Raw genomic sequence first — 72,089 nt, 5'->3', positions numbered from 1 at the left:
ATCGGTATGGCCTGATGAGATTATACATTTCAGAAAGGGCAATGTGTTTTGATTTATGGATACTTCACTGGTATTGCAGCACTCTCCTAGTTGATCGACTGCTGATATTCAAATTTTGCCATGTGGCACGAAAGAATTTTAGAAGTATTCCTTGTGGGATGATCATATATGAGAGATGTGTTAGACATTCGGGCAGTGGAGTTGGGATCAAATATGGTGATTTGTTTGTCTTATAGAGTTGGAGACTAGGAGTTCTTAGGGACAGATTATTTCATGGTTGCGGACTGTGAAGTTGTGGCCGAAGCTAGCCAGATGATAGTATGTGTTATGATTCAGTCATTGTGGACCTTCGGAGGGTTATTTATCTATTGGTGGGTGACCAGAGTCAATTTGGGGGCCCATTGGTAGGCCCAACTAGGATGGGTATTCTACATCGAGTCGGATTGGTTGGCTCCGCACTACTATAGTTGAGGGATATGCCATTCAGTTGTTTTTGAGCTTATTCATATTTTGAAATGTTCTGTGAGTTACTCTTCTATGCTATGAGGGGTTGCTATTTGTGGGTTATATGCACACACGGTGTGGTTCTATTTGGCCTTTATATCGAAATTTGAGCGAGATGAGTATTTGAGTATTGTGTGATTATTTGCGCGTTGGCTATGTTCTTTCCGGATTGTGGTATTGTGTTATTTGCTCTCCGGGGTTACGATAATGCACTTTGGGTACTTGATGTTGAATTTCATGTGGTTATTGATTTTGAGCATGGTGGCTGAGGTATTTCATATGGACCAGTGTTTGGATGGGGTCACGCATTGTGGCGGAGTTAGGTTGAGATATGATTCCTTATGTTAGATTCGTGTGTTTGGTTCTACGGTGTGTGATAGGTTCTTAGAATTGTGTTGTGGTGGTACTTGTTGAGCTTGCGGGGCAGTTCTCCCGTCTGAGTCAGTTTTCTATGATTTGACTATATTTGGAATGTTGCTTATTGGTGCACGGATTTCACGGGTTATGGCTTTAGATTGTATTGATGTGGCATGTCACTAGGGTGGTCATGTTGGATGAGATGAGGTCATTGGACCTAGAATGGATACTATCGGAATTGATTACAACATGTTTGGAAGGATAATATTGAAAGTCGGCTTAGAATTGGCTATAGTTCTTGTCAAATGAGAGGGAATTCCATGACTGATTGATCTGATGAATGGTTGTGAGTTCTGCATGTTTCTTTCATCATCGGTAGTGTACAAACGTTTTAGAATGGGGTTTTGTTTTACATGAGGTTTATTACCGATATTGGGTGGTTTTGAGCAGCTACTGTGATTAAAAATTTTTGCTATGAGTATTTGAGTTATGCGGTATATCATGTGGATACATCTTGGATTATGGTTACAACTTATTCGGTGTGTAGATGTGAGATTCTGACCTTATAGACATTCCGGATGTTAGAAATTGGATTCTAAGGCTTATGGGCTAAGGTTGGAGTAATGATCTTCAGTTAAGTTGTGTTGTCGGACCTATATGGAATAGGGTGACGTGGGATCACCCCCGGGTGTGTGCATGATAAGGTTACACGGCAGTTGATGGCTTTGAGAACAACTCTAGGCACGTTCGAGGACGAACGTATGTTTAAGTGGAGGAGGATGCAATGACCCGACCGGTCGTTTTGAGCATTTGCACTTCGCTCTGTAGTTTACGGACGTGAGTAGCTCCGTATGAGGTATTTTAACTTGTGTGAATCATCAGTTTTGGTTTTCAGGTTGTTCGGGACTGATTTGGAAGAATGATTCTCAACTAAGGAGTTTTAAATTCGAAAGAGTTTACCAAGTTTGACGTTTTAGTATTTGACCTCAGATTGGAATTTTGATGGTTTCGTTAGCTCCGTTGGGTGATTTTGGACTTAGGAGCGCGTTCAAATTGTGATTTGGAGGTTAATTTGGCTCGAAATGGCAAAAGTTGAAATTTTGGAAAGTTTGACCGGGAGCGGACTTTTTGATATCGGGTCGGATTCCGATTCCAAAATTTGCAGCAGGTCCATAATGTCGAATGTGATTTGTGTGCAAAATTTGAAGTCATTCCGGATTGATTTGCAATGTTTCAGCACAAGTTATTGAATTTGAACGTTCAAAGTTCATAAATTTCGATTTGAGGTGTGATTCTTTGTTTTGATGTTGTTATATGTGTTTTGAGGCCTCGAGAAGGTCCGTATTATGTTATGGAACTTGTCGGTATATTCCGATGGATGCTGAAGGATGTTGGTTCTGGTATGATCGCACTTGCGGTTGGTTTGCGCAGGTGCGATGGTCGCAGAAGCGACAAAGGCGTCGCAGATGCGAGATGAGAGCTGGATGAGGAGGCCCGCAGAAGCGGAGAAAAGGGCACAAGTGCGGATGCGCAGGTGCGTCGAGTGGAAACGCAGGTGCGAGTGTCTTCGCAGATCCGGAGTTTGATACCGCAGGTGCGAGGGTCGCAGATGCGATGTTTTTCCGCAAAAACGGTAGTCGCAGGTGTGATGAATTATCCGCAAATGCGGAAATCGCTGGGCAGAACCTATAATGCGAGGTCTTTGGTTTCTATCTTCATTTTCGGATTTTGGAGCTCGGATTGGGCGACTTTGGAGAGGAGATTTTGCCATTCATATAATATCTTAGTCTTAGTTGTTATTTATTGATATATCATACCATTGTTGGCGTGCTAGTTTCATGACATTGTGAGCCCGTGAGTGAGACTGGAGAGATTGATGACTGAGTGAGGTCGGGAGCCTATTTATGAGATGTTGATACTATAGCACGTGAGTTGTCCGTGCGGATCCAGATATTGATATTATAGCACGTGAGTTGTCCGTGCGGATTATAGCGCTTGGGCTGAAAGGAGCCCCTTCGGAGTCTGCACACCCCCAGTGAGCACAGTCGACTATAAATATGGATCGGGCTGCACGCCGCAGCGGGTATTGTACAACACTGAGTGATTGAGTGTGCTGAGCATAGTGAGAGAGAATGCGAGACAGTTAGATTGAGTATTGAGAGAGTGTGAGTACATGAGCTCATCATCGAGATGCATTGCATTTGACATGCGTACTTGTGATACATGCATAGAGGTGCATTTCCTTCTGCTACCCAGTTTTGGGGACATTTATGATTTTACCTGTATCTTGTTATGTAGGCATAGAGAAGTAGTTTTCTCATGCTATCTGATAATGAAACATCTTACTATTTGTTGAAAGGACTTTTAGGAAAAATCACAGTTTTCAAACTTACTCGTACTTTGACTTTTTCGATAAAAGATTTGGGTTTTCACTGAGATACTTGAAAAAGAATGCCTACCTTTTTGGAACTGTGAACGAACTGCGCCTTTTATTTCTGAGATACGCTTTTGTTACTTGTACTATGCTGTTATGAACTGTTGTGGAATATTGGTGTTGGACCCGACCTTTTTGTTAGCTCGTCACTACTTTCAACCTAAGGTTAGGTTTGTTACTTATTGAGTACATGGGGTCGGTTGTACTCATACTACACTTGCAGATGTTGGTTGCTGATGTTGCCGTGTTTGTTGGGAGCTGGATCTGAAGATGTACCTGCGTTTCGGTTGTAGCTACCTCTTGTTCATGGTAGCCTTAGATTCATAAAACTCTGTTTATGTACTTTTCAAACATATGATGTATTATTTCATACCAGCTTTGTATACTCTATTCTTAGAAACTCATGATTTGTACTACGAGTTCTTGGGGAGTGTATCAGATTCATATAATTTCTTTACTTAACTGTCTTATTAAATATCATTGGAATTGGATAGTTGATAATTGGCTTACCTACCGGGTTGGGTTAGGTGCCATCATGGATTTTGGGTCGTGACAAATAGATATTTTGTGAATATAAATACAGTTGAAATTGTTACTATTTCTTATTACTTATCAATCTTGTAGTGTTAGATATAATTTTGTGTCCTTAAAATTTAATTAATTGGCATGATGATTGGCATTGGTTAGTTAATTAAATTAAAGAAGAAGAGAAGATTGTGAAATAATATTTTTATCCCGTTAAACAAAAAAAGAAGAAGTAAAAATGGTGTATTAGGAATTCAATTTGGTATCGTTTAGAAATTTGAAAGAATACTTAAAGTAGATACCAAATGCAGCTCATATATCATGAACTAGCAAAAACTGAATAATCCGAGGCTTTAATATTTTACTATTAAATAGTATTAACATTCTTTTTCTAAAAACAATATTATATAGTTTCACAAATGTTTCTCCGCCAATTTATCTTTATTCTCTCTAGAAGACATTATCCAATATTTATATTGGTAGACGACATTTAAGTTTTCTTTCTGCAATGATCTTATTGTGATGGATATAATATGAGAAGAAAAACTGCTTGAATAAATGAAATAAAAAGAAGATAGGTTCTTATATTTCGAGAAAAAAGTGGCTATGGTAATTGTCACGACCCAAAATCTCACCACAAGTATCGTGATGGCACTTAGTCTCTAAGACTAAGTAAGCCGATTATAATTATAATCCAAGCCATTTTTTTTAATAGAAACTAACAGCGAAAATAATTACAAACAACCTCCCAAGACTGGTAATACTGAGTCACGAACTCTAACTGAATACATGAAATGATCTCAAGGATCGAATACTCAATACTGTTTGATTAATAATTAACAATACAATAAAATGGAAAGACTCCAAGGGACTGCGACGACGAAGCAACTCTTCCTTTAATCCTTGCGATCACACTTTAACTCTGTCCGAGTCCGATATCTCCAATATCTGGTTCTGCACAAAAATATGCAGAAGTGTAGTATGAGTACACCAAAGTCGGTACCCAGTAAGTATCAAGACTAACCTCGGTAGAGTAGTGACGAGGTACAGTCAAGACACCCACTAGTCTAATAACATGTGCAATATAGTATACAAAAAAAAATAAAATAAATAAATAGCAGTGATAGCAACAATGATCAGCTAGTGATGTAAACAACAAGGCAGCAAGAACACCATAAATATTGCTCAAACAAGTAATGAATACAAGTACAACCAATAATCAAGTCCTTTAAAGTATACATCTTTTATCTATAAGTTTTTCAATAAAAATCTCTAGAATATAATCCTTTCCAATAAATATATTTCAAACATACTTCTTTCAATTAAATATTATTCAAATATAATTCTTTCAAATAAATATCTTTCGAATATAATTTTTTCAAATAATATCCTTCAAATATAATTCTTTCAAATAAATGTCTTTCGAATATAATTGTTTCAAATAATATTTTGAATATAATCCTTTCAAATAAAAGTCAGTGTGTGACACCTCATCTCATAATCATAAAATACGGGTCTGAGCCACTTTTATATTTCCACGGCACCTCGTGCCAATATCTCTATCACAATCGCACGGACAACTCACGTGCCAATATCATCATCATATTTTTCTCCAACACCTCGTGCCCACATTTCATATATGTTGCAGCGTGCAATCCGATCCCATATAACATAATCCGCCTGGCAATAGCCACGCTCCCAATTTCAACATAGATCCGACTATTATCAAGTTTACCGAAACAACAAGACAAGTTGCACAAGATATAAAAATAAACACAGGAAAAATTACAACATCACATGAAAATTACAAACGCAATAACTCCACATCATCACATAAAAATTACCAACACAATAACTCCACATCATCACATATCATCCTTTACAATAGAAACCCTTATCATTCCTATAATAGCCTCCCTTATCCCTTCGCCCTGACAATATCAATAGCCACCCTATCACTCCGCTCAGACAATATCCCAACACACATAGCCACAGTGAAATGCCAGCCTTATATCCACATAATATCAACAGTGAAATGACACCCTTATATTCTCATAATAATAACTCAAATCACACAACAATTTACACGGAATATTATCACGACAACACAACACAATCAATTCATATCACAATTTGCCCAATGACCGCAACCAATTCCAATGATATAGTAAAATCAATAAATTTCTCAAAAATAGCCCAAGACTCCACACAACGTATATAAAATCTCAAAACAATAACATAAATGAAAAAATAACTCAGCATAGGACAACGACCTCTTTATTCCTGATTTTAATAAATATAAATTAATGGCTCATTTTAAACATTTAATAATTATTTGCAGATAAGGATTCAATGTCACAACCCAAAATCTCACATGTCGTGATGACGCCTATCTTAATACTAGGCAAGCCGACAATCTCAATAAACCACCATATCCTTTGAGTTGGAAAATAAAATATTTAAATTTAGCAGAAGAAAATCTCACAAATACAGATATAAAACACTCCCAAAACCCGGTGTCACTAAGTACATGAGCATCTAATATAAATATAGAGTCTGACTGATAAACATTGTCTGAAAGTATAGAACGGTATAATAACCGAAAGAAAGAAAGACAAGGTCAGCGGACTCCAGGCAACTACCCTGATAGTCTCTAACTGATAGCACTCTGAGATCTAACCATTGCCGTATCCGAAAGCACTTGGATCTGCACACGAGGTGCAGAGTGTAGTATGAGTACAACCAACTCAATAAGTAACAGGACTAACCTCTAGGCAGAAAGTAGTGAGGAGCCCCGCTGGTATGGTCCAGTATAAATAATGGTACAAAAATGTAGGCATGCTTTCAAGTTCAACAGTTAAACTCAGTACAAGTGAAATGGATCAACACTGCATGATATGAGGAATATGACATCTCAGTAGAAAGGCCTCATGTAAATACTGGTCACAAATTATTTGGTCACTCGGTACTGTTTATGGCCAATCCAGCCCAGGGATATTCCATCCCGTATATATATATACACATCGACTGACAGTCAGTCACTCAGTACCGTATCAGGCCAATCCAGCCCTGTGTAATTTATCCCCAATGTAAATGATACAGACAAGATCTATGTCCAAGGAAAATACATCACAACATATAAATAAGTAAGGCAAGTCCATACCCTAGAAAGTCCATCCCGAATATATATAATCATCTACGCTCACTGGGGGTGTGTACAGACTCCGGAGGGGCTCCTTCACCCCAAGCGTAATATAAAGCCGATATGGCCTACTGCAGGCGGGCAATCCCGATGAGTATAATAATAAAGCGTATAAGGCATGCTGCAGGAGGACAACCCCGATCCATAAAATAGTAAAGCCTATAAGGCCTGCTGCATGCGGGCAACCCCGATCCATATAATAGTAAAGCCTATAAGGCCTGTTGCAGGTGGGCGACCCCGATTCATATAATAATAATGTATAAAGCCATCATGGCATGCTGAAGGCGGGCATCCCCATTCCATATAGTAATCATATATGTAAAGGCCTGCTGCGGCGCGCAACTCGATCCCATAGATATCCTCACAATAGTCGAATGTGACTGAGTGTTAAATGTATATTTTTGAAATAATTAATTCAATAGCAACACGACCCCATTGGTCCCAAAATATTGGCACGTAGCCTAAACATAATCTTTAATAACAACCTCAGCTCAATTTCCCTAACACGTGGAAAATGTTTAGATAATAACATGATTCTTTAATTTTTACAACTTCACAGAATTTATTCAGGTTACAATTTCAATGGTGCACGTCCACACACTCGTCAACTATCGTGTGCGTCACCTCCAAACAATTCATATAACATAAATTCGGGGATTCATACCCTCAGAACCAAGTTTAGAAGTGTTACTTACCTCAACCCATGTAATTTCTCACTCTGCTACGCCCTTGCCTCGAGAATTGGTCTCTGAAAGCCTCGTATCTAGTCACAAATAATTCGATTCAATCAATAAAAATTATTAGAGTCAATATGAAAATACAAATTTTTCAACAAAATCCGAAATTTAACTCAAAAATTATTTGTGGGGCCCATGTCTCAGAACCCGACAAAAGTTACAAAATTCTAAAGCTCATTCAACCACGAGTCTACAAATACCAATTTTACCAAAATCCTACCTCAACTCGACTCTCAAATCTTCAATTTAAACCAAGAAGGTTTTGTAAATTTTCCAACTTAATTCACCCATTAAATGTTAAAAATATTCATGGATTTGGATAATTTAACCAATATTGAGTTAAGAACACTTACCTCATTGTTTTCCTTTAAAATTTCCTAAACATCGCCTCTTCCCGAGCTCAAATCCGTCAAAAATGGACCCATTTTCTGAACTTAAATCTGCTACCCAGTCATTCATCCTATGCGATCGCGGCAAAACACCCGTGATCACGAAGCACAAAAATTTTCCAGCATTTTTTACTCTATGCGATCGCGGCCATTCTCCCGCGATCGCGAAGAACAAATTTTTTCAACATCCTTCTCTAACTCTTCTAGATAGCCTCTAGTGTAATGGTCACAACTTGTCGTACAAAACTCCAAATAACAAATGTTTTATCTTTCTAAAAATTAGATACCAAGATCTACAACTTTCACATTTTGGTCATCTCCTAATTTCTTATATATTTTGAGATATAAGATGTCAAAGTCAGCCCTGTACAACACAAATTTTGTCTTCGCGTTTTCCAAACATCTTCCCGGACAGCTTGTAGTGTACCAATCATAACCTTTTGTACACAACTCTAAATGCCAAATTATTTGATTTTATGAAAACTAGACACAATGAGCTATAACTTTTATTTTTGATCATTTCCAAATTCCTTATAGATTGCGAGATATAAGCTTCCAAAATCGGGTCAGGGCAACAGAAGTTTCCTCTATGCGATCGCGAAAGGCCTTCTGCAATCGTGATTCACTGGCCATTTTTCCCCATTTTGTGCTTCGCGATCATGGCCAATTCTACGGGATCGCATAGCACATTGCTGTAGAAAAAACCCAGCAGCTTTAAATGGCCTAGAAATGGTCCGAAACCACCCCGAAACTCACCCGAGGTCCCCGGGACCTCAACCAAATACACCATCAAGTCCCAAAACATCATACAAACTTAGTCGAGCCTTCGAATCACATCCAACAACGCAAAAAACACGCATAACACCCGAATTCAAGCCTAATGAACTTTGAAATTTCAATTTTTTACAAACGACACCAGAACCTATCAAATGAAGTCCGATTGACCTTAAATTTTGCACACAAGTCATAAATGACATAACATAGATATTCTAATTTTCAAAATCGGATTCCGACCCCGATATCATAAAGTCAGCCCCCGGTCAAACTTTCCAAAAAATTGACTTTCTCCATTTAAATCCTAATTCCACTACGAACCTCCAAATAATTTTCCGTACACGTTCTTAAGTTCAAAATTACCATACGGAACTATTAGAATCATCAAAATTCAAATCTGAGGTCGTTTACACATAAGTCATTATCCGGTCAACTTTTCCAAGTTAAGTTTTCAATTATGAGACTAAGTATCTCATTTCACTTCGAAATCCTTCCGGGCCCGAACCAACTAACCCGGTAAGTCATAAAACAATTGTAAAGCATAAATTGAGCAGTAAATAGATGAACGTGGTTATAATACTCAAAACGACCGGCCGGGTCATTACATTCAATAATGAATTTAATTCCAAGAAAAATATCAAATCAACAAGCACACGGAATTCACATAAAAATCCAAATGACAATAACACTAAATTATCATATAAAATACAATTTCGACAAACAAGAAACGAGGTATGACAATTCAAGGATTTACTAAGTTCCAGCAATTTTCCAATTTAATACATAAGGGTGTCTAAGAATTTTAACCGATATAATTTGCACATATAAACCAAGTGCGTACTCGTCAACTTGCGTACACGGCTTTCAATCACACAATTTCCATATAAGACTCAATGCCTAAGGGGTAATTTCCCCACTCAAGTTTAGGCAAGATACTTACCTCGCTTCGCAACCAAATTCAAGATTCCAATAAACCTATGCCTTGCGAATTCGTGTCCGAACGCTTCAAATCTAGTCACAACAATTCAATATACTTAATACGAATCGTAGAAATTAATTCCATATGAAATTACTAATATTTCGTATTAAAATCCGAAATTCATTTTAAAAGTCGACAGTGGGACCCACATTTAGAATCCCAGAAAAGCTCACAAAATCCGAACACCCATTCCGATACGAGTTTAACCATACAAATATTATCGAATTCCGACATCAGATTGCCCTTCAAATCTTCAATTAAGGTCTTTGAAGATTTCTACTATTATTCAACCCAATCTTTACTCCTTTGAACTTAAAAATCTTCCCACAACCTTATCGGTACAAGTATGTATAACTAATACTCTCACATCCAAGAATCATCTTACTAATTACCCATTTCTAGTTAGATTTTGAAATTGAAGGATTGGGGAAAGAGCTTCTTACCTCTTTGAAGCTCTAGCAACTCTTTGATGTGATTTCAAGGTTTGATTCAAGGTAGAGTAGTGAAATCCTTAGTCCTTTCTTTCCCCTCTCTAGAATCGCTCTCCCCTCTCTCTAAAACACCAAAAAATATCCAACAATATGAACCCTAAATGAGTTAAATGAAATGGGGGTCGGGTAATAAAAAAACCCTCCAAATTCTAAACCGGGCTACAGACCAGGCTAGGAACGCTCTGTAGCGAGCTACAGACCAGGCTTCGCGAGCTTTGTAGCTTGATAAATACTAGGCTTCGCAAGATCTATAGCGAGCTAAATACCAGGCTTCACGAGGGATATAGCACGGTCTAGCACGCTACAGACCTGGCTTTGCGAGGTCAAAATGATTCAACTCCCCAACACACTGTTCAACCCAATAAGTCCGAAAATATAATACATTAGCCTACCTTGGCACCACGAAACCTTAAATTTCTTGGCGAAAGTTTAGGGGGCATTACATTCTCCCTCGCTTAGGATCATTCATCCTCGAATGAGAATTATAGTCCGCCTCAAACACCTAACATAACACATCTCATCTCTCACACATCTCAGGCTCCCAAATTTGACTAACTCCCAAATTTTTCAGAAATTTCGGCAGAGTCTCCTCTGTATTTGGGCCTATCCACCTGCCACAAAAATACCAAAACCACTTCTAACAACACATCCATAACTGGATAAAGCATCACAACATACCAATAACACAAATTTCAACATTATTGACATTACATTAACAAAAGTGGCATCTAGACATGAACTGTACCTATTTGAATCATAACACATAGAAGTACCTTTCGATCCACAATCATTGACTATACAATCAAGCATGAACATTTTCTTTCATTAACACTTTCGGACTTCGAGGTGGCCTCCTCGACTCACATACTTCTCCATAACACTCGACAGAGGCAAATCTCAACTTCTGGACTTATCTAACAAGGATGACAATAAAGTATCTCTCATAGGCCAATTATCCATTTACTTCACCTCCACTAGCTTCCACCAGAACGATGGATAAAGGATTTCCAACTACCTTCTTAGACATAGACACATGAAACACCGGGTACATGGAGGACAATGATAGGGGAAATATCATGCTCATAATTTGGCCTATTTCCTTCAGATTTCATAAGGCCCAATGTGACTACACATATTTTACCTTTATTAACAATTCACCCAATATATCCATAGAGAAAATCGTGGGAATAACCCGTTTATTTTCTTCAACTCTAAATCTCTACGCTGAACACCCAAACTAGACCTTTGGCTACCTTCAACAATTACCTTAAGATGTGCTATCATGATTATGACCATAAAATTTCCTACCTAATATATTTGACCATTGAATGATGATTCTTCTTTGACATGTTTGAGCCTTTAACTGGCTGTAGTAACTCGTGCCTATGCACATATCATATGTATGCCCATAACCACATCTATGGTCTTAATAGCTGTTCATAATCAATTACAACATCGCCAATTAATCTCATGTTAACTAAAATCTCTTTTCAAACCTTCACAACACTGATAGCAAAACGTGATGCATGAAGACCTCATAATAATTTACCCGACTTAACTAGTTACATTTAACACCACCTGGGCACTTACCTCGTGGGCTAAAACTCAATTATTACAGTACAAAATGACTAAATATGCACAGAAAAACACATACAAGAATTAACATATAAGCCTAACATGCATGACTCCCTATCAGTAATATAGTACAAATTAAATTTTCACAAAGGGAGAATTTAAAACACATGAATTTAACCACAAGGATCTCATCCTGATATAACTTTCACCGCGGCACGTATCCCGAGTTAAACATATTAAATCACATTAAATCGCGAGGATCACATCCTCAATTTTGAATCACAAGTACTTTGCACATTGTGCCAACTGAAATTTTCCATTTTTTCTCTTCTTTTTAATAAATTCCGTGAAACAATTTCACTACACATAATGAACCCCCATACCGGTAGGGCATATAATTCATAAAATTGTAATCAATTATCCCGAAATTATATCAAAACCCACTGTAGTGAGTAATAGAAAGTCACTTTTGGACTCATAGCCCATAATAGTGTACAAAACAAAATGATAGACACGGGCTAGCACCATCAAATATCCCAACAGGGATAAACACATAGATAGGTTTCGGAATTACGAAGCTCACCCATAAGTGGAGCATAATAGGAGGACTCGCCTCGATACTCAGAATCGAATCAAACTAAGGACAATATTCCTTTATAACAAATTAGGATCATACCTGTAATGACACCATCTAATGTAGCGACCTCAGCCATATCATACCAATTATATCAACGGGTCGGGCCTCCCCCTCTAGTGTTCCCTCTACCCTCCTGTCCTTCACCCCTAACTGCTTGCGCATGTGGGGTAGTAACTGGAATAGAGCTTGTAGCATGAGTATTATGATAAAATCCGCCTTTCCCAAGTCTGGGATAATCTCTCATGATGTGCCTAGTATCACCATACTGATAACAGCCCCCTCTATAGGTTCGGCTGCTCATACTGAGCCTGTACCAGATAACTGGAATAACCATTATAGGAACCCCGTGCCGATGGTGCATTAAAAGAACTTACTGGAGCACCCCGAGTATTCTGAAATTATTTTCGTGACCCCGCTGATACTGAAATGTAAAATTATTAAGGACGCGGGAATACCGCAAGTCCCAGCATCATCCCATATAAATCTCGGCTCTTAATCATATACGAGTTTCGGAGAACCTTTCGATACCACATATATACATCTCAGGCCAAAACTGATATAATACATGACCCTGCAATCTGATCGTTGATAGTGGACTCCCTTCACATGGCATGAAGCTATAGGACACAGTCTGATGATCCATAATACTAACCTTCATCGCTCATACAACACCGGTCATAAGACACCTCTAGCCCTTTATTTGGCGCATGTCATCCTCGTGACAGTTAAACTCGCTTCCTCCAGTGCTCTGGGCTGCTAGTATGTAACATTTGCTAAATAGAAATCCCATATGAACCACATAATCTCTAATACCACCAACTATCTTCAGATCTACATCTACCTCGTGACCCTACCACGATTGTGACGATTAGGCAACTAATTAAACCTTCTTAAGATCATACTTATCAACTAGATGTCAGAACTTGCTGCACCCCCATGTGCATAACTGAATGATCTCTCAATACTTCCACATCTCGATCTGGACGACACGTTGTAATAATGGTTGAGCAACCCCGGCTCCCTTATAGACCCTCTGCAGTATCATGAACCGTTGGCGCATAGTTGATACCGAGTGCGTAATTTCATACACGAGTGGATGCAAAAGAACATAAGATATATGCTTCAAGCTGAATGAATGTCGCACGATAAGGAATAAAAGAAATGGAAATTTTCCTACTAGCTCTGTAGCCTCTCGAAGATAAGTACAGACGTCTCCGTACCGATCCTGCAAGACTCTACTAAACTCGTCAGTGACTCGTAGAACCTATGAACCTAGAGCTCTGATACCAACTTGTCACGATCCAAAGTCCCACCACAGGCGTCGTGATGGTACTTAGTCTCTAAGACTAAGTAAGCCGATTATAATTACAAGGGACTGCGATGGCGAAGTAGCTCTACCTTGAATCCTTGCGATCACAATTTAACTCTGTCCGAGTCCGATATCTCCAATACCTGGCTCTGCACAAAAATATGTAGTAATGTAGTATGAGTACACCAAATTCGGTACCCAGTAAGTATCAAGACTAACCTCGGTGGAGTAGTGACGAGGTACAGTCAAGACACTCACTAGTCTAATAACCTATGCAATATAGTATACAAAAATAATAAAAAAATAAATAGCAGTGATAGCAACAATGATCAACTAGTGATGTAAACAACAAGGCATCAAGAACTCCATAAATATTGCTCAAATAGGTAATGAACACAAGTACAACCAATAATCAAGTCCTTCAAAGTATACATCTTTCATCTATAAGTTTTTCAATAGAAATCTCTAAAATATAATCCTTTCCAATAAATATATTTCGAACATACTTCTTTCAATTAAATATCCTTCAAATATAATTATTTCAAATAAATATCTTTCGAATATTATTCTTTCAAATAATATCCTTCAAATATAATTCTTTCAAATAAATGTCTTTCGAATATAATTCTTTCAAATAATATTTTGAATATAATCCTTTCAAATAAAAGTCACCTTGTGACACTTCATCTCATAATCATAAAATACGGGTCTCAGCCCACTTTTATATTTCCACGGCACCTCGTGCCAATATCTCTATCACAATCGCATGGACAACTTCCGTGCCAATATCATCATCATATTTTCTCCGGCGCCTCATGCCCACATTTCATATCTGTTGCGGCGTGCAACCTGATCCCATATAACATAATCCGCCTGGCAATAGCCACACTCCCAATTTCAACATAGATCTGACTATTATCAAGTTTACCAAAATAACAAGACAAGTTGCACAAGATATAAAAATAAACACAAAGAAAATCATAACATCACATGAAAATTACCAACGCAATAACCTCACATAATCACATAAAAATTACCAACACAATAACTCCACATCATCACATATCATCCCTGATAATAGCCACCTTTATCTCTCCTATAGCCACCCTTATCACTCCTATAATAGCTTCTCTTATCTCCCCGCCCTGACAATATCAATAGCCACCCTTATCGCTCCTATAGCCACCCTTATCTCTCTGTACAATAGCCACCGTTATTACTCCGCCCAGACAATATCCCGACATACATAACCATAGTGAAATCCCACCCTTATACCCACATAATATCAACATTGAAATGCCACCCTTATATCCTCATAATAATAAAAAAAATCACAAAATAATTTACACAGAATATTATCTTGACAACACAACACAATCAATTCATATCACAATTTGTCCAACGACCACAACCAATTCCAATGATATAGTAAAATCAATATATTTCTCATAAATAGTCCAAGGCTCCATACAACGTATATAAAATCTCAAAACAACAATATAGATGGAAAAATAACTCAGCATATTACAACGACTTCTTTAATCCAGATTTTAATAAATATAAATTAATGGTTCATTTTAAACATTTAATAATTATTTGCAGATAAGGATTCAATAATGAATTTAATTCCAAGAAAAATCTCAAATCAACAAGCACACGGAAGTCACATAAAAATTCAAGTGACAATAACACCAAATTATCATATAAAATACAATTTCGACAAACAAGGAACGAGGCATGACAATTCAAGGATTTACTAAGTTCCAACAATTTTTCAATTTAATACATAAGGGTGTCTACGAATTTTAACCGATATAATTTGCACATATAAACCAAGTACGTACTCGTCACCTTGCGTACACTGCTTTCAATCACACAATTTCCATATAAGACTCAATGCCTAAAGGGTAATTTCCCCACTCAATGTTAGGCAATATACTTACCTCGCTTCATAACCAAATTCAAGATTCTAATAAACCTTTGCCTTGCGAATTCGTATCCGAACGCTTCAAATCTAGTCACAACAATTCAATATATTCAATACGAATCATAGGAATTAATTCCATATGAAATTACTAATATTCCGTATTAAAATCCAAAATTCATTTTAAAAATCGACAGTGGGACCCACGTTTCGAATATCGGAAAAACTCACAAAATCTTGTGATGACCCGATAGGTCATCTTATGTTTTAAAACCTAATTCTTTGATCCAAAGCCTTAAAAATCATGTTTTAGCCATCCTCGATTTGCGCGCGCAGTCCGTGCGTCTTCCCGGAAAGCTTTTATGTTAAAAACTGAGAAATATAAGAATATTTGCCATACAAATTCATTTGAGTTGACTTCGGTCAACATTTTGAGCAAACGGACCTAGATTCATATTTTGATGGTCCCGGTGGGTCCGTATCGTAATTTCGGACTTGGGCGTATGCCCGAAATCGAATTCGGAAGTCCCTAGCCCGAGATATCGGACTTGTTAAAATTTGAAAGCTAAAGGCTTAATGAACTTGAAATGTTTGACCCATAGTTGACTTTTGGATAACGGGTCAGTATTTTGGTTTTGGAACCCGGTATAGGTACCATATTTATGACTTGTCTGTAAAATTTGGTGAGAAACAAAGTTGGTTTGACATGATTCGGATGTCCGGTTGTGAAAATAGAAGTTTTAAAGTTTTCTTGAAAATTTCCTTTGATTTGGTGTCCGATTCATAGTTCTAGGCGTTATTTTGCTATTTTGATCGCGTGAGCGAGTTCGTATGATATTTTAGGACTTGTGTGCATGTTTGATTTGGAGCCCCGAGGGCTCGGGTGAGTTCAGATAGGCTACGGAGTGAATTTGGACTAAGAACATTGCTAGTGTGTTTCAGTTTTTGTTGCAGGCCTCAGATCTCGCAATTGCAAGATCAATCCTCGCATTTGCAACCACTGTTGAGTTCGCATTTGTGATCTACTCATCGCATTTGTGAAGAGTAGCTGGGGAGGCCAGAGTTCGCATTTACGAACAATGTTTCGCATTTGCGATGGGAGCTGGGAGCGGGATTCTTCGAATTTGCGATCGCTGGGTCGCATTTGCGATCCAGGTAGAGTTCGCATTTGCGAACTATTCATCGTATTTACGAAGAAAGAAGAGGTGTGATAGTTCTCGCATTTGTGATGAGTTCTTCGCATTTGCGAGGCTCGCATTTGCAAACCCCAGGTCGCAAATGCGACATCTGCAGCTAAACAAAATATGACTTAGACGAGATTTTTTTTTTCATTCTTCAAATTTTCTAAACCTAAAACCTTATAGGCGATTTTTCCGAGACTCCTTCTTCCCCTAATCATTGGTAAGTGGTTCTAACCTATTTCCTTTTAATCTTCCACTATATTTCACAAGTTTTCAACATAAAATCTAAGGTTTTCATGGTGGAATTGGGGATTTTTGGGTAGAAACTAGGGATTTGGTAAATTGGGGATTTAGACCTCAAATTGAGGTCGGATTCCAAAATAAATTATATAACTAGGCTCTAGGGTGAATGGGTAGTCGGGTTTTGGTCCGAATTTCGGGTTTGGACCAAGCGAGCCAAGGATTTGAATTTTGTTGACCTTTTCAATAATGACCTAAATTGAATCCTTTGCAACCGTGGGTGATTCCTAAGGCTTATTTTGAATCATTTACTTGGTAATTTGCTAGATATTGTTGGTTCATAGGATGGTTTGAAAGGCAAAGTTGTGGTTGAGCTTTGAGTGGTTTTTGGAGCGAGGTAAGTGTTGCGTCTAACCTTGACTTGAGGGAATTAGGAATCCTCGAACTATTTTCTATGTGAATTTCACGTGAGCGGCGTATATGTGAGGTGAAGAGTGCTTATGCGCCACCGAATTATCTATTTTTCCCTGCTTCCCTGTTCTTCTTATATTATCTCTTTTCCTGTCTTAGCTGTTATATGCTCTAAATGTGTTTCCATGCCTAATTGCTACTTGTAGTCATTGTTTCCTCCTGTTCATGATATTACTTCTTTCCATAGTTTCATACTCTCCTATTACTTGATCAAGTTTGTTTATCTGTACCTTGTAGTTGTAAATTCTGGATTGGTCTCTCTGTTTAGTATTACTTATTCAGATTATCATTTTATACAAGGTTTCCTATTTGTTCAGTTTGGTGTCTTGGAATTGTAAAGGATTTTTCTATGATTTGAATTGTGAGTCTTACTATGCTTATTGAGTACATGATATTGATATGGTGGGATCGGGTTGCACGCCGCAATAGGTGAAATAAGGGTGATATGTTGAGGAGGAATAAGGGTGAATTTGTACTATATAGTGGGATCGGGTTGCACGCCGCAACATGTGAAATAAGGGTGATATATTGATGTAGAATAAGGGTGAATTTGATATTGATATTGACATATGGTAGGATCGGGTTGCGCGCCGCAACATATATATAATGATATTGTTAAACATGTATATATTATGTACTGTTGTTGATATCGTTACGGTGAAATAAGGGAGGAATTTGTGTTGTCTGGTGGGATCGGGTTGCGCACCGCAATAACCTATATGTTTCCACTTCTTGAGCTGTGTTATTTTTTCCGGTATTTATATCTGAATTACTAAAGATTGGTAATTCTGGACGAAACTGGTTTATTCTTGAGGCTGTGGTTATTATTTTCTGTTGGCTGTTTAATTCTGTTCAGTATTCCCATTTTTTGTCATTATTATATATTGCGTTCAGGTTGTAGTGTAGGTGACCCGTCTTAGTCTCGTCACTACTACGTCGAGGTTAGGCTTGGCACTTACAAGTACATGGGGTCGGTTGTACTGATACTACACTTTGCACTCTGTGCATATTTTGGAGACGGTCCCACCGGCAGCTTCTAGAGAGCTCGAATTGGACAGCCTGTAGAGACTTGAGGTACAGCCGCTCAGCGCCCGTATCTCCTAAAGTCCCCGTCTTTATTTTTATTTAGCTGTGTATTTTCATTCAGACTTCTTTGTATTTATTTCAGACCCTTGTATGTATTACTCTAGCAGCTCGTGCACTGGTGACACCAGGTTCAGGGATTTGTAGCAGATGTTTTTATGGTTTTAGCTTCCGCATTTATATTTTGATTATTGCAGTTAAATCAGTTCTTCTTCATTAATGGAATTTAAATTGTTAAAAAGGATAAATTGTACTAACGTTGGCTTTCCTAGCAAGTAAAATGTTAGGCGTCATCACGGTCCCGACGATGGAAATTTCGGGTCGTGACATTTAGTATCAGAGCACTAGGTTACATAGGTCTCACGAGTCATGAGCAAACTTAGTAGAATCTAGAGGATCAGTACGGAAACGTCTGTACTTATCTTCCGGAGGCTAAGGGGTTAGGAATAGTTTCACTTCTATTCTTCTCTGTCGTGTGATTTTATTCTATTATTGCTGATTGGACCCTTCTATTCTGTTCTCTCGCAGATGGTGAGAACGCATACTGCAGCTTCAGCTGAGTAGCAGCCAGAGCCCCCAGTGGCAGCTTCTACGAGCGGCAGAGGTCGAGGTCGAGGTCGTGCCAGAGGCCGAGGCAGGGGCAGAGCTCAACCTAGAGCTCGAGCAGCAGCACTAACGGTGGATCCTCAGGTAGAGTTTGATGAGGAGGTTCCAGCCCAGGCTGTACCTGTCGGACTAGCTCAGGTCCCGGAGGGGTTCATTGCCACCCTAGTGCTTCAGGATGCTTTGGTCCATTTGGTGGGCCTTATGGAGAATGTGGCCCAGACTGGCGCATTTCCCATGGTACCAGCCGTCTCTCAGGCTGGAGGGGGAGCACAGACTCCTACTACTCACACTCCGGAGCAGATGGCTCCCTAGTATCAGACTCCAGCAGCTCATCCAGTCGGAGTAGTTCAACCGGTTATTGCGACACAGGTCGGTGATGGGTCAGCTATGTCTTCTAAGGCTTTATGGAGATTGGACAGGTTTACCAAGCTCTTCCCAGTTCACTTTAATGGTCCTCCTACAGAGGATCCCCAGGAGTATCTTGACAGCTGTCATGAGGTGCTACGGAACATGGGTATAGTAGAGACTAATGAGGTCGATTTTACTACATTTCAGATGTCAGGTTCTACCAAGAATTGGTGGAGAGATTATTTGTTGACCAGACCAGCTGGATCACCTGCTCTTACTTGGGACCAGTTCTCTCTGCTCTTCCTAGAGAAGTTTCTTCTTATCATATTTAGAGAGGAGCATCATTGTCAGTTCGAGCGTCTCCAGCAGGGCAGTATGACTGTTACTCAGTACGAGACCCATTTTGTGGATTTGGCCCGTCATGCTCTTCTTCTGCTTCCTACCGAGAGAGAGAGAGGGTGAGGAGGCTTATTGACGGACTTGCTCAGCCTATCAGATTGCAGATGGCTAAGGAGACTGGGAGTGAGATTTCTTTTCAGGCGGCTGCCAATATAGCCAGGTGAGTCGAGATGGTTCTTGCTCAGGGAGGTCAAGGGTCTGACAAGAGACCTCGTCATTCTGATGGGTTCAGTGGTGCCTTATCTGGAGGCAGTGGTACTTTTGGTAGAGGCCATCTTCCCAGGCCATTTCATTCAGTGCTTCAGGCATCCCATAGTTCTTCAGGGAGTCGTGGTCCTTATGTGCCTCATTCTGGACAGCCAGCCTACTATGCACCACCAGCTCCTATCAGTGCACCCCCTATTCAGAGTTACTACCGTGGTCATCTGGCCTGTTCAGGTCAGTCTCAGTTCTACCGCCACAGTACTAGGATGGATGTTTCGAGTGTGGTGGTTATGGGCATATCAAGAGGACCTATCCGAGATTATTGGGCGTCATGCCACAATATCAGGGTTCTCGTGCCATGGTTCCGGCACCAGTGGCTGCACCACCTGCTCAACCAGCTAGAGGCAGGGGTCAGGCAGCCAGAGGTAGAGGCCAGATTGTTCGAGGTGGAGGTCAGGTCGTTAGAGGTGGAGGACAGCCAGTTAGAGGTTGTCCTAGGGACGTAGTTCAGGGTGGTAGGGCCCAGCCCCGATGTTATGCTTTTCCAGCCAGGCCGTTGGGTATGGATTAGTTGTCACTTTATTATGCTATATTGGATTGTCATTCCAAGACGATGACCTTAGCCTTGCCGAGGTTACCTCGATTAGAGTGGAGGGGGACTTCTGGCCATTCTACCAGCAGGGTTATTTCTTATGTGAAGGCTTGACATATGGTCGAGAAGGGGTGTCTAGCTTATTTGGCTTATGTCTGTGATTCTAGTGCGGAGATTCCTTCCATGGATTCAGTGCCAGTTGTTCGTGAGTTTCCAAAGGTGTTTCCTGCAAACCTGACGGGGATGCCACCCGACAGGGATATTGATTTCTGTATTTACTTGGCTCCGGGCACTCAGCCCATCTCTATTCTGCCATACCGTATGGTCCCGCCAAAGTTAAAAGAATTGAATGAACAGTTTCAAGATTTGCTTGATAATGGCTTCATTAGACCTAATGTCTTGCCTTGGGGTGCACCCGTGTTATTCGTGAAGAAGAACAATGGATCGATGAGGATGTGCATAGATTACCGACAGTTGAACAAAGTCACCATCAAGAACAAGTATCCATTGCCAAGGATTGATGACTTATTTGATCAACTTCAGGGTGCCAAGGTGTTTTCGAAGATTGATTTGAGATTTGGCTACCATCAGTTGAGGATTAGGGCATCTGATGTCCCTAAGACAACATTTCGGACTCGGTACGGGCAATATGAGCTTCTAGTGATGTCCTTTGGGTTGATAAATGCCCCAGTAACATCCATGGATTTGATGAACCGAGTGTTCAAGCCTTATTTGGACTTCTTTGTGATCGTGTTTATTGATGATATCTTGGTCTACTCCCGCAGTCGAGAGGAGCATGAGCAGTATCTCAGGATTGTACTTCAAATTCTAAGAGCCAGTCGGTTGTATGCTAAATTTTTAAAGTGCGAGTTTTGGTTGAATTCAATCACTTTCTTGGGGCACGTTATGTTAGCAGAGGGCATTCAGGTAGATCTTAAGAAGATTGAGGCAGTTCAAAACTGGCCTAGACCCACTTCAGCCACGGAGATCAGGATTTTCTTGGGATTGGCGGGTTATTGTCGTTGGTTTGTAGAGGGGTTTTCATCTATGACAACCCTGTTGACCTAGATGGGTTCCCAATTCAGATGGTCAGACGAGTGTGAGGCGAGCTTTCAGAAGCTCAAGATAGCTTTGGCTACAACATCGATGCTGGTGTTGCCCACAAGTTCAGGATCTTATCCGGTATATTGTGATACGTCTCGTGTTGGGATCGGTGCAATATTGATGCAGGAGGGAAAGGTGATTGCATATGCGTCACGGCAGTTGAAGATTCACAAGAAGAATTACCCTGTCCATGACTTAGAGTTGGCAGCCATTATTCATGTGCTGAAGATTTGGAGGCACTATCTTTACGGCGTGTCATGTGAGGTCTTCACGGATCATCAGAGCCTTCAGTATTTGTTCAAGCAAAAGGATCTCAATTTGAGGTAGCAGAGGTGGTTGGAGCTATTGAAAGACTATGATATCACCATCTTGTATCATCCCGGAAAGGCCAATGTGGTGGCTGGCACCTTGAGTAGAACGATAACAAGTATGTGCAGTCTTGCATTCATTTCAGTCGGTGAGAGGCCGCTTGCATCACATGTTCATACTTTAACCAACCAGTTTGTGAGGTTGGATATTTTAGATCCCAGCCGTGTTCTAGCTTGTACAGTCGCTCGGTCTTCTTTGTTTGAGCGGATCAGAGATCGGCAGTATGACGACCCTCATTTATTGGTCCTTAGGGACATAGTGCGACACGGTGGTGCCAAGCAGGTTACTGTTAGAGATGACGGAGTTTTGAGGATGCGGGGTCGTGTATGTGTGCCTAATATGGATGGACTTCGTGAGTTGATTCTTGAGGAGGCCCACAGTTCCCGGTATTCTATTCATCCGGGCGCCGCCAAGATATATCAGGATTTGCGGCGGCATTATTGGTGGAGGAGGATGAAGAAGTAAATAGTTGCTTATATAGCTCGGTGTCTAAATTGTTAGCAAGTAAAGTATGAGCATCAAAGACCTGGTGGTTTGCTTCAGAAGATAGAGATTCCTGAGTGGAAGTGGGAACGTATCACTATGGATTTCGTTGTTGGACTACCACGGACTCAGAGGAAGTTCGATGTAGTTTGGGTCATTGTGGATAGGCTGACCAAGTCAACGCATTTCATTCATGTGGTAGTTACCTATTCGTCAGAGCGGTTGGCAGAGATTTATATTCGCGAGATCATCCGTCTTCATAGTATGCCCATGTCTATCATTTGTGATCGAGGGACGCAATTCACCTCATACTTCTGGAGGGCAGTACAACATGAGTTGGGCACGTGAGTTGAGTTGAGCACATCGTTTCATCCTTAGACGGACGGACAGTTTGAGCGCACTATTCAGATATTGAAGGATATGCTCCGTGCATGTGTTATAGACTTCGTAGGATCGTGGGATTAGTTCTTTCCCCTTGTAGAGTTTGCCTACAACAACAGCTACTGGTAGAGCATTCAGATGGCTCCCTATGAGGCATTATATGGTAGACGATGTCGATCGCCGGTTGGGTACAGATTTGGTGCAGGATGCCTTGGATAGGGTCAAGATTATTCAGGATAGACGTCGCACAACTCAGTCCAGACAGAAGAGTTATGCTGACCGTAGATTTCATGATGTTGCATTCATGGTCGGGGAGAGAGTGTTGCTCCAGGTATCACCCATGAAGGGTGTAATGAGGTTCCGAAAGAAGGGCAAGTTGAGCCCTAGGTATATCGGGCCCTTTGGGATTCTGGAGAGAGTGGGAGAGGTGGATTATAGGCTTGCGTTGCCACTGGGGTTATCATCAGTTCATCCGGTGTTCCATGTGTCCATGCTTTAGAAGTATCACGGTGATCTATCCCATGTGTTAGATTTCAGTTCTGTCCAGTTGGATAAGGATTTGACTTATGAGGAGGAGCCGACGGCTATTCTAGCCCTGCAGGTTCGTCAGTTGAGGTCGAAGAGTTATCCTTCAATCCGAGTGCAGTGGAGGGGTCAGCCCGTCGAGGCAGCTACTTGGGAGTCCGAGTCAGACATACGGAAAATATATCCCCACCTTTTTACCAGTTCAAGTACTTTTCTATGTCCATTCGAGGACGAACGGTTATTTTAAAGGTGGAGAATGTGATGACCTGATAGGTCATCTTATGTTATAAAATATAATTCTGTGATCTGAAACCTGAAAAATCATGTTTTAGCCTTTTTCGATTTGCGTGCATAATCTGGGCGCCTTCCCAGAAAGCGTTTATGTTAAAAATTGAGAAAAATAAGAATTTTTGCCTTAAAAATTCATTTGAGTTGACTTCGGTCAACATTTTGAGCAAACGGACCCGGATTCATGTTGGGACTTGGGCGTATGCCCAGAATCGAATTCGGAAGTCCCTAGCCCGAGATATCGGACTTTGTTGAAATTTGAAAGCTAAAGGCTTAATGAGCTTGAAATATTTGACCCATAGTTGACTTTTGGATAACAGGTCTGTATTTTGGTTTCAAAATTCGGTATAGGTCCAATACCATATTTATGACTTGTTTGTGAAATTTGGTGAGAAACGGAGTTGATTTGATGTGATTCGGACGTCCCGTTGTGAAAATAGAAGTTTTAATGTTTTCTTGAAATTTTCCTTTGATTTGGTGTCCGATTCGTAGTTCTAGGCGCTATTTTGGTATTTTGATCGCGCGATCGAGTTCGTATGATGTATTAGGACTTGTGTGCATGTTTGGTTTGGAGCCCCGAGGGCTCGTGTGAGTTTCGGATAGGCTACAGAGTTAATTTGGACTTAGAACATTGCTGGTGTGTTTCAGTTTTTGTTGCAGGCCTCAGATCTCGCAATTGCAATATCAATCCTCGCATTTTCCACCACTGTTGAGTTCGCATTTCTGATCTACTCATCGCATTTTCGAAGAGTAGCTGGGGAGGCCAGAGTTCGCATTTGCGAACAATGTTTCACATTTGCGATGGGAGGTGGGAGGGGGATTTTTCGCATTTGCGATCACTGAGTCGCATTTGCGATCACTGAGTCGCATTTGCGATCCAGCCAGAGTTCACATTTGCGAACTATTCTTCACATTTGCGAAGAAAGCAGAAATGTGATGGTTCTCGCATTTGCGATGAATTCTTTGCATTTGCGGGGCTCGCATTTGCGAACCCCAGGTCGCACATGCGACATCTGCAGCTGAACAAAATATGACTTAGACGAGATTTTTGGTTCATTCTTCAAATTTTCAAAACCCCTTAGAGGCGATTTTTCCAAGACTCCTTCTTCCCCAAATCAATGGTAAGTGGTTCTAACATATTTTCTTTCAATCTTCCACTACATTTCACAAGTTTTCAACCTAAAATCTATGGTTTTCATGGTGGAATTGGGGTATTTTAGGTAGAAACTAGATATTTGGTAAATTGGGGATTTAGACCTCAAATTGAGGTCGGATTCCAAAACAAATTACATAACCGGGCTCAGGGGTGAATGGGTAGTCGGGTTTTGGTCCGAATTTCGGGTTTGGACCAAGCGGGTCCGGGAGTTGACTTTTTCAATAATGACCTAAATTGAATCCTTTGCAATCGTGGGTAATTCCTAAGGCTTATTTTGAATCATTTAGTTGGTAATTTGCTAGATATTATTGGTTCGGAGGCTGGTTTGAAAGGCAAAGTTGTGGTTGAGGTTTGAGCGATCTTTGGAGCGAGGTAAGTGTTGTGTCTAACCTTGACTTGAGGAAATTAGGAACCCTCGGACTATTTGCTATGTGAATTTCATGTGAGTGGCGTATATGTGAGGTGACGAGTGCTTATGCACTGCCGAATTATTTGTTTTTCCATGTATCCCCATTTTTCGTATATTATCTTTTTTCCTGTCTTAGTTGTTATATGCTCTAAATGTGTTTCCCTACCTAATTGCTTCTTGTAGTCATTGTTTCCTCCTGTTTATGATATTAGTTCTTTCCATAGTTTCATACTCTCCTACTATTTGCTCAAGTTGGTTTATCTGTACCTTGTAGTTGTAAATTCTGGATTGGTCTCGCAGTGTAGTATTATTTATTCGGATTATCATATTTTACAAGGTTTCTAATTTTTTCAGTTTGGTGTCTTGGAATTGTAAAGGGTTTTTCTATGATTTGAATAGTGAGTTTTACTGTGCTTATTGAGTACGTGATATTGATATGGTGGGATCGGGTTGCACGCCGCAACAGGTGAAATAAGGGTGATATGTTGAGGTGGAATAAGGGTGAATTTGTACTATACAGTGGGATCGGGTTGCACGCTGCAACAGGTGGATTAAGGGTGGATTAACATGGTGAAATAAGGGTGAATTGTTATACTGATTTTGATATATGGTGGGATCGGGTTGCGCACCGCAATATATATATATTATTTACTGTTGTTGATATCGTTACGGTGAAATAAGGGAAGAATTTGTGTTGTCTGGTGGGATCGGGTTACGCGTTGCAATAACCTATATGTTTCCATTTCTTGAGCTGTGTTAGTTTTTCCGGTATTTATATCTGAATTATTAAAGATTGGTAATTCTGGACGACACTGGTTTATTCTTGAGGTTGTGGTTATTATTTTCTGTTGGTTGTTTAATTCTGTTCAGTATTCCCATTTCCTGTCATTACTATATAATGCGTTCAGGTTGTAGTGTAGGTGACCCGCCTTAGCCTCGTCACTTCTTCGTCGATGTTAGGCTCGGCACTTACTAGTAAATGGGATCGGTTGTACTGATACTACACTCTACACACTGTGCAGATTTTGGAGACGGTCTCAGCGGCGGCTACTAGAGAGATCGGATTGGATAGCCTGCAGAGACTTGAGGTGCAGCTGCTCAGCGCCCGCAGCTCCTGAAGTCCTCGTCTTTATTTTTATTTAGCTGTGTATTTTCATTCAGACAGCTTTGTATTTATTTCAAACCCTTGTATGTATTACTCTAGCAGCTCGTGCACTTGTGACACCGGGTTCAGGGATTTGTAGCAGATGTTTTTACAGTTTTAGCATCCACATTTATATTTGGATTATTGCAGTTAAATTAGTTCTTCTTCATTAATGGAATTTAAATTGTTAAAAAGGATAAATTGTACTAACGTTGGCTTGCCTAGCAAGTGAAATATTAGGCGCCATCACGGTCCCGACGGTGAAAATTTTGGGTCGTGACAAATCCGAACACCCGTTCCGATACGAGTTTAACCATACAAAAATTATCGAATTCCGATATCGGATTGCCCTTCAAATCTTCAATTAAAATCTTTGAAGATTTCTACGATTTTTCAACCCAATCTTTACCCTTTTGAACTTAAAAATATTTCCACAACCTTATTGGTACAAGCATGTATAACTAATACTCTCACATCCAAGAATCATCTTACTAATTACCTATTTCTAGTTAGATTTCGAAATTGAAGGATTGGGAAAAGAAATTCTTACCTCTTTGAAGCTCTAGCAACCCTTTGATGCGATTTCAAGGTTTGATTCAAGGTAGAATAGTGAAATCCTTAGTACTTCCTTTCCTCTCTCTAGAATCTCTCTCCCATCTCTCTAAAACACCAGAAAATACCCAAATATATGAACCCTAAACGAGTTAAATGAAATGAGGGTCAGGTTATAAAAAAACATCCAAATTCTAGACCGGGCTACAAACCAGGCTAGGCACGCTCTGTAGCGAGCTACAGACCAGGCTTCGCGAGCTCTGTAGTGAGATAAATATCAAGCTTCATGAGATCTATAGCGAGCTAAATACCAGGCTTCACGAGCTCTATAGCGAGCTAAATACCAGGGTTCACGAGGGATATAGCATGGTCTAGCGCTCTACAAACCTGGCTTCGCAAGGGACATAGCACAGTCTAGCGTGCTACAGACCTGGATTCGCGAGGTCGAAATGATTCAACTCCCCAACATACTGTTCAACCTAATAAGTCCGAAAATACAATACATTAGCCTACCTTGGCACCACGTGTAATGACCCGACTGGTTGTTTTGAGCATTTGCACTTCGCTCGGTAGTTTACAGGCGTGAGTAGCTCCGTATGATGTATTTTGACTTGTGTGAATCGTCGGTTTTGGTTTTCAAGTATTTCGGAATCGAATTGGAAGAATGGATTTTATTGTTGAAGCTATAAATCGGGAGAGTTGACTAAGTCTGACTTTTTAGTATTTGACCTCAGATTGGAATTTTGATGGTTCTCTTACCTCCATTGGGTGATTTTGAACTAAGGAGCACGTCTGGATTGTGATTTGGAGGTCCGTGGTTGTTTCTTATTCGCGGTCGCAATGGGCCAGAAGCGATCGCATATATTTTGTTGAAGACTTTTCGCGTTCGCATAGGTGTGCACACGTTCGCATTGTAGAGCTAAGCTGGGCAGGTCTTCAGGGCTTCTTTATCGCGTTCGTGAGCCTGGGGCTGTGTTCGCTTAGGTTCTTTTCGAGACTGAGCAGTTTGTGCTTCGCGATCGCATAGCTTATTCATCAATCGCGTAGTGTATTTTCAGGGGCAGTGCATTTTCTTCTTCGCGATTGCGAAGGTATTTCCGCGATCGTGATTCATTGATTCGCTCAGTTATTATAAAGTACTCTATTTCGAGGGTTTCAGCCATTTTTACATTTTGGGAGCTGTGGAGCTCGGATTAAGGTGATTCTTGAAGCAATTTTCACCATATGAATTGGGGTAAGTGTTCTCTACTCGGGTTTGGTTATATTCCATGAATCTATCTTCGATTTTAGCTTTTGGATGATGAATTTTAAAGAGGAAATTGGGGGTTTTGTCCTAAAGTTTCATAATATGAATTTTTGAGTTTTGAACATCGAATTGGGGTAGGATTTGAGTGAAACTAGTATGGTTGGACTTGTAATTGAATGGGTTATTGGATTTTAAAAATTTTGCCAGGTTCCGAGGTGCGGGCCCGGGTTGGGGTTTTGGCCGATTTTGGGCTTTTGATTCAAGATTTGATCTTTTTCGATCAGGATTGGTTCCTTTATCATTGTTTGATGTATTTTAGTTATTTTTGGTTAGTTTGAGCCGTTCGGAGGTCGGAACGCGTGGGATAGTATTTTGGAGCATCGTTTGGCTTGCTCGGCATTGGTATTGTCTTGTTCGAGGTAAGTAACTCTTTTAATCTTAGTGCTGAGGGTATGAAACTCCAAATTACGTATTATGTGATTGGTATTGAGGTGACACAAATGCTAGGTGATGGGCGTGTGGGAGTGCACCCTGTGAATTGTGACTCTGTTGTTTCCATGGCACTGTATAGTGGCCCTATTTTGTTGATATCTGTGTTAGCACCATGTGATAAAGTAGTTAAGCTGTCAATCATGCTAAATATTATGTTTAGGCTTTATGCTGATATTGTTAGGATCCATAGTGGTCGTTTCTTGATGTCATCTCATTGATTTCATTGATATATTATACTCAGTCATATTCATGCATTCATATCATATCTCAGTCTCCGCTGTTGTTTAGTGATACATCATATCATTGTTGTCGGGCTAGTTTCATGGCATTGTGAGCCCGTGAGTGAGACTGGATAGATTGATGACAGAGTGAGGCCGAGGGTCTAAGTGAGAGTGACATTTTGGGATCGAGCTGCACGCCGCAGCATATGATATTGATTATATTTTATATGGATCGAGTTGCACGCCGCAACAAGCCTTCGGGCTATATATATATTTTATTGGATCGGGTTGCACGCCACAACAATATTGGATCGGGTTGCACGCCGCAACAATATAGCGCTTGGGTTGAAGGAGCCCTACGGAGTTTGCACACCCCCAGTGAGTGCAGTCGACTATATATATATGTGGACCGGGCTGCACGCCGCAACGGGTATTATACAGCGCTGAGTGATTGAGTGTGCTGAGCCTTGAGCATAGTGAGAGAGAATGCAAGAGAGTGAGATTGAGTACTCTGAGAGTATGAGTACATGAGTTCATCTCTGAGTGGCATTGCATTGACATGCACACATGACATACAGACATAAAGATGTATTTTTCTCATGTACGGTATCACCTCATTCATGCTTTCTCACACACGTTGATAAGTGAGAATAGTGATGCATTAGTTTTACACTGGTTATCTGGAAAGAAAATGAAACATCTTATTTATTATGGAAAGGATTTTTGGAAAATTATTGTTTTCAAACTTATTCATATTTTTGGTAACTCTTGGTAAACGATTTGGGTTTTCATTGAAGTACTCGAAAGGCGGAACTATTTTCAGAAATCATATTTTTTTTTAACATTTGATTGTTGGGTTACTTCTGGTATTACCTATTTTATGTTGTTATGAACTGTTGTGGAATATTGGTATTGGCCCCGACCTCTCTGCTAGCTCGTCACTACTTTCAACCAGAGGTTAGGTTTGTTACTTATTGATTACATGGGGTCGGTTGTACTCATACTATACTTCTGCACTTTGCGTGCAGATGTTGGCTGTTGTTGTTGCTGTGTTCGATGGGAGCTGGATTGAAGATGTACTTGCGTCCCGGCTGTAGCTGCCTCTTGTTCGTGGTAGCTTTAGATATGTAAAACTTTGTTTATGTACTATTCAAACATACTATGTATTTATTTTATTTCCGCTTTGTAAACTCTATTCTTAGAAGCTCATGATTTATACTACCAGTTCTTGGTGAATGTATTAGATTCAGATATTTCTTTTGAATAATTGTCTTATTAATATTATTGGAAATTTGATAGTTGTTAATTGGCTTACCTAGCGGGTTAGGTTAGGTGTCATCACGATTAGTTGGATTTTGAGTCGTGATACCACGAAATATTACAAATATTATGAACAGGAGTCGTGACTAGTTGGCTTACCTAGCGGGTTGGGTTAGGTGTCTCCACGACTAGTTGGATTTTGAGTCGTGTTTCCTCCTGTTCATAATATTAGTTCTTTCCCATTTCCGGTCGTTAAAAACAATATTGAATTTATAAATAATCTTTTTGTAACTATAGTCGATAAAACAGAAAATTTGAAATTAAGAGCTAAGTTTATCATCTAACTTCATGAAAACTCTGGTACCATGGTCAACTGAGGAAGGTACTGAAATATCATATATAACCATCGATGATATCTTAGTACTTTATATAGGTCTGTAACATGATATGATCTCTGAACTTCTTCCTAATATAAGTGACCGATTGGAGGTTATGCATTTACAGAGCAACAGAAATAATTAATTCCCCACTTTGCCAATAAAATTAATGATTGCTGTAAATAGAAATCATGAATATTGCATATTCTGTTGAGTGTTAAATAAATTACAATGTGCATTCACTTATCAAAAAAAAAAGAAAAAAAGAATGACATAGATTTGCTTAGACTATGTGATGCTTACAAGCTTTTCACACAATATTTTTCACTTTAGTACTATTGAGTTTGCTTCAAATGGTAATATATGAGTATTTTTTGGACAAAAGCTACAAGACCTTCGTTCCTTGTCACACTATATGAAAACCCTTCATAATCTTCTGCAACCTTTTTGTAGGACTCTTCCTCATTTTAGCGGTCCCTCACATTTGCAACAATCTGTTGTTGCTCTAGAGTGTTATGTAACCCTATACAAACATCATACATGTATTGTTACAAAGCTACAGTATCATACACCCAAGACTGCAAATATAAATATGCTCTATGTCCGTCTTCCAAATAGCAACCATAATGCCAAAAGATCTTCTTTACCTCAATACTGAATACAGAACATTTATCAAGATTAATAAGGCAGGGAAAAGGTAACATGAAAGAGTTCTCAGCATATCCAATTCAGGAAAGAGTTTATCAAAATATAAAGTATGTATAGAACCGAAAACAATGTGTATATGCACATCAAATGCAAGGTTGAAATAGTTTTCTTGGAATGTACCTACATTCCAGTCGATCAGATGCTTTTGGTGCAGGCATCCAAAACTGGAAGCAAGTTGCTATAGAACAGGTCTTGTGTGTCTCTTGTGTCTTGTTGCTGATAACTCAAGTAAAATTTAAAGTATCTCTCCTCGAATCTTTCGCTGAATAAATTGATCATCCAATTTGACTTTGTTAAAAGAAATTAGAAGGAAAAAAAAATATCATGCACAAGCATAATTTTATTAACTTTCTGCTTTTTCATATATGCTTTACTCCTTTAGCAATTGCTCCTTTTCATATGCTCATCCATATATATATATATATATATATATATATATATATATATATAATTAACAAGTATTGGTGTTTGAATTAAGTTCTATATATTTGATCCTCTTCCCACAAAAGACAGTATAAAATTTCTCCTACTTTTACACTTCTAAAACAAAGGGAAGCAGAAGAAAATGGACAATCGGCCACACATTCATCTTCTTTTCCCTTTTTGTTTCATCTCTGTTTTTCTTAGTTATCTATTCTTATGTTTTCCTTTTTATTTTCCCCCCTATTCAGCATATCATTATTTTCAACAAAATTTCAGCAAATACAAAAAGGAAATTATAAAAAATTACTCTCCTTTTTAAATTACACCCATTTTCATGCCAGTGGAAACTCCATTCTTACTCCTAAAATTAATTATGTAAAATTATCATACTTCTCCACTTAAGTTCGACAAACAAATCCCCAAAAAATATCTTTTCCTTTATTAGCTCCTCCTCGAATAAACCAAAGAGAAAAAGAAAACAGTGGACGTCACTATATAGGCACACCAGAGGAAACAAAATGTACAAAATCATACCCAAATATGGAATTTAAAGTAGTGTTCGTTCTATTAAAACCCATGAGGTACTCATACAAATATATAAAATATTATATTGTTCATTCTATTAAAACAAACAGGCACACCAGAGGAAATCGAGAATATATAAAATCATACCCCAAGTATGAAATTAGAGTATTATTCATTATATTATAACAAAGAGGTACTCATAAAACACATTCATTTTGCAGCCAACATCATTAGGATACGTAAAGAATATGTTGGAAACTAAACCAAGATTAATTAGTATTTCTAAGTTGTCTAAAATTTGATATTTGATAGTTTATTTAATTCATGTCTAGTTAGGCTTTGTTTACTAATTTTATATTGGAATAGGTTTTTGATTTTGTAGTATTATAAATATGGGTGCAACAACTTGTTTTCTTGTAGAGAGATTCAAGAGTTTATGAATAGTGAAAAAATCTCCTACCACGTTTTCTCCCTAGTTTAATAAATTTCTTCTTGTCACGACCAAAAATCCAACTAGTCGTGATGGCACCTAACCCCAACCCGCTAGGTAAGCAAATTAAGAATAGCTCAAATCATGAGCTTCTAAGAATAGAATTTACAAAGTTGGTATGAAATAAATACATCATCTGTTCGAAAAGTACATAAACAGAGTTTTATGAATCTAAGACTCCCATGAACAAGAGGCAGCTACAACCGGAACGCAGGTACGTCTTCAAGTCCAGCTCCCGTCGAACACAACAACATCATCAGTCAACATCTGCACGCAAGGTGCAGAAGTGTAGTATGAGTACAACCGACCCCATATACTCAATAAGTAACAAACCTAACCTTAGGTTGAAAGTAGTGACGAGCTGGAACAAGGTCGGGTCCAACACCAATAGCCAACAACAGTTCGTAATAACGTAAAGCAAGTAATAAAAGAAGTAATTCAGAGATGCAATGCTCACCTTATTCATAGTTTCCCGGAAAATAGATCTGCCTTTCAAGTATATCAGTGAAAACCCAAGTCGTTTACCGAAATTGCCAAAAGTATGAGTAAGTTTGAAAACAGTAATTTTTCCAAAAATCCTCTCAACAATAAATAAGATGTTTCATTTTCTTTCCAGGTAGCCAATGTAAAATGCATCTCTATGCTCATATGCCAATATGTGTGAGAAGTCATGAATGACATAATACCATACAATATGAGGAAAATACATCTTTATGCATGTATATCATGTGTGCATGTCAATGCAATGTATCTCATAGATGAACTCATGTACTCACACTCTGAGAGTACTCAATCTTACTGGCTCACACTTTTCACTCATCATGCTCAATCACTCAGTACTCTATATGGCTAATCCGGCCCAGGGAAGATCCATCCCGGAATGTATACATCAATTGATCATCAGTCACTCAGTATTGAGTAGGGCCAATCCAGCCCGTGGGGAAGATCCATCCCGGAATGTATACATCAATTGATCATCAGTCACTCAGTATTGAGTAGGGCCAATCCAGCCCGTGGGGAAGATCCATCCCCAGGTATAAATGCTTCGGACAAGATACATGTCCAGGGAAGATCCATACCTCAATATAAATGCTTCGGACAAGATCCATATCTAGGGAAGATCCATCCCTCAATATAAATCAATCGCAATCACTAGGGTGTGTACAGACTCCTGAGGGGCTCCTTCAGCCCAAGCGTTATCATAAATCAGTATAACCTTTGGGTTGTGACACCGATCCCATAATGTCACTCATAATCAGTCCCTTGGCTTCACTCATTCATCAATCTCTCCAGTCTCTCTCTTGTAGGCTCACAATGTCATGAAACTAGCCCGAAAATGATGATATGATGTATCAATAAATAGCAACAGAGACTGAGATATGATATGCATATGAATGTGTATGACTGAGTATGTAATGCAATAGAAGCAGATAACTCAACAACAGAAATGACCTCGGTGGGTCCCAACAGGATAAGTAAGTAGCCTAGACATGGTTTTTAACATGGATCACAGCTCAATAGCTCAAGAACGTAGAAATTTCATGGTTACAGGTAAGATCAGGTAACTACGCAGTACCACAGATTAACGGAGTCACACTTCACACGGTGCACCCCAACACGCCTATCACCTAGCATGTACGTCACCTCAACATCGACCACATAACACGTAATTCGGGTTTTCATACACTCAGCACTAAGTTTAGAAGTGTTACTTACCTCAAACAAGCCAATTCCAATACCGAGCAAGCCAAGCGATACTCCAAAATGCCATCTCGCGCGTACCGACCTACGAACGGCTCAAAACTAGCCAAAAGCAACTCAAATACATCAAATAAAGCCCAAGAAAACAATTCCAAATGATAAAGATCGAATCCTTAATCAAAATCCAAAACCGGTCAAATGTCACCCCTGGGCCCGTGCCTCGGAACCCGACAAAACTCATAAAATCCGACAACCCACTCAATTACGAGTCCAACCATACTAGTTTCATTCAAATCTGACTCTGAATCGGTGTTCAAAACTCAAAAATTCGTTTTATGAAACTTTAAGCTAAAACCCACAATTTCTCTTTAAACTTCATTAACCAATTGCCAAAAATGAAGATAGATTCGTGGAATAAGATCAAAACAAGTGTAGAATACTTACCCCAATCCTTGTGAGGAAATTTTCTCCAAAAATCGCCTCAATCCGAGTCCCACATCTCAAAATATGAAGAAAAAACCAAAACCCTTGATTTATAGCTTCTGCCAACATTTTCGCACCTGCGGCACATTAGCCGCTTCTGTGGCGTCGCTTCTGCGACATAACCTCCTCTTCTACGGAATCAGTTGAGAACTCAATCCTCGTACCTGTGGACAAAATATCCGCTTCTGCGACATCACATGTGCGAGCCACCATCCGCACCTGTGAAATACCTTGCTCCTACACTCCATCACTTCGCTCATGCGCATCTGCATATGCGCCCAAATCTCCGCTTCTGCGGTCTTCCTCAAACAACACTCACCTCGCCTCTGTGACGCCTTTGTCACTTCTGCGGCCATCGCACCTACGCAAAACCAATCGCGGGTGCGATCACACCAAAACCAGCAGCCTTCAGCAATGCACTATGCAACAAAAGTGATCCGAACCTCGTCTGAATTTCATCAGAGCCACTCGAGACCCCGTACGAATATACCAACAAGTCCAATAACATAACACGGACCTACTCGAGGCCTCAAATCATACATAACAACATCGAATTGACGAATCGTACCTCAAATCAAACTTAATAAACTTTTAAATTTTTCAACCTCCAAAACTCGTGCTGAAACATAGAAAATCAATCCGGAATGAACCCAAATTTTGCACACAAGCCCAAATGACATAACGAAGCTATTCCAACTCCCGAAACCACAATCCGAACCCGATATCCACAAGTCAACTCTCGGTCAAACTTTTGAACTTTCCAAACCTTCAAATTCCTAATTTTTGCCATTTTATACCGAAACCTTCTAGAAACATCCAAATGCGAATACGGGCATATGCCCTAAGTCCTAAATCACCATCCGGACCTAACGGAACCATCAAAACTCAGTTCTGGGGTCAAATTCACAAAAAAGTCAAACTTGGTCAACTCTTTCAACTTAAAGCTTCAACAATGAAATTCATTCTTCCTAATCGATTCCGAATAACCTGAAAACCAAAACCGACGATTCACATAAGTCATAATACATAATAAGGAGCTACTCATGCCTGTAAACTATCGAGCGAAGTGCAAATGCTCAAAACGATCGATCGGGTCGTTACATCCTCCCCCACTTAAACATACGTTTGTCCTCGAATGTGCCAAGAGTTGTTCCCAAAGCCATCAAACCACCGTGTAACCTTACCATGCATATACCCGGGGGTGATCCCACGTCACCCTATCCTATATATGTCTGATAACACAACATAACTGAAATTACTTAATTCGACCTAGCCCATAAGCCTTAGAATCCAATTTCCTACATCCGGAACTTCCTTTAAGACCCGAATCTCGCATCCATATACTGTATAATTCTGAACAAACTGCATCAAGCCATAACCAATAACCCAAGACACAATCACCGGAAATATCACATAACTCAAATACTCATGGCAAAATTTCCAATCACAGTAGTTGCTCAAAACAACCCAATGCTGGTAATAAACCTCATATCAAACAAAACCTCGTTAAAAAACCTTCGTACACTGCCGATGATGAAAGAGACACGCAAAAACTCATAACCATTCATCAGATCAACAAGTCATGGAGCTCCCTCTCCTTCAACAAGAACTATAGCCAATTTCTAAGCTGATCAGCAACATTATCCTTTCAAATATACCGCAATCAGATCCGATAGCACCCATTCTAGGTCCGACGACCTCATCTTATCAAATACCAGCTATTTTACTAACATGTCACACCAATACTGCCCAGAGCCACAAACCGTGCCATTCGTGCACCAATACGCAACAATTCAAATGTACTTAGTAATGGAAAATTACTCAAATGAGAGAACTACCCCGCAAGATTAAAAAGTACCGCCACAACGAAATGCTGAAAATCCAAAACAAAATGTAGAACCATCACATGATTCTAACACAAGGTACATACCTTAACACAACTCCGTTGCAATGCGTGACTCCATCCAAACGCTGGTCCATATTATATACCTCGAGCCACCCTGCTCAAAATCAATAACCACGGAGAGGCAAATGACACAATTCCACACAAAACCTGAAAGAACATAACCAATACGCAATCAATCAGGCAATATCCAAATACTCATCTCACTCAAATTCTGCTATAAAGCCCTCAATAGAACCGCACCATGTGTGCATATAACCAATGAATCACAACTCCTCGTAGCATAGAAGAGTAACTCACAGATCATTTCAGAACACGAATAAGTTCAACATCAACCGAATGGCACATCCCTCAACAATAGCAGTATGGAGCCAACCAATCCGACTCGGTGTAGAATACACATCCTAATTGGGCCTACCAATGGACCCCCAAATCAACTCTGTCACCCACAAATAGATAAATAACCCTCTGAAAGTCCACAATGACTGAATCATAACACATACTATCATCTGGATAGCTTCGGCCATGACTTCATAATCCACAACCATGAAACAATCTGCTCATGAAAACTCCCAATCTAAAAAATCCATTGAACACACGAATCATTATATCTGATCCCATCTCCACCGCCCGAATGTCTAACACATCTCCCATACATGTTCATCCCATGAGGAATACTTCTCCCATTCTTTCGTGCCACATAGCAACATCTTAAAATCGGCAAGTGATCAACCAGGAGAGTGTCGCAATACCTATGAAATATCCATAATTCAAAATATAGTACGCCTTCTGAAATGTACACTCTACTCACGCAATACCAAATAGTTATAGCATTCATCTAAACATCGAAAACCGTACATGCCATCAAAGAACTTATGACCTCCCCTTCAAAACTAAATCGTTACCTTGCACGCGCAAACCTTAATCCCACACAACACACCGCATATATCATGCCATCATATGAAAAATATGAGAACCTCATAATCATTCTGAGTCACAAGTAGAATACATATCTGATCAGCCAGAAGCCTTCCATTTGATCCCATCCGGTAGAAACTCACAATACTCAACATGTTCCTCATGCCGGTAGGAAATATCCATCTCAAACCGTGGTAGAAATCCTCGAGAATTCTTTGGAATCCATTTACACAGAATCAAGCTATCAGAACTGAATCTCTCTAAATCAACCAAGCCACACAGGTCACCAAACCCAAGAGTATTGCCACAAAGCACCTGTAGAAACCCCTCACATCATAAGCACCCAAAGAACCGATCATATCCATTACCGTGTTGATCCAACCTACTACCAAGCTGTCCTATTTCTCCGAGTCCCTTCCAAATTTGTCTTCAAATTGATACTTCTCCTTGCTAAAATACCATGATCACCACAACCCTAGCATAAAACCACAACGCCCTAAGGCCCATAAGCCGCTGAATTGCCTCTTAAGTACCCCAAAAGCACTACAACCGAGACACCCGCTCTGAAAAGACTTTATGTGAACCTAAAACTGTTTCCTTCACCTTCGTGATACTGAAATGTATATTCCACACTTCTAAGTAACTGAGTGAATCCCTACTCCATGCAAAGTACATCATTTACAAATATCAACTCAATCATTCAATGTTTCCCATATACCCATAAAGTGTAACATAACCCGTATCCAGAAATTTCCTTACTCGAGTCATTTTATAACTCAACCTCTGCAAGTCATAACTGATTCACAAGTATACCTCAAACCGAAACCAATACAACACATAATCGTTCCATCAACTTATCGATAGCAGACTCCCTCACTTGGCCCAAAGCCATAGATCAAAACACATAATAACTCACAATGCCCATACTCTATTACTGCCATAACACCGCAACGAGATTCAACAAAATCCTTCATGAGCTCCTGTAACACAAACCATCTAATACTTCAAATTATCTGCAAATCTCGCATTCCCCCTTGTGACAGGTAGGTCAACTACTACAACCGATCCAAACTCAAATAGCACAATTATAACCCACGGGTGGATAAGAAATCCTCCACACAATATCATAAAAATCACGCATCCGTAGATGACCTCGCAGGTTATAACATACCTGCTTAGCCTCAACTGACATCTCTTTATACCCTTTCACAGCCATAACTACTACGCAATCACTTAATCTTCCCGAGTCTGAACTCACCAACAAGGTATAAGAACCTAATTCGTTCCACAATTAACCATCATGAAAGATCCTTCAACACACCCATAACCCGAGACTGTACATCAAATCAGGACAGAAATCAAGCACCAAATAGTCTATTTTACATCACAAAAAAACTCTTCTCGTCAAATTCGATCTATCGAAACATATCCCGCAGTCATTTCATACTCATCATATAGCCATCCAATCACTCATCTAGTCACAAGTTCCACTCATAGAGACACTACCGGACGTCTAAGTCCTAAAGCATATGCTCACACAACCGAAATCTTCGCGCGCAAGCTACAGTCAAAACCCGACCTCAAGTCCTCCAGAATAGCCCTTTATCAGCACACAGAAATCACATCTCGCACCTCATCCATGGAATCACAAGCAGTAGATGCACAGCTGATACCGAGCGCTCACATGCGCATACAAATGTGTGGAAGGAATTCAAAGAGTTATGTCTCAAGCTGAATCAATTTCGCACGATAGGAAAGAAAGATGGGAAGTATATATCCTAATTTCCCTGTAGCCTCTCGAAGATAGGTATGAACGTCATCATACCGATCCACAAGACTCTACTAGACACTTGCTCATGACTTGTAGAACCTATGAACCTAGAACTCTGATACCAATCTGTCACGACCCAAAATCCAACTAGTAGTGATGGCACCTTGCCCCAACCCGCTAGGTAAGCCAATTAACAATATTCAATTCCAATGAAATTAATAAAACAATTAAATAGAAGAGATTATCTGAATCTTATACATTCTTCAAGGACTGGTAGTACAAATCATGAACTTCTAAGAATAGAATTTACAAAGCTGGTATGAAATAAATACATCATCAGTACGAAAAGTACATAAACAAAGTTTTATGAATCTAAGGCTACCATGAACAAGAGACAGCTGCAACCGGAACGCATGTACGTCTTCAAGTCCAACTTCCATCGAACACAGCAACATCATCAGTCAACATCTGCACGCAAGGTGCAGAAGTGTAGTATGAGTACAACTAACCTCATTGTACTCAATAAGTAACAAACCTAACCTTAGGCTGAAAGTAGTGACGAACTGGAACAACGTCGGGTCCAACACCAATAGCCAACAACAGTTCGTAACAATGTAAAGACAATAATATAAGAAGTAATTCAGAGATGAAATACTCCGCTTATTCATAGTTTCCCGGAAAATAGTTCTGCCTTTCAAGTATATCAATGAAAACCCAAGTCGTTTACCGAAGTTGCCAAAAGTATGAGTAAGTTGAAAACAATAATTTTCCCAAAATTCCTCTCAACAATAAATAAGATGTTTCATTTTCTTTTCAGATAGCCAATGTAAAATGCATCCCTATGCCCATATGCCAATATGTGTGAGAAGTCATGAATTACGTGATACCATACAGCATGAGGAAAATACATCTCTATGCATGTATATCATGTGTACATGTCAATACAATGTATCTCAGAGATGAACTCATGTACTCACACTCTTAGAGTACTCAATCTTACTGGCTCACACTTTCCACTCATCATGATCAATCACTCAGTATTGTATATGGCCAATCCGGCCAAGGGAAGATCCATCCTGAAATGTATACATCAACTGATAATCACTCACTTCGTACTGAGTAGGGCCAATCCATCTCGTGGGAAAGATTCATCCCCAGGTATAAATGCTTCGGACAAGATACATGTCCAGGAAAGATCCATCCCCCAATATAAATCAATCGCACTCACTAGGGGTGTGTACAGACTCCGGAGAGGATCCTTCAGCCCAAGCACTATCATAAATCAGTATAACCGCTGCGGCGTGCAGCCTGATCCATAATGTCACTCATAATCAGGCCCTTGGCTTCACTCAGTCATCAATCCCTCCAGTCTCTCTCTCGTGGGCTCAGAATGTCATGAAACTAACCCGAAAATGATGATATGATGTATTAATAAATAGCAATAAAGACTGAGATATGATATGTATATGAATGTGTATGACTGAGTATGTTATGCAATGAAAGCAGATAACTCAACAATAAAAATGACCTCAGTAGGTCCCAACAGGATAAGCAAGTAGCCTAGATATGGTTTCTAACATGGATCACATCTCTATAGCTCAAGAACGTAGAAATTTCATGGTTACAGGTAAGATCGGGTAACTACACAGTACCACAGAATAACGGAGTCACATTTCACACGGTGCACGCCCACACGCCTGTCACCTAGCATGTATGTCACCTCAACATCGACCACATAGCACGTAATTCGGGGTTTCATACACTTAGTACTAAGTTTAGAAGTGTTACTTACCTCGAACAAGCCAATTCCAATACCGAGCAAGCCAAGCGATGCTCCAAAATGCCATCTTGCACGTACCGACCTCTGAACGGCTCAAAGCTAGTCAAAAGCAACTCAAATACATCAAATAAAGCCCAAGAAAACAATTCCAAATGATAAAGATCGAATGCTTAATCAAAACCCAAAACCGGCCAAAAATCAGACCTGAGACCGCGCCTTGGAACCTGACAAAACTCACAAAATTAGACGACCCACTCAATTACGAGTCCAACCATACTAGTTTCATTCAAATACGACTCTGAATCGGTGTTCAAAACTAAAAAATTGATTTTATGAAACTTTAGGCTAAACCCCCCAATTTCTCTATAAGATTCATCAACCAATTGCCAAAAATGAAGATAGATTCGTGGAATAAGATCAAAACCAAGTGAAAAATACTTACCCCAATTCTTGTGATGAAATTCGCTCCAAATATTGCCTCAATCCTTGTCCCACATCTCAAAATATGAAGAAAAAAACCAAAACCCTCGATTTATAGCTTCTGCTAGCATTTTCGCACCTGCGGCACATTAGCCACTTCTGCGGCGTCGCTCCTGCAACATAACCTCCTCTTCTATGGAATCAGTTGAGAACTCGACCCTCGCACCTGCGGGCAAAATATCCGCTTCTGCGACATCGCAAGCGTGAGCCACCATCCGCACCTGTGAAATACCTTGCTCCTACGCTCCATCACTTCGCATCTGCGCATCCGCATATGCGCCCAAATCTCTGCTTTTATAGTCTTTCTCACCCAGCACTCACCTCACCTTTACGACGCCTTTGTCTCTTCTGCATCCATCACACCTGCACAGAACCAGCCGTAGGTGCGATCACACTAGAACCAGCAGCCTTCAGCAATGCACTATGCAACGAAAATGATCTGAACCTCGTCCGAATTTCATCCGAGCCACTCGGGACCCCGTACGAATATACCAACAAGCCCAATAGCATAACACGGACCTAGTCGAGGCCTCAAATCATGCATAACAACATCGAATTGATGAATCGCACCTCAAATCGAACTTAATGAACTTTGAATTTTTCAACCTCCAAAACTCGTGCCAAAACATAGCAAATCAATTCGGAATGAATCCAAATTTTTCACACAAGTCCCAAATGACATAACGAAGCTATTACAACTCCCTAAACCATAATCCGAACTCGATATCCACAAGTCAATGCTCGGTCAAACTTTTGAACTTTCCAAACCTTCAAATTCCCAATTTTCGCCAATTTGTACCGAAACCTTCTAGAAACATCCAAATGCGAATTCGAGCATATGCCCGAGTCCAAAATCACCATCCGGACATAACAGAACCATCAAAACTCTGTTTCGTGGTCTAATTCATAAAAAGTCAAACTTGGTCAACTCTTTCAACTTAAAGCTTCAACAATGAAATTCATTCTTCCAAATCAATTCCGAATTACCTGAAAACCAAAACCGGCGATTCACATAAGTCATAATACATCATACGGAGCTACGCATGCCTATAAACTACCGAGCGAAGTGCAAATGCTCAAAATGACATGTCGTGTAATTACATTTCTATATAGTCTTTGTTGAATTTTTTGCTTGTGCCTAAATTATTCTTCGGGTATTTCAATCCTTCAAATTAGTATCAGAGCCTGTGTGAGATTTTGTTAGAGTCGGTGAAGATCCTAAAAACATTATGGATACTCCATATTTACATGATTGCCACGTTTTCAAGTTTGATGGCAAAAAATAACTTTGAAGACTGCATCAATATATGAAATATTTTTTCAATGTTGTTGGATTATGGCCCATTATTGAAATAGGATTTGAGGAACCCCCAGAAGGTACAACATTAACAGGTGATGCGGCTATGCAATTTGAAAAAAATAGATAATTGAATTATAAGGCACGTTACTATCTCACCAACAAGGTTGAATTACGTGTATCTAATAAATATTTTCATGCAAAATCAACAAAGGAGGCTCGGACAATCTTGGTGAATTCACATCGAGGTTCCACCGAAGTAAAGAAAGTCAAATTTCAAAAGCTAAGAAGACAGTACGAGTTGGCCCAAATGAAACCAACAGAGCCCGTTAAATAATTCATTAAAAGAATTACTAATATAGTCAATGGCATGAGGACCAATGGATAAGTACTAGATGAAGTTAAAAGTGGTTGAAAAAATATTGCGGTCCTTGAGTATAAAATTTCACACGAAGAAGGTGGTTCTTGAGGCTACCAAAGATCTTAGCACTTTTACACTTGATGATTTAGAAGGTGAATTGGTGACATATGAGATGTCCCTGACTCAAGACACACCCGAAATAGTGGAGGAGGCGTTGAAAGCAAAGGTGAAGCAACCTAAAGCAAAAGAAGAGACAAGTTATCCTAAAGAAACAAATCAAAGAGTCCAGAATTTCAGAGGTAGAGGTCGTGGTAGAAGTAACTTTCGAGGTCATGGTAGAGGTAATTTTTCTTATCAACAAAGAAATAGTAACATTTTTTTTGAAGGAACAACAACGTTATTGTAACGACCCGACTTGTCGTTCTAATAATTAGTGTCTCGTTCAGCGACATAAGGTCATGAGCAGCTTTTGATGTGTATTATGACTTGCGTGTGTGGTCGAGTTTGGTTTTCGGATGATTCGGGATTAAATTGAAAGAAAATTTCTTATTTAAGAAGCTTAAAAGAAAAGAGTTGACCGGAGAGTTGACTTTTGAGCAAACGACCTCACAAAATTTGAAGTCATTTCTGATTGATTTGATATGTTTCGGTACGAGTTTTGGAAGTTGGAAGATTTGGAAATTTATGAGTTTGATTTGTGGTGTGATTCGTAGTTTTGACATTGTTTGATGTGGTTTGAGGCCTCGAGAAGGTCCGTGTTATATTTTAGGACTTGTTGGTATGTTTGGTTGAGGTCCCGAGTGGCTCGGGTGAGTTTCGGGGTGAGTTTTGAACGAATTTGGGCATTTTGGCACTCTGATGATGTTTTGGGACAGTTGAAGAGTGGAGGGCACCTTTTGGAGTACGGATGTGCGGCCGCAAACTCCCAAAGTGCGGAGGAAGTGGTAATTGTGCGGACCGCACTTGAAATTGTGCTGTCCGCGGTTGAAATTTTGCGTTCCGCAAAATTCTTCTCGCGGCCGCAGAAAGGTAATTTCGCTAGTTCTCTCGTCCGACTTCAGAGGCTTATATCTTTTAATCTACAATGACTTTGGAGATGCTTCGAACGCGAAAGTTGTAGCCCTTTGAATCAAATTTCAAGAAAGGTCAACTAATCATCATTTGGACATTTGTAGAGAAAGTTATGGTCAATTTACTAAAGCCTGGTAGTGCAGAGCTGCAGAAGTGCGGCCGCACAATTTGGAGTGCGGCCGCACAATTTGGAGTGCGACCGCATATTTTGTGCGGTCAGCACAATAGGGATCAGATTTTGTACTATATAAACGAGGGTTTCATCTCATTTTTTATTTTTGAACTTTTTTTTAAGCAACTATACCACTCGGCAGCACTTGCCTAGTGGCTAATATATAAATAAAACCCCAAAATGGGTCCAAAGCTTACAAGATGTCCAAACCAAAATAGAAGTTGCATGAAGCTACTAGCTATTAAAAAGATAGAAAATAGACTTTGGGAGCTCGGTTTGTGGTGATATTTCGTGGGATTTTCAAGAAAATCATTGAGGTAAGTGATTCTAACTCGGATTTGGTTAATATACATGAATATATCACTGTTTTCATCATTTAATTAGTATTTTGAGATGCAAATTTGGGAGAAATTATAGAAATTTTATAAAACGAAAATTTAAGATTGGAGGTCGATTCGTTATCGTAATTTGATAAATTTGGTATGGCTGAACTCGTATCGGAATGGGTGTTCGAAATTCGTGAAAATTCTGTCGGGTTCCGAGAGGCGGTCCCCGCGTTGACTTTTTAATATGATATTTTAAGTTGACATTTTATTATCCGGAATTATTTTCGATGAATTTTAATGAAGTTATACAATTAATTTGGATAGATTTGAGCTGTCCGGAGGTCAATTCAAGCAAGAAGGCAATTTTGAAATATCGGCATAACTTCTAAAAGGTAAGTATCTTGCCTAACCTTGAGTGGGGGAATTACCTCTTAGGCATCGAGTCTTATGTGCCATTTGTGAAATGTGAAAAGCCGTGTACGCGAGGTGACGAGTACGTACTCGGGCTTATATGTGCAAATTTTATTGGGTTAAAGTTTTAGGCATTATTGTGTTGGATAATTGTTGGCATTTATTAAATCATCTATTTGTCATGCCTCAATCCTTGTTTGTTGATTTTGTTTTTATATGACAATTTGATGTGATTGTTACTTGAATATTTATGTAAATTCTGGGAGTTTGTTGATTTGATATTTCCTGAAAATAATTATATTATGGATATTCATGTGCAAATAATTAATGAACTAAGTTTAAACTGAGGCGTTAATATAATTATCAAGAATTTGGATTAATGAAGGTGTTGCCCTATACTGAGTATTTTCTATCTCTGTTGATTGTTTTTGAGGTTTTATATACGTTGTGTGGAGCCTTGGACTATTTTTGAGAAATTTATTGATTTTACTATATCATTGGAATTGGTTGTAGTTGTTGGGGAAATTGTGATAAGAATTGATTGTGTTGTGTTGTCGTGATAATATTCCGTGTAAATTATTGTGTGATTTGAGTTATTATTATGAGGATATAAGGGTGGCATTTCACTGTTGATATAATGTGGGTATAAGGGTGGTATTTCACCTTGGTTATGTGTGTTGGGATATTGTTTGGGCGGAGTGATAAGGGTGGCTATTATACAGAGCGATAAGGGTGGCTATAGGAGCGATAAGGGTGGCTATAGGAGCGATAAGGGTGGCTATTGAGGGATAAGGGAGGTAATTATAGGAGTGATAAGGGTGGCTATTGGAGAGATAAGGTTGGCTATTGTCAGGGATGATACGTGATGATGTGGAGTTATTGTGTTGGTAATATTTATGTGATGATGTGGGGTTATTGCGTTGGTAATTTTCATGTGATGTTATAATTTTCCTTGTGTTTATTTTTATATCTTATGCAATTTGTCTTGTTGTTGGTAAATTGATAATAGTGTGATCTATGTTGAAATTGGGAGCATGTGGCTATTGCCAGGCAGATTATGAAATGAAATGTGGGCACGAGGTGTCGTGAGTAAATAATGATGATATTGGCACATAAATTGTCCATGCAGTTATGATATGAAATGTGGGCACGAGGTGTCATGAGTAAATAATGATGATATTGGCACGTGAGTTTTTCGTGCGGTTGTGATAGAGAAATTGGCTCGAGGTGCCGTGGAAATATGAAAGGGGGCTGAGACACGTATTTTTATGATTTTGAAATAAGGTGTCACATGGTGACTTTTATTCGAAAGATATTTATTTGAAAGAATTATATTTGAAAGAGATTAGGCGAATTTATATTTGAAGGATTTGATTAATTAGTTGTACTTGTATTCATTATTTGTTGAGCAATATTTATGGTGTTCTTGTTGCCCTGCTGTCACTGGTTGATTATTGTTGTCATCATTATTATTTGTTTCCTATTATTTTTGTATACAATATTGCACAGGTTATTAGACTGGTGAGTGTCTCAACTGTACCTCATCACTACTCCACTGAGGTTAGTCTTGATACTTACTGGGTATCGACTGTGGTGTACTCATACTACACTTCTGCACATTTTTGTGTTGAGCCAGGTATTGGAGTTATCGGACTCGGACAGAGTTAGAGTGTGATCGCAAGGATTCAAGGTAGAGTTGCTTGGTCGTCGCAGTCCCATGAAGTCTTTCTATTTTATTGTACTGTTCATTATTAATCAAACAGTATTGAGTATTCGATACTTGAGATCATTTCATGTATTCAGTTAGAGTTCGTGACTCAGTATTACCAGTCTTAGGAGGTTGTTTGTAACTATTTCCGCTGTTAGTTTCTATTTAAAAACAAATTGGCTTGAGTTGTAATTATAATCGGCTTACTTAGTCTTAGAGACTATGTGCCATCACGACACCTGTGGTGGGAATTTCGGTCGTGACAAGTTGGTATCAGAGCTCTAGGTTCATAGGTTCTACGAGTCACGAACGAGTCTAGTAGAGTCTTGCGGATCGGTACGGAGACGTCTGTACTTATCTTCAAGAGGCTACGGAACTGTTAGGAAATTTCCACTTCTTTCATTCCTATCGTGCGAATTTGTTGATTTTGGAATTTGAGCCTTTGTGTCCCTATTCTCTCACAAATGGCCAGGACACGTGCTACTGGGTCAGCTGAGAAAACACCCACGCATACTGCTAGGGCCGCAAAAGGCTGAGGCCGAAGTAGAGGCCGAGGAAGGGCACGTGCGGCTAGAGCACCTGTCAGAGCTGCACTCAAGGAGCCACCAGTAGCTCCAGTTGGAGGACAAGTACCAGAGACACCTGTTGTTACCCCTGGACTTCAGGAGACTTTAGCACAGTTCCTGAACATGTTTGGTACATTGATTCAGGCAGGATTGATCTCCGTTTCGCCAAATATTTCACAGATTGGGGGATGAGCTCAGACTCCTACCGCCCGTACTCCAGAGCAGCGGGTTCACATTGGTCAAGTTCCATGTATAGTACCAGTACAACCTATTATTCCGGTTGAGCATAAGGTCAGGCCAGAGACGTCAGAAGAAGAACAAAAGAGACTTGAGAGATTTAAGAGGTATTGTCCACATACGTTTAGTGGCACAGCTACCGAGAATGCCCAGGGATTTCTAGAAAAGTATCATCGTATTCTCCGCACCATGGGTATTGTGGAAGTGAGTGGAGTTGCCTTTACTACATTTCAGTTGTCAGGAGCAGCGTATCAATAGTGAAAAGTTTATGAAGAAGGTAGACCAGCCGATGCAGTACCACCAACTTGGGCTCAATTTTCGAAAATGTTTTTGAAAAAGTCTTTTCCCCAGATTCTCTGGGATGCTTGGCACACAGAGTTTCAATTTTCGAAAATGTTTTTGAAAAAGTCTTTTCCCCAGATTCTCCGGGATGCTTGGCACACAGAGTTTGAAAGGTTGCGTCAGGGCACCATGACGGTGTCAAAATATGCTACTAGGTTTAGTGAGTTAGCCCGACACGCACCTATCTTGGTATATACAGTCCGAGAGCGGGTACGCAGATTCATTGAGGGGCTCGATTATGATCTTAAAATATACATGGCTCGAGAGTTGCAAACTGATACTCCATTTCAGCAAGTAGTGGAGATTGCGAGGAGGATTGAGGGTGTTCTAGGTGAGAAAAAGGAGTCTAAGGAGGCCAAAAGGTCTCGAAGCTCTAGAGGGTTCAGTGGATTTTACTCTTCAGCTATGACCCATTATGGCGGACGCTCGAACAGTTGGCCAGCTCAGTCCGCACATCAGATTACTCGGAGTGCTCCAGTAAGTTCTTATAGTACACCACCGACACGAAATTCTTACAGTGGTTATTTTAGTTATTCGGCACAGACTCAGTACGAGAAGGCGCGACCTCAGAGGGGTTGTTATGAGTGTGGTGATACTAGGCACATCATGAGATATTGTCTCAGACTTGGGAGGGGTGGATTTTATCAGAACACTCAAGCTATGGGCCCCAATGCAGTTACTACCCCGCGTGTACAACCAGTTAGGGGTGAAGGACAGGCAGGTAGAGGGTGCCCTAGAGGGAGAGGCCCAGCCCGTTGATATATTTGCTATAGTATGGCTGAGACCACTACACCAAATGGTGTCGTTACAGGTATGATCCTTATTTGTTATAAAAGGATATTTTTCCTTAATTGATTCGGTTCTGAATATTGAGGCGAGTCCTCATATTATGCTCCGCTTATGGGTGAACTTCGTAATTTTGTGACCCACTTATATGTTTATCCCGGTTGGGAGGTTTGATGATGTTAGCCCGTGTCTATCATTTTTATTTTTGTACACCATTGAGGACTATAAGTCCAAAAGTGACTTTTTATTACTCACTACAGTGGGTTTTGATGCGAATTCAGAATAATTTATTTCAATTTTATGAATTATATGTCCTATTGGAATGTGGTTTCATTATGTGTTGTGAAACTTATTTACGGAATTTATTAAAAGAAAGAAAGAAAGAAAGAAAGAAAGGAAATGGAAAATTTTCAGTTGGCACAATGTGCAAAATACTTGTGACTCGGAGTTGAGGATGAGATCCTCGCATTTTTATATGATGTGAAATATTTAAATTGGGCTATAAGCCGCGGTGGAAGTTATATAAGGAAGAGGTCCTTGTGGTGAAAAAATTATGAGTGTAAATTCTCCATTTGTGAAATTTAAATTGTACTATAGTACCGATAGGGAGTCATGCCTGTTAGGATTATTTGATAATTCTTTTATGTATTTATATGCATATTTAGCCATAATTGTGTTGTAAATATTGAAGTTTTAGCCCCAGGATGTGAGTGCCCATGTGGCGTTAAATGTGACTCGTTAATTCGGGAAAATTGCTATCAGTATTGCGAAACTTTGAAAGAGGGTTTGATTAATATGAGGTTAAATGAGGATGCTGGAATTAATTATGAACAACTATTATGACCAGAGGTGTGGTTATGGGCATACGTATGACGTGTGCGTAGGCACGAGTTGCTACAGACAGTTGAAACTAATATCGTGCGTTGATGTGAAAATGAGGCCTTTTGAAAATGTTTGGAGTGTAAGAAATTGGTATTAAAAGTGTATAAATATGGATAAAAGGAAATAATCTCAACTGAGATAGTGTTGTCAAACCCATGTTAAATTTGCGGTGACGTAGAATCATCTACGAGTATGTGTGTAAGAATACACTCAGTAATTTAATGTCCTCGGAATAATTCTGGGCACGTTCGAGGACGAACGTACGTTTAAGAGGAGGAAAATGTAACGACCCGACTTGTCGTTCTAATAATTAGCATCTCCTTCAGCGACTTAAGGTCACGAGCAACTTTGCGATGTATATTATGACTTGCGTGTATGGTCAAGTTTGGTTTTTGGATAATTCAGGATTAAATAGAAAGAACAATTCTTATTTAAGAAGCTTAAAAGAAAAGAGTTGACCGGAGAGTTGACTATTGAGAAAACGACCCCGGAATAGAGTTTGGATGATTCCAATAGCTCCGTATAGTGATTTTGGACTTAGAAGCATATCCAAATAATCATTTGGAAGCCCATAGCTAAATTAGCCTTGAAATGGATAAAATAAAAATTTAAGTTTGGAAGTTTGATCGGGGAGTTAACTTTTAAGAAATTGGTTTTAAAAGTGTATAAATATGGATAAAAGGAAATAATCTCAACTGAGATGGTGTTGTCAAACCCATGTTAAATTTGCGGTGACGTAGAATCACCTACGAGTATGTGTGTAAGAATACACTCAATAATTTAATGTCCTCGGAATAATTCTTGGCACGTTCGAGGACGAATGTATGTTTAAGGGGGGAGAATGTAACGACCCGACTTGTCGTTCTAATAATTAGCGTCTCGTTCAGCGACTTAAGATGATGAGCATCTTTGTGATGTGTATTATGACTTGCGTGTGTGGTCGAGTTTGGTTTTCGGATAATTCAGGATTAAATAGAAAGAACAATTCTTATTTAAGAAGCTTAAAAGAAAAGAGTTAACCGGAGAGTTGACTTTTGAGAAAACAACCCCGGAATAGAGTTTTGATGATTCCAATAGCTCCGTATGGTGATTTTGGACTTAGGAGCGTATCCGGAAAATCATTTGGAAGCCCGTAGCTAAATTAGGCAGTGGTAATTGTGCGGTCCGCAGAATTCTTCTCGCGGCCGCAGAAAGGTGATTTCGCTGGTTCGCTGGTCCGACTTCGGAGGCTTATATCGTTTACTCTACAAGGAATTTGGAGATGATTCTAAAACAAAATCATAGCTCTTCGAATCTAGTTTCTAGAAAGGTAAACCAATCATCATTTGGACATTTGTAGAGAAAGTTATGGTCAATATACTGAAGCCTGGTAGTGCAAAGTTGCAGAAGTACGGCCGCACAATTTGGAGTGTGACCGCAGCACCTGGGATGTGCGACCGCATAAGAAAATGTGTTGTCAGCACAATGGGGATCAGATTTTTTACTATATGAACGAGGGTTTCATCTCATTTTTCATTTTTGGACTTTGGGAGCTCGGTTTGTGGCGATTGTTCGTGGGAATTTTAAGAAAATCGTCGGGATAAGTAATTCTAACTCGGATTTGGTTAATATACATGAATATATCATTATTTTTATCATTTAATTAGTATTTTGAGATGAAAATTTGGGGAAAATTGTAGAAATTTTATAAAATAAAAATTTAAGATTTGGAGGTGGATTCGTTATCGAAATTTGGTAAATTTGGTATGGTTAAACTAGTATCGGAATGGGTGTTTGGATTTCGTAAAAATTCTGTCGGGTTCCGAGAGTCGGGCCCTGCGTTGACTTTTTAATGTGAAATTTTAAGTTGCCATTTTATTATCCGGAATTATTTTCGATGAATTTTATTGAAGTTATACAATTAGTTTGGATAGATTTGAGCTGTCCGGAGGTCAATTCAAGCAAGAAGGTAATTTTGGAATATCAGCATAACTTCAAAAAGGTAAGTATCTTGTCTAACCTTGAGTGGGGGAATTATCCCTTAGGCATCGAGTCTTGTGTGCCATTTGTGAAATGTGAAAAGCCGTGTACGCGGGGTGACGAGTACGTACTCGGGCTTATATGTGCAAATTTTATTAGGTTAAAGTCTTAGGCATTGTTGTGTTGGATAATTGTTGGCATTTATTAAATCATCAATTTGCCATGCCTCAATCCTTATTTGTTGAATTTATTTTTATATGACAATTTGATGTGATTTTTACTTGAATATTTATGTAAATTCCGGGAGTTTGTTGGTTTGATATTTCCTGAAAATAATTATATTATGGAGTTTTTCATCTGCAAATAATTAATGAACTAAGTTCAAACAGATGTTGTTATTTTTCTTGTGTTTATTTTTATATCTTGTGCAATTTGTCTTGTTATTGGTAAATTGATAATAGTCTGATCTATATTGAAATTGAGAGCATGTGGCTATTGCCAGGCAGATTATGAAATGAAATATGGGCACGAGGTGTCGTGAGTAAATAATAATGATATTGGCACGTGAGTTGTCCGTGCAGTTGTGATATGAAATGTGGGCACGAGGTGCCGTGAGTAAATGATGATGATATTGGCACGTGAGTTGTCCGTGCGGTTGTGATAGAGAAATTGGCACGAGGTGCCGTGAAAATATGAAAGTGGGTTGAGACCAGTATTTTTATGATTTTGAAATGAGGTGTCACATGGTGACTTTTATTCGAAAGATATTTATTTGAAAGAATTATATTTGAAAGAGAGTTATTTGAAAGAATTATATTTGAAAGATATTTATTTGAAGGGAGTATATTCGAAATATATTTACTGGAGAGTATTATATACTGAAGATTATTATTTGAAAAAAAAAATAGGCAAAAGATTTATATTTGAAGGACTTGATTAATTGGTTGTACTTGTATTCATTATTTGTTGAGCAATATTTATGGTGTTCTTGTTGCCCTACTGTGTATATCACTGGTTGAATATTGTTGCCATCATTGTTATTTATTTCCTATTATTTTTGTATACTATATTGCACAGGTTATTAGACTAATGAGTGTCTTGACTGTACCTCGTCACTACTCCACTGAGGTTAGGCTTGATAATTACTGGATACTGACCGTGGTGTACTCATACTATACTTCTGCACATTTTTGTGCAGAGCCAGGTATTAGAGCTATCGGACTCGGACAGAGTTAGAGTGTGATCGCAAGGATTCAAGGTAGAGTTACTTGGTCGTCGCAGTCCCTTGAAGTCTTTCCATTTTATTGTATTGTTAATTATTAATCAAACAGTATTGAGTATTCGATCCTTGAGATCATTTCATGTATTCAGTTAGAGTTCGTGACTCAGTATTACCGGTCTTGGGAGGTTGTTTGTAACTATTTCCGTTGTTAGTTTCTATTTTAAAAATATGGCTTGAATTGTAATTGTAATCGGCTTATTTAGTCTTAGAGACTAAGTGCCATCACGACGCCTGTGGTGGGATTTTGGGTCGTGACAGTTATCAAAATTTTCAAAGACGTGATAAATCTAAGATTCAGTGCTATAATTGTGATAAATTTGGACATTATGAAAGCGAATGTTGGTCTAATAAATATGGTAATAAAGAAGTACATGCTAAGATGGCTGAAAATAATAGAGATAAACAAGAGACTTTATTGTTTTCTAGTTCTGGGGTTGAAGAAACTAAAGGGAATGAATGCTTTATTGATTTGGGCTGCAACAATCATATGAGTGGAAATAAAAAATTATTCACTGATCTAGATGAAACATTAAGAGGTACAGTAAGACTTGGAAATAACGCATGGGTGTCTGCTGTTGGAATGGAAAAAATTCGCATTATTGTGAAAGATGGTTCTTCTAATTTTATATCAGATGTGTTTTATGTGCCGAGTATTCATCATAATTTATTGAGCTTGGAGAAACTATCAGAAGAGGGGTATGATTTGCGTTTTAACTATAGGATTGGCACAATCAATGATGATAAATTTGGACTAATTGCAAAGTTTAACATGAACAGTAGTCGTTTGTGGCCTCTTTATCTCAATGGTGATGATTTACCTTGCTTTATTTCTATAAACTGTGATGATACTTGGGTTGTGGCATCTATGTCTTGGGCATTTGAATTTTGGGAGTTTGAAATTTCTTGCAAGAAATAATTTGATTAATGGTTTGCCTTCTATTGATTTTCCTGACAAGAATTGTGAGTCGTGTATTTTGGGAAAGAAATACAGAGAATCTTTTCAGAAATGCAAGGCTTGGAGAGCTAATGCACCATTGCAGTTAATTCATTCAGATTTATGCTCAGTTGAAGTTTCTTCTAATTGTGGTAGTAAGTATTTTATTACTTTCATTGATGATTTCAGCCGAAAGACTTGGGTGTATTTTCTGAAAAATAAATTTGATCCATGTGATATTTTTAAGAGCTTCAAAGTTTATGTGGAGAAGCAAAGTGGGTATTTTATTAAAATATTGAGGACTGGTATGGGCACTGAATTTCTTGTTTGTGATGATTATTTGAAGAAGTATGGTATTAAGCATCAATTGACATCTAGATATACACCTCAGCAAAATGGTGTGGCTGAGAGAAAAAATAGAACAGTGATGGACATGGTGAGATTTATGATGCATTCCAAAAATATTCCAAAAGGTCTTTGGGAAAATGTTGTTTCCTGTGCAATTTATGTATTAAATAGGTGTCTTACACGGTCTAATCTTGAAAAAACTCCACAAGAGATCTGGACAGGTAAGAAACCAAATATTTCTTATCTAAAAGCATTTGGTTTTCTTGTTTATGCTCATGTTCCTGATGCTTTAAGAAAGAAATTGGATGATAAAGCTGAAAAGTATATTTTTATTGGTTATAGTCATGAGACAAAGGGTTACAAGTTGTTTAATCCAGATACAGAAAAAGTGATTATTAGCAGAGATGTTACTTTTGATGAGCAGAGTTCTTGGCATTGGTCAAAGAAGGATTCTGAACCATCTAGGTCTCAACCAATAATTCCAATCATAGAGGAAGGAAGTTCTAACAGACATCAAGAGGAACGTGCGGTAGATCCTGTTCAAGCAGAGATGTCCAGTCACCCGCAAAGACAACACCAATTACCATCTCGTTTGCAAGATTATGTTGTTGGCGATGATAATGATTTATCCGATGAAGATATTGTAAATTTTGCCTTATTTGCAGATTATGATCCAGCTACTTTTGAGAAAGTTGTTAAAGATGATTGATAGGTTCATGCAATGAATGAAGAAATTCATGCTATTGAGAAAAATAATACATGGGAATTGACTACGTTACTACTCTCAAAAAGACCAATTGGAGTCAAGTGGGTATACAAGACCAAGTTCAAACCAACTAGAGAAGTGGATCGCTTTAAGGCAAGATTAGTTGTTAAAGGATACAAGCAGAAGGCAGGTATTGATTACTTTAAAGTATTTGCATCTGTTGCTAGACTTGATACTATTCGTATGAAAATTTTTCTTGTTGCCAATAATTGCTGAAAAAATTTCAAATGGATGTGAAATCTTCTTTCTTAAATGGTGTACTTGAAGAAGAAGTGTATGTTGACCAGCCTGCTGGTTATGTCAAAAGGGGTCAAGAAAATAAAGTTTATAGGCTGATAAAGGCATTATATGGATTGAAACAAGCACCTAGAGCTTGGTACACTCGTATTGATTCTTATTTTATTGGACATGGATTTCAAAGATGTCCATATGAGCATACTTTATATATCAAATTTAAGCCCGACGAAGATATTCTCATTGTGTGCTTATATGTGGATGATTTAATTTTTACTGGCAATAATCCTAAATTAATTTTTGAGTTTAGAGAGGCAATGATTAGCCAGTTTGAGATGACTGATTTGGGTTTAATGTCTTATTTTCTTGGCATTGAGGTATCTCAATTAGATAATAGAATATTTATCTCTCAGAAAAATATGTCGGTTGTAACGACCCGACCGGTCGTTTTGAGCCCTAGCACGTCATTCAGTGGTTTGAGTCCTTAAGAAGCTTCACTTTAGTTATTATGAGTTGCGTGTGGTCGGAATTTAATTTCGAAAAGTTCGGAGTTGATTTGGAAAGAAAATCCTCATTTTGGAAGCCTTAAGTTGGAAGAATTGACTAAGGTTGGATTTTTGAGTAAACGACCTTGGAATCAGGATTTGAAGGTTCTAATAGGTTCGTATGATGATTGTGGACTTGGGCGTATATCCGGATCGGGTTTTGGATGACCCAGGAGCATTAAGGCGCTTATTGTGGGAAGTTGGCATTTTGGAAGAATTTTTATAAATTTGGGTTGAAGTGTATTTTAATGTTATCAATGTCCATTTGGAATTCCGAACCTGGGAATAGCTCCATATGGTGATTCTGATCTTAGGAGCGCGTCCGGATATGGATTTGGAGGTCTGTAGGTCATTTCGAGGTCATTTGGCAAAAGTTAAAAATTTGAAGGTTTATGGAAAGTTTGACCGGGAGTGGACTTTTTTATATCGGGGTCGGATCTCGATTCTGAAAGTTGAAATAGGTCTGTGATGTCATTTGGGACTTGTGTGCAATATTTGAAGTTGTTCCGGATTGATTTGATATGTTTCGGCGCGAGTTATAGAAGTTGAAAGTTCATAAGTTCATTAAGTTCGATTTGAGGTGCGATTCGTAATTTTGATATTGTTTGATGTGATTTGAGGCCTCGAGCAGGTCCACATTATATTTTGGGACTTATTGGTATGTTCGGACGTGGTCCCGAGAGGCTCGGATGAGTTTCGAATAGGTTTGGGTTGTGTTGCGCTCGTTGTTGATGTTTCGACTTCGTTTCTTCAAGCATAAATGGTACCACATTAATCAAATGAGATCCAATTTCTGTTTTGATTGAAGTATTAGATCCGTATCGTAATTACGGAGCCATAGCAAAATGAATCGTCGAATTTGGACATCGTATGAGGAAGTTATGCTCATTTTAGTGTCAGAGAATGAGCTGGTGCCGGTGCTTCGCAGATGCGAAGTTGGGTCCACATCTGCGACCCCGCATGTGCGAAAATTAATCCGCAAAAGCGGAAATTACAGCTGAAAATGCGCAGGTGCGGATGTTTTGTCGGAAAAGTGAAAATCCCTGAGTATATAAAAATCAGACCGTGTTATTTTGGTATTTTGGGCATATCTTGAGTTCTAGAGCTTCGTTTGAGGTGATTTTCGCGGCGTTGTTCTCGTATCAACAAGGGGGTAAATATCTGACCTTTATTTTGATGTTTCTACATCATTATTTCCATTGGTTATTATTTTTATCCGTATTTGAATTGTAGAAATTGGAATTTTGAGCCACAAAGTTGAGAAATGGTAAATCCTTGATTTGAGGGTCATTTATGGATGAAATTGGATGATTTTCTGGATATAGACCATATGAGTTATGGGTAATATTTATTTTAAAAAATATTTGAAATCCGGCCACGTGGGCCCAAGGGTCGACTTTATTGACTTTTCGAACGGAGTTGGGGATTGTTATAAATTAATTTATTATGAGTATTAGAGTATACCATCAAAGCTTTCTTATTCTAATGGGATCGGGCCGTTCGCCTCGGCAAGATAGATACATCTATGGTTCGTGTCGTTCGACCCTCGGCAGTGCAAACACTTTATGGGATCAGGTCGGTCACCTCGGCAGGATTATGTACCACACTCTCATGGGAATAGGCCGTTCGCCTCGACATTATATATAATAGATGTATCTATGGTTATATACCAGATTATGATGGGATCGGGCTGTACGCCTCGGCATTTCTGAAAAATCCTTTTATGGAATCGTGCGTATTAATTGTACAAAGGGCAAGTGTATCTAGGAGTTTTCCTTATTTAAATTATGGCGACCCATATATATATATATATATATATATATATATATATATATATATGTACTCCGGGGGAGGAGGTGACTGTTAATCGAGAGTTGAGTTTATTGTTGAGAGGAATATTGTACCACATATTTATATTTGTTTAATTCGCGTATTTATTTTGCCCCATATTTGTTTTACTTCTTACTGTATTTGCCTTATTGGACCACTAGTAAGCATCGATGTCGACCTCTCGTCACTACTTCTCTGGGGTTAGGCTAGATACTTACTGGGTACGCATTGATTTATGTACTCATGCTACACTTGCTCTATATTTTTGTGCAGGTACATATATGTCTGACGGTCTTTTGGGCGTAGAGACGCGGATGTTGCGGGGACTTACCATGAGCTACATTTTATGTTACGATTCGCAGCCTGTAGAGTCTTTATCAGAGTTATCTATACTCTCCTGTCTAATTGGTATTCCAGACAGATGTTGAATTATATTATATTTCCTAGTTGATTCTCATGTACTTGTGACACCGGATTTTGGGGGTGCTTATGGGTGGTTCATTGTTGTAGTCGTGAACATATTATCAGTTACCATGTAAAATTCTATTTCTTACTACTTAATTGATGAAATTCTGATTTCAAAAATACTAAAATGAGTAATTTAGTTAATCATCCACTGTTGGCTTGCCTGACAGTGGTGTTAGGCGCCATCGCGACCTTTAGTGGATTTTGGGTCGTGATACCGGTGATATTCTAAAGAGATTTAATATGGATAAAGCCAAACCAATTTTGACCCCTGTTGAAGAAAAATTGAAGTTGGTTAGAGATGGGACTGGTGACTTTGTTGATGCTACATATTTTAGAAAATTGGTAGGGAGTCTAAGGTACTTGACTTCTACAAGGCCTGATATTACTTATGGAGTTGGATTAATTAGCAGATTTATGGAGACTCCACGACAATCCCACTTGCAAGCAGCAAAGAGAATTTTGAGATATATTCAAGGTAGGCAGACTGATGGTATATTTTATTCAAAAACTAATGATGGTAGTCTTGTGGGATTTACAGACAGTGATTGGGCTGGTGATACAATACAAAGAAAAAGTACTTCTGGCTATGCATTTTATTTGGGTTCTGGTGTATTTTCTTGGTCTTCCAAAAAGCAACAAGTTGTTGCTTTATCAATAGCTGAAGCAGAATACATGGCTGCAATAAGTAGTGCTACACAAGCATTGTGGTTAAGAAGAATGCTTGGATTTCTTCAACACAAGCAAGACAATCCTACAATAATTTTTTGTGATAGCAAATCTGCAATTGAGTTAACAAAGAATCCAGTTTTTCATGGGCGTAGCAAACACATTGATATCAAATTTTACTTTATTCATGACTTGGTTCAAGACAAGGAGATGGTTATTGAGTATTGCAAGACCGGAGAGCAAGTTGCTGATGTTTTCACAAAGCCACTAAAATTGGAGTTATTTATCAAGTTGAAGAAGATGTTGGGCATGATCAAATTTGAAGCTCTTGATTTAAGGGAGGTTGTTGGAAACTAAATCAAGATTAATTAGTATTCCTAAGTTGTTTAGGATTTGATATTTGGTAGTTTGTTTAATTCATGTCTAGTTAGGTTTTGTTTACCAATTTTATGTTGGAATAGGTTTTTGGTTTTATAGTATTATAAATAGGGGTATTTTTCTTGTAGAGAGATTCAAGAGTTTATGAGTTGTGAAAAAGTCTCTTACCACGTTCTCTCCCTAGTTTAATAAATTTCTTCTATATAATCTTTGTTGAATTTTTTGCTTGTGCCTAAATTATTCTTGGGGTATTTTAATCCTTCGGACTAATATAGAAATGAACCTAATTCTTGACATTATTTTAACCGTTATGAGAACCGAAACTCACTCGTCAACGCTCTTCCTTTGAATTTTTGGCACTGGCGAGTTATTGTGAGTATGCTTGTGACCTTTGGAGCTCTTCAAGAATTCCTTTGCCATCTATTATATTTATGTTAGACCTACAGTAATAAAAATAAGAAAATAAATCAATGAAGCGGTGGAATTTAATGGAAAAAGGAACATGGTTGTATGGAATAGGGGAAGTAATCGAGTAGTTACTCAAGATGAGGGGGTAAAAGCTTCAAAAAGAATACCTGAATGTTAAATTTAACGGAAGGGAGTGATTGTATCATTCAGTCCCATTTCTTTGCATCTCCTCATTTTGTATTTTCTTCTGCATCAGAAAAAATCTACAACAACGATTTTAGTTGTTCTCAAACAATAAGCAGATAGAGTTACCCAAAAACATAAAAAAGAAGCAGATATCGAGCAGAATATACAGAAAATTGTGAAAAAAATTCATTATTATCCAAACATCAATTGGAGAACCATATAGTAAAAATGAACGTATTCACAGATTTTAATGAAAATCCATATACAATTAAAGAATTTGTGAATAACCTAACTCCCCTTATTTATCATACACAAAAATTTTATAGTCAACAATTAAAACCCATGGAAAAAAATCCTAAGGTTTCTACGAGCATCCATGATAATTTTGTAGGAAACTCTACTTCTAATAATTAATTTAAAATATCTGCAAACTTTAGCAACACAAGATGTAATAAAAAGCAAACTATCGTGCACGACTTTCAACCAATATGCAACATTGGCTAAAGAACCCTAATTAATCTCAAAAGTTAATACGAAAATAAGATGAAAAGGAGAAGGTGAGAAGCTTCGTCACCGGAATATCTGCTTGGACTCATTGTTCGTTACACTGTTAAGATTTGCTCCGACAATTGACACAATCAAACTTGAAATTTCATACCCCGTGGATTTCCTCGTGAATTATGAAGCGTTGCATAGAAGTAATTAGGCTTTTCGGTTATCCATATTGAGGGGAGCGGCTGAAACGTTGGTTTTAATTAGTCGTGACTTTTGGACTTTCACAGGAGTATTAAGTTTTTAAAGGAAACATTTAGGGAAAAAAGCAAAAAAAATGACAAAAATGTAAAGCAAGCAAATTCAGAAGTCCATATATTTAAGACAGAGATCATTAACCCTCTAAATTTTCCTTCTTCATCTATTGCCCCATTTTTACGGACTCCATTTAGTTTGCAGCACTGGGTTCAATCCATCTTTTTTTCTTAATTTGTTTAACGGCAAAGGGCCAAATATACCCATGTACTATGAGAAAAGGTTTAAATATACCCTTCGTTATATTTTGGGTCTAAATATACCAGTAGTCGTTATACTATTGGTTCAAATATACCCATCTTCCGTTAAGTTTGGCTAAGGTGTGTCACACCTCCTTTTTCCCGAGGGGATATGGGAGTTTTTTAATTTTAAGTGACATTAATCTAAATGGGATTATTTATTGATTCAGAGTCGCCACTTGTAATAATTTATGGTATCCCAAGTCACCGGTGTATTTTAAATCCCAAATCGAGGAAATTGACTCTATTTATGGTCTACGAACACAGAAGATCGAGTAAGGAATTCTGTTAACCCGGGAGAAGGTGTGAGGCACTCCCGAGTTCCGTGGTTTTAGCACGGCGGCTCAACTGTAATAATTGGCCTAATTGTCTAATTTAATACATATTTGAAACCTATTGTGCATTTTTAACTTCTAACCGCTTTCAATTAATTTAATCGCCTTTTAATGCTTATGGAATTATTGCTGGAACAAGTTACAATGTCGTACACTTGTCGTTTTGGTACATATTGCAAATCGCGCCACGTGAAACGCACCCGCGATTTACAACATGTTCATTTTTATTATTATTTGAAGTTATGGTCGGGTCACATGAAATGCGCACCCGAATTGGGGATTAGGTATCACGACTATGCCATGAAAATCGTACCCATAGCCGTGATGATTTAATTACACGCCTAAAGCAAACTACAATGTTTATTGTTCTTCCTAAACTTTGAGATTATTGTGAGGCCAAAAGTCTATGGAAGTCATTTGTGGATGAAGTATACTAATTGGTCACTATAAATTATTATCGAGATGAACTATTAAAGTATTTGTGGTTTTGAAGTTACGAGGCATTTATCTATTGTGAAAATAGTAGAATTATTGGGCCGGCAAACTAAACTCATTGGGCCAAAATCTCATCTCCGCTTCAGGATCACGCCACAGCCAGCGGACAAATTCGAAGCAACGTAACTCAACACCCTACGGCCCAACCTTGTTTGTGTGACATTTAAACCATATGGCCCAACAATTTAATGAGTTAACTTCGACCCATAACCAATTGTTAGAAAACCAAACTATGACAGATTATTCTTATAACTCCAATGCACTTAATCAAATTGAAACATGATTCAAAAATTCATATAATTAATTCAAATCATGCCTCAAAGTATCGAATCAACAAACATGAAGCAAATAACTAGATCTAAAAAGGTATTCATATATCAACGAAATCTAAGTACTAAATAGCTAAAAATATGTGAAAGAAAACGGACCTCTCATTAGCTTTCAAAGTATACAAAGAAAGGAATGCTGAAGAAGCTAACAACGAGCAGACCCGCTAACAAAAGACCACGTCGGAACCTCGAAACTCGCCGGGAAAAGCTAGTCGGAAAATTCGACTTGAACCCGACCAAAATATTATTGTTTTGTGAGGAAAGAGGGCTGTTTTCGAGCTATTTTTCAGCTAAATTTGGAGCTTCTTTGGACTGGTTTGCAGCTGATTTTCGCTGCTTTTCTCGGCTGGTTTTTGGAAGTTAAAATGACGGGGATGAGTGAAATTTCCCCGGGGAAAGACTGCTGCGTTTTTGGTTGGTTTTGGATGAGATTTTGGAGCTGATTTGAAGTGTTTTAGGGCTGGATTTCAGGTGATTTTGGACTGGTTTTCAGTTGGAGTTTTGGTTGATTTTTTTTTATGCTAAACGGAACTGTTTTGAAGGTGTTTTAATTGTGCTTTTGGAGAAGGTTTTGGGGGGCTTCCATGGAGGAAAATGGGGGTGAGCTATGGCTAAAACTAAGAAGGAAGGGATTTTCTTTTTTGCCTCTGTCCGTGTATCTGTCAAGTGTGTCATGGGTGAGTGTTTATATGTGAGTGTTTTTTAGAGATAGAAAACGTGTGGGCCTATTGTGCCTATGTGAAATATGCATGAAGACAAAAAGAATTAAGAGTGCACAGTGAATATTTGTGTTTAAAAACAAGGAAAAGAAAAAATAAAATTGCTGAAAACTTTCCTACAGGAGTGCAACGTGAGGCATATCCAATAATGTGAGCACGTGAGTTTGTTATGAGAAGATAAGGAGGAATCTTTGGCAAATGGACACTTTGTGCATTCAAAGTTCATATCATACATGACATATTATGTATGGACTTCGAGCTATAATCGGAGGTAAGGGGCCTATTCGAAAGACTATATATATTGTACAGATGGCCACATGTTGGCAATATGATACCGGTTAGCTACCGGGAGAGACCGTCATTGCTAGCATTTGGTTGGGTATGTCATGCATTTACATCAATATATATGTATTTACGACATATGATTACACGAGCATACCATGCATATTTTATTACTATGAGGTCGGATGTCGGCCATGGAGGCTATGAGAGTTTCAGTGTCAGGTGGTATCTTTATTACCTTTTTACATCAGCTATGTATGATTCTACTTCCTGCCTTACATACCAGTACATTTTTATTCGTACTGATGTCTCGTTGCCTGGGGACACTGAATTTTTGTTTCGTGCGTACAGGTCCAGGTAGGGACTCTGATCGACCCCTCCGCTAGGATTTTGGGGTTCAGCTGTGAGTTGGTAAGCTCCACCTCTTCCTGGAGCTTTCATAGGATGGTTACTTTTATTGTACAGTTTGGGTATAGTTGGGGCCTTATCCCGACAGTGCTTATAACACTCTTAGAGGGTATTGTGGACACAATATTTTGGGTTTCTTTTTGCTACTTTCAGTCTCCAGCCCATAGGCTTGGCATGTATATATAGGTGTGTAGGCATGTATGTCTTCAGTCGCGACCTCGTCGGCCAGCTAGTATTTTATTAGTTTGGCTTGTCTACCTATATTTATATGGCTTATTGTTATTCATGTGATAACCTTACGGTCCAGGCTTAGTATTTCAGATATTGTGCTGCCCGATCTGTTGGGCCCCCAGTCTAGTTAGCTAGTATGTTTAGTGGCTAACTCGATCGAATACAGTATCGAGTGCCAGTCGTGCCTCCCCTAGTTTGGGGCGTGACAAACTTGGTATCAGAGCAGCTCGTATCCCAGGGAGTCCACAAGCCGTGTCTAGTAGAGTCTTGCTTATGGGTATGTTGTGCACCACCACTTATAATCAGGAGGCTATGAGGCATTTAGGAATAGTTACATTTCTTTCAATTAATAGATAGTGCTATAGAGCGAAGTTATAAGAACATATGAAATCTAAATCGTGCTTTGTGTTTCCTATCTATCAGGCTACCTACGCTCAGGAGATGGCACAGCGAGAGATAGGTATGGATCTGGGAGAAGGTACCAGTCGTTCCCCACTGGGTCAGAGGGATAGATTTCCCTTAGAGGCTCACAGTGAGTCTCCAGTACCCCTAGTTTCAGCTTCCCCAACACTTGTTGGAGCCTAGGGAGATGCAGTACCCCCAGCCTCACCAGTTCCATTGGTACCTGAGGCAGCTAGAGACACAGGACCTCCAGCACCTATTGTTCCCCCATCAGAGACTGGGGAGCAGGGGATGAGGGAGGCTGTTCAGTTGCTGACTAGGATGGTTTCTATTCATGAGCGACAGCTAGAGTCAGGAGCAGATGCCTGGAGATATCGGATAGGAAGCTCGACGGTACGAGAGTTTCTTCACTTAGCCCCTCCATTATTTACAGGATCCAGTTCCACTGAGGATCCCCAGGACTTTATAGACCATATGTATAGAGTATTGAGGGTGATGCATGCCTCTGTCACCGAGGCTGTGGAGTTGGCTTCTTTTCGACTACGTGATGTAGCCGTCCTATGGTATGAGGCATGAGAGAGATCTAGAGGACCTGATGCTCCGCCAGCAGAGTGGGAGGACTTCTCTGAGGCTTTTTTAGCCCATTATTTGCCACGGGAGGTTCAGGAGGCCCGTCTTGACCAGTTTCTTAGCCTAAAGCAGAGGGATATGAGTGTGAGGGATTATAGCCATAAGTTTAATTCTTTGGCAAGGTATGCACCAGATATAGTACGTACCATGAGGGCTAGAGTTCATCATTATGTGGATGGTTTGGGGGATCATCTGATTAGAGACTGTAGGGTTGCATCCCTATCGGATGATGTAGATATTTCCCGCATACAGTCTTTCGCTCAGACTACAGAGGACCTTTCCCGTCGAATTCATGATACTCGCAGGGATAGGGAGCAGAGTAAGAGGGATCGTACTATGGGGTCTTATAGGGAGCCACGAGTTGATTTTAGGCCCCCACTCCATCGATATCCACCTCGGTCAGCAGGTAGTTTCCCACCACAGATGCAGGGCCAGCGGTTTGATCGTTATATTCAGTTAGGACCGGGGCAGAGCTCAGGCCAGCCTGAGGGCCGTCGATAGGAGCGTTCTGCACAGATGAGACAGCTTACTACTCCATGTACTCAGTGCGGTAAGCTGCACACCGGGCAATGTAGACAGGGTTCGAGTGCATGTTTTCATTGTGGGCAGACAGGACATTATATTAGCCGGTGCCCGGGGTTAGGCAGAGGTACACCAGCTCAGCCTTCAGGATTCACAGCAGCCTCTTCGCCCTCAGTCCGTGCTCCCCAACCAGGTCCACAGTCTACTCAGGGTCGTGGTAGGGGGAGAGGTGGAGGAGACACCTCAGGTTCTAGTGGTGGCCAGAACCGCTTTTATGCACTCACAGGCCGACAGGATTCAGAGGCATCCCCAGATGTTATCACAGGTATATTGACAATACATTCTCATGCCATTTATGCATTGATGGATCCCGGCTCTACATTTTCATATATTACTCCATTTATTGCTGGTAAGCTTGACATGAGATCTGAGTTGTTGCCACAGCCAGTTGAGGTGTCTACGCCAGTTGGCGACTCTATTGTAGCTAATCATGTCTATCGAGATTGTACAGTGTTAATTAATGACCGTCCAACCTCTGTTGATTTAATTGAATTGGTTGTGCTAGACTTCGATGTCATTATGGGTATGGATTGGTTGGCAGCTTGTTATGCTAATATTGATTGTCGTGCAAAGTAGGTCCGATTTCATTTTCCTAATGAGCATGTCCTTGAATGGAAAGGTAATACAGCCACGCCCAAGGATAAGTTTATTTCAAACCTTAGGGCTTGGAAGTTTATTGCTAAAGGTTGTATATATCATCTGGTTCATGTTAGGGATATAGATAAGGAGCCAGCGACTCTTCAGTCGGTTCCTATTATAAATGAATTCCCGACGATATTCCTTGACGAGCTTCCAGGAATTCCCCACGAAAGGGAAATCGATTTCGCTATAGATTTGCTTCCTGATGCGCAGCCTATATCCATTCCTCCCTACAGAATGGCTCCTACAGAGCTAAGGGAATTGAAGGAACAACTGAAGGACTTGCTCGATAAAGGCTTTATTAGGCTAAGTACATCCCCATGGGGTGCTCCGGTGCTCTTTGTTCGAAAGAAAGATGGGTCCTTGCGGATGTGCATTGACTACAGGCAACTAAATAAAGTCACTATCAAGAATAAGTATCCTCTTCCACGGATTGATGACTTGTTCGACCAGTTACAAGGTGCCAAATGCTTTTCAAAGATCGACTTGCGATCCGGTTATCATCAGCTACAAGTTAGGGATATTGATATCCCAAAAACAGCATTTAGGACGAGGTATGGCCATTTTGAATTCCTTGTCATGTCTTTCGGGCTTACAAATGCCCCAACAGCCTTTATGGATCTTATGAACCGGGTATTCAAACCATTCTTGGATGAATTTGTGATTGTGTTTATTGACGACATCCTGATATATTCACGATCGGAAGCCGAGCATGCGGACCACTTGCGAGCTGTATTGCAAACTCTCCAGGACTACAAGTTATATGCTAAATTCTCTAAATGTAAATTTTGGCTAACTTCTGTAGCTTTTCTTGGTTATGTTATTACCGGAGATAGTATCAAGGTTGATGGCCAAAAGATTGAAGCTGTGATGACTTGGCCGAGGCCCTTGAATCCGATAGAGGTTTGTAGCTTTTTAGGCTTAGCAGGGTATTACCGAAGGTTTGTGGAGGGATTTTCCTCTATCTCTGCACCATTGACGAAACTGACACATAAGGGAGCTAAGTTTCAGTGGACTGAGGCATGTGAACAAAGTTTTCAGGAACTAAAGAAAAGGCTTACTACGGCACCTGTCTTGACTCTTCCGGATGGCACCGAGGGTTATGTTGTATATTGTGATGCCTCGAGAATTGGCCTAGGTTGTGTTCTTATGCAGCATGGTAAGGTTATCACGTACGCCTCTAGACAATTGCGAAAACATGAACAGAACTATCCTACGCACGATCTTGAGTTAGCCGCAGTTGTATTTGCCCTAAAGATTTGGCAGCATTATCTATATGGGGTTCATATTGATGTTTTCACTGACCACCAGAGCCTTCAGTATTTATTTAAACAGAGGGAGCTGAACCTACGACAAAGAAGATGGCTAGAATAACTGAAGGACTATGATGTTGATATTTTATATCATCCTGGCAAAGCTAATATTGTTGCTGATGCCCTTAGCCGGAAGTCCATGGGCAGTCTAAGCCATGTTGAAGCTGATAAGGTCAAGATGACCAAATATCTATGCCAGCTAGCTAGTTTGCAGGTGCGTTTGGTAGATGCAGAGGGTGGACGCATTCTCATTCAGAATACGGCAAAATCTTCTTTTGTTACTGAAGTGAAAGAGCGACAACACGAGGATCCTGAGCTTATAAAACTGAGGGAAAGTATTCCACAGCAGCGACAACCTTTATTTGAGCTAACTGGAGATGGAGTCCTTAGATACCGGGGCTGCTTATGTGTACCGTCAGTAGGAGAGCTCCGTGCCAAGATTCTTTCGGAGGCCTATTATTCTAGATATGCAGTTCATCCCGGAGCGACAAAGATGTATCGGGACCTTCGACAGATCTATTGGTGGAATGGAATGAAAAAATATATCGCGGAGATGGTAGCCCAATGTCCCAACTGCCAGCAAGTTAAAGCCGAACATCAGAGGCCTGGAGGCCTAACTCAGTGTATTGAGCTTCCATTATGGAAATGGGACATGATAAATATGGACTTCATCACTGGTTTTCCTCGCACTCCACGGAGGTATGATTCTATTTGGGTAATTATTGATAGGCTTACAAAATCTGCTCATTTCCTGCCAGTCAGGATGACATATAGAGCCGAGGATTATGCCAAGCTTTACATTTGAGAGATTGTTCGCCTTCACGGAGTGCCATTATCTATTATCTCTGATCGAGGGGCTCAATTTACAGCATATTTTTGAAAATCTTTTCAGAAGGGTCTAGGCATGCAGGTAAATCTTAGCACCGCTTTTCATCCGCAAACTGATGGACAGGCAGAGCGTACTATTCAGACAAGTTGAGGATATGTTACGTGCCTGCGTGCTAGATTTTAAAGGAAGTTGGGATGATCATCTACCTCTTATTGAGTTCGCTTATAATAACAGCTTCCAAGCTAGTATTCAGATGGCTCCTTACGAAGCACTATACGGGCGGAAGTGTAGGTCACCGATCGGTTGGTTCGAGGTCGGGGAAGCAGAGTTGCTAGGCCCTAACTTAGTCCAGCAAGCAATGGAAAAGGTAAAACTTATTAGAGACCGGCTGCGTACAGCACAAAGTCGGCAAAAGTCTTATGCAGATGTTCGACGATGAAACTTAGAGTTTGATGTAGAAGATTGGGTTTTCCTGAAAGTATCGCCTATGAAGGGCGTCATGCAATTTGGAAAGAAGGAGAAGCTCAGCCCAAGGTATGTTGGACCGTATAAGATTATTCTGAGGATTGGTAGGGTGGCGTACGAGCTTGATTTGCCTTTAGAATTGGAAGCAGTCCATCCTGTGTTTCATGTATCTATGTTACGAAAGTGCATTGGAGATCCTTCACGTATTACGCCCATTGAGGATATTCACATTGCTGAAGACTTATCTTATGCAGAGGTACCAGTAGTTATTTTAGATCGGCAGGTAAGGAAGCTTCGAACTAAAGAAGTGGCTTCCGTGAAAGTGTTATGGCGAAATAACAACATCGAGGAAATGACCTGGGAAGCTGAGGAGGAAATGAGGAAGAAGTACCCCCACCTATTTACGACTTAAGGTGAGTCGCATTTAAATAATTGCCAATTATTTCTTTATAGCAACTTAATTGGATTTTAAATGACTTGAAAGTGCAATTTAAATTTCTTATTGCGAGATAGCTATACGAAGCCTAGTAGTTGGAATCTTCAGAATTTGATTTATGCTTTGCAAATGTAACAAATATAGCCTCGCAAATAACGTATTAGCGGACAAGAAATGAAACCAAAGAATTGACTTGACCCATTCGCGGACGAATGTTCTTAAGGGGGGGAGACTGTGAGACCCCAGGTGTTTCTCTCTTCTCTTACGTAATATACGTAACGTGGCGTGGTTATATTAGGTATATATGATTGGGTATAGCACATTGGGAGAATAAGACTGAAAATGTGTGGTAATATCAAGGAACTAAACTAAAGCTTTAAGTCAAAGGAATCCCTTAAACAAAGGTTCATGGTTAAAGAAATGGCTCAGGTAGCACCCCGCATGTTCGGAAGGTTTAAGTTAACTTGCACCTGTGGGATAAGACTAAGAGTGTATAATATGCTAAGAATAATGTGTTATGAGGTATTATAATATCACACTGGTCACATGTTAAGTTTTGGAGTCAAGCAAGTTGCGAAATAAAGGTCGGCAAAAGTTATCGTAAATTTCTCTAATACATTTTCTAAACTTTGGGTCAAATATATCAGATCATTTCTCCTAATATATGAAGATTTATGGGACCCACAACCTACCAAATCGAAGGTCTATGAGTCTAGTTTGCAACCTAAGAAATCTCACATCAAACCGACATTGGAGTAAAGAGTTATGACTGTTTTACCGCGGACTATCCGGGCTAAAATCAGGTCGCGAATCGGGTCGGGTCAAACAAGTGGTATAAGTCGGAAAATCCGACTTTTAAGACCCCAAAATATTTCATCTTCGTCCCAAAATAGTGAGAAAGCTTAAGAGAGGGTTTCATGGTATTCTTGAGTGATTAAGGTACATTTTTAACGATTTCTATCGTTAAAGTTTGCCCCCGTGCCTAGAAGCGCAATCTCTACGCTTTGCAATCGTTTTCCCTTTCTACTAGCTGTGTTTGAAGCTATTTTTGGAAGATAAAAAATTGTTGTTCTTGCTGGTTCTTCAGGATTTATACTTGGTTTTCCAAGGTAATCATCTTGGAACTCTTATATGGTCGTTTTTACAAAGTTCTACGGGCATTTCGTCAAATTGAGGTCATATGGCAAATCTGCCGATTTAAACTCATTTATAAACTATTTATAGGTGCGTATAAGCTGCATATATATAGTGGTTTCGAAGCTTAGGACGTAAGGAACGACTTTCGTGAAGGAACCACGGGCATTCGGACGTTCGTTGGAGAGGTATGTTAAGGCTAAGCTTCGTCCTTCCTTTTAGCACGAATTTTGGGAAATTCCTAAGACGCCAAATGTTATATTTTACTATTCTGTTGCTAGAAAGACCTTCTGTGAAAGGCATTGGTATCGTAGCTGAAGTATTTTCATGATGCTATTAGGTTGATATTCCACTCGTTCGGTTAAAAAGGGTATTCGACATCTATATATGTCATTTTGTCGGCTTTCTTAAATATATGTCCATATATATGAATTCTTATTCGTCTTTGGGTTGTGTGACTTAAAAATAAAGGCATTTAGTATTCGCGATCAGTCCTTCTTCCTTGTTAAAGTGTATTTTAAAATCTCTAAAGTGACACGTCGATTTCAAAATTCTCAAATATAATTTTTATGTTTAAACTACTAAAACATTTAATTTTTTTTTTTGAAATACTTTCTTTTACTAATTATCAAGAAATCAGGTATAAGGACTAAGTGAATCACCTTAAGCTTTTTATGAACATATTTAGAGTTAAGTTATCTTTCTAAAAGTCGAGTTAAGTTTTCAAACTTATTAAAAAAAGATATGAGGTTCCATGAGACATTTGTATGCGATACAAAGGTGATTATGAGATTATGAGATTATGCGAATAAGACTACCAATGAGCCAAGGTTGGTTAAGTTCTTGTTATGGCCTATTATGTGCATTCAAAGTTCATATCATACATGACATATTATGCATGGACTTCGAGCTATAATCGGAGGTAAGTGGGCTATTTGCCCGAAAGACTATATATATATTGTACAGATGGCCACAGGTTAGCAATATGATACCGGTTAGCTACCGAGAGAGACAGCCATCGCTAGTATTTGGTTGGGTATGTCATGCATTTACATCAATATATATGTATTCACGGTATACGATTACACGAGCATACCATGCATATTTTATTACTTTGAGGTCGGATGTCGGCCCTGGAGGCTATCAGAGTTTCAATGTCAGGTGGTATCTTTATTACCTTTTTACATCAGCTATGTATGATTCTACTTTCTGCCTTACATACCAGTATATTTTTATTCGTACTGATGTCCCGTTGCCTGGGGACACTGCATTTTTGTTTCGTGCGTGCAGGTCCAGGTAGGGACTCTGATCGACCCCTCCGCTAGGATTTCGGGGTTCAGCTATGAGTTGGTAAGCTCCACCTCTTCCTGGAGCTTTCATAGGATGGTTACTTTTGTTGTACAGTCTGGGTATAGTTGGGGCTTTATCTCGACAGTGCTTATGATACTCTTAGAGGCTATTGTGGACACAATATTCTGGGTTTCTTTTTGCTGCTTTCAGT

At 39.3% G+C, this 72,089-nt stretch overlaps 1 long non-coding RNA gene across 2 annotated transcripts; it reads right to left on the bottom strand.

Moving 5' to 3' along the window:
- Window positions 1-33,017: 33,017 nt before the first annotated feature.
- LOC107829770 (uncharacterized) lies at window positions 33,018-63,199 on the bottom strand. 2 transcript variants are annotated; one of them, XR_012704838.1, is made up of 7 exons: window positions 62,618-63,199; window positions 60,295-60,390; window positions 60,048-60,159; window positions 42,113-43,137; window positions 41,683-41,769; window positions 34,831-40,358; window positions 33,018-33,381 (listed from the first exon to the last, which is right to left on the bottom strand). It is a non-coding gene; the product is annotated as an uncharacterized LOC107829770 (long non-coding RNA). The 2 variants fall into 2 exon arrangements; XR_012704839.1 differs by lacking the exon at window positions 33,018-33,381 and having other exon boundaries at window positions 40,090-40,358; window positions 60,295-60,374; window positions 62,618-63,190.
- Between the last annotated feature and the right edge of the window lie 8,890 nt (window positions 63,200-72,089).

This window comes from Nicotiana tabacum, chromosome 22, assembly GCF_000715075.1.
Source record: "Nicotiana tabacum cultivar K326 chromosome 22, ASM71507v2, whole genome shotgun sequence".
In the NCBI taxonomy this organism is placed as follows: domain Eukaryota; kingdom Viridiplantae; phylum Streptophyta; class Magnoliopsida; order Solanales; family Solanaceae; genus Nicotiana; species Nicotiana tabacum.
This window is presented reverse-complemented; position numbering and strand designations above follow the sequence as displayed.